Genomic DNA, 72,089 nt, shown 5'->3' on the forward strand with positions numbered 1-72,089 from the left:
TGTAAGTTCTACACTGAGCTCACTTTGCTTGCTAAATTTGTACGTCAGGGGAAACTATCCCAAACCCTTCAGAATATTGTCTTACTTTTGTCACCTTTATTACTGAATGCTTTTATTTGGTGCTCACAAAATACTAAATATTTGGATCAGATTTTTAAATTTCAGATGGCAACACAGAAATACTGTCAAACTGACAACTTAAATTGAAACAGAGCACAGCTTTTATAGCATTTAAGAGACCTAAAGATTAGTTAATTCATGTCCCTCACTTTACAGATAAGTAAATAAAAGTCCAAGTGTGCAGTGTTGGTAATGGCTGGAATTAGAACCTAAGATTTTGTGTACTCGGCACTCACTATTTCATAAACCATATCATATCAGCACCGATTCAAAATCACATCATTTCAAACCTACCAGATGTTAGTCTCACCTGTGCTTCTGATTGAAGATTTTCCCACAGAGACACAGAAGAAGTAGAAGCCTAAAAGTGAGGCGTGAAAATCAGAGGTCTTTTGCATTAAACTTAACCTGAATTCTGTATAGCCTGAGGACCTTCAGCAATCACTTTAAGTATCTACTCTATATTTGTGCTGAAACAAATCACTTCAGGCTTTGTGAATTTATAGGCAGCAAGTGGCATAAGGGGAAAATGAACCCAGTCTACCCTCATTGCTTTGATTGGTTCTAGAAACTTCCTTGACTGACTTTTTACATAAATTAAATATAAAGAGTGCACTAACCCTTATCCAGAAAACATCCTTGTAAAATTACTATTTTTTTGTGAAAATTCATGGAATCACAGAACATTGAAAGAACTGTGAAATAATCTCATGAATCTACTTGATTCATTTTATAAGTGAGAAGACAAAAGGACATAAAGGTAAAAAAAAAAAAAGGACGTAAAGGTTAAGGTTCTTGTTCAAGTTTATGCAGTTAGCTATTAACAAAACTGGAATTAAAATGAAAAGCGTCAGACGATCTGGACAGGTTATTAATTTTCCTGTTTTTAGAAACAATGAAGATATTAAATCATGTGATTTTACATCCCCTCCCATCATTCTTTGGAATGCACACTGTTTCTAGTTCAAATGATGAAATGATTGTCCTGGTTTTTAATCTCAGTACCCAGATGATATTGGTGTTATGACTAAGGACTCAAACTGTTTTCTTTATTTTTTGAACCTGCTCTATTACTGATACAGACAAAGAGTTACATTTATAACATTTTCAAAACTGAGGAGTCCTCTGATGCTTAATGATCAGACTTCAGTTTGTACATCCCTGAAAACAGAAGCAAGGCAGTACTATTCTGCTTGCAAACATTACATGAAAACATCCAAACCAAAACTTGTTTTAAATTTCATACTGCAAATGCTTGCAAGATGCTTTCCTTTTCCCACCATGCCTATCCTGCCTGGTTTTATTTTTTATTTTTTTAATTTATTTTTTAATTAATTTTTATTAGAGTACAGTTGATTTACAATGTTGTGTTAGTTTCAGGTGTACAGCAAAGTGAATCAGTTATACATATACATATATCCACTCTTTTTTAGATTCTTTTCCCATATATGTCATTACAGTGTATTGAGTAGAGTTCCCTGTGCTCTACAGTAGGTTCTTATTACTTATCTCTGCCTGGTTTTAACTATTTGACTCAAATGAGCAAATTCCCATATTCTTAGATTCAGCTTGTGTGAAAGTTTTAATTGGCCTGTCAAAACATAATACTTCTATATTGGTTGATTTTTATACTCTATTTATGAATACACTGAGCTAGTCAATATGAAGATATCCTTAAATTTCCTTGTGACTACTGACTGGAAAGTTTTGTAAAATTTGATGTACACTGACAAGCACAGTAGTTACATTCTTGTAACCACAGCTGTTACATTAGTTTTCTTCTACCCAAAGCCATTTATTAAATGTTATAGAAAGTCAGTAAAGGTTTTTTTAAAAATATGTAATTTGATATACAATTTTATATTGTATGCAATCATTCAGAAACATGTCTAGTGAGGAAAGTTGCATGAAACCATATAGCTCAAATGAATAAAAAGTCAGGTTGGCTAGCATTAAAAAACTAAAATATTTCAGTTATAGAAAGACCATGGATTTCTAGGCCACAGACCCTTGTTCAATCTTAAAATGTTGACTATGGAAGCAATTGTACAGAGGCTTATATTAATTTCCTAGGGCTATTAAGCCCATCCAATGAATTTTTCATTCCAAATTCTGTACTTTTCACTGTTAGAATTTTCATTTTATTCTTTTTTACAGTGTTTGTTTCTATGAGAATTCCCATCTGTTTACTATTATCACCATTTTTCCTTTAATTCCTTGTAAGTCCTATCTGCTAAAACCAACATCTTAGTCTTGAGTCTATTCCTTTTGACTGATTTTTCCCTGATTGTATTTTCCTGTTTCTTTACATGTCTGATAGTTTAACTTTTTACTGGAAATAGTAGATGACACTTTTTAAGAACTCTGAATTATAGAGACTCTGTAGATTTCTCAGAAGAGTGTTGATTTTTGATCTACCAGGCAGTTAAATTTCTGGCTGATCACCATGTACTTGCAGGGAGATGGCTTTACTTTGCTGTTGTAGCTCTGAATTGTTTTTTCCCATCTTCTAACATGAATCCCTTGGTACTGAGACAGTGTTTGTTCCTAAGGCATAGCCCTTCTGGAATTCCAGTGAGTTCCTGAGGTGTTACCAAGCCATTCTAACTGGGCAGGCCTCAAATTCCAAACTCAGTCTCCCCTGTGGTGGGCAAGAGCTGAAATCTCTGTTCAGTTCTTTCAGCCTTCCAGCTGTGCTCCATTGGTCTTCTCGCACTCCCCTCCTAAATGCACAATGCCAGCCAAAAATTGGTTGAGTATTTTAAGACAGGTTTTGGAGCTCCTTTCCTCTCCGTTTCCCTTCTAGTTAAGACTTCCTCTCTTCACTTCCAGATATTATGAATGTCCTGAAATCTGTTCTCTAAACATCTCAAATCAGCTGCACGTTTTGGTTGAGCTTTAGATGCTACAGCTTAGGGACTGGAGAGTGCCTTCGTGGAAAAAATTCTATAAACATGGTGCTATCACAATGTGGTTTCCTTCTTTCAAGCGTTGAATCCCTTCCAGTTTCTGCCTACTTTTGGTCTCTTTCCAATACCTTCAAATAGCTGCTTACCTTCTCTTTAATTTTTTTAAGTGTTTTCAATGCTATCCTATAGAATGCTTATTCCTTTCCAAGCATTTGCACCATTGCTCCTTCTGGACTTATCTTGAGTGAGAAATAAATAAACTTTGATGTAATTTAATCCACTATTCTTGGGTTTCTGTTATGGTGGAGCCAAGCCTAATCCCAAAAGACACAGCTGGGGGGTCAGAATACTCTCCCTAGGGAATGGACAATCAGTCTCATGATGAACTTGAGATAGGAGGCAGAGTGGGTTCCCTGGGAAGGCAGGTGATTCAGATGCCATTGCAGGACTGCAAAAAGCAGCCAGCAGACAGAGAAAAAGAGGCAGTTTTGCCAGCTTTGGCAGTAAAACGTTCTCATAAAATTATCCCATAAGTATGAAACAGAAAAAAATTAAATGGGACACTATTTAGTGTCCAACTTATTATCCCATAAGTTTTTTACACATTCGATGATCACAGATTCCAAATTCAAAAGATTTTCAAAACATAAAATATGCTGTCCCTAAGTCATATGATCTATTCTGACTGTCCATGCCACCGAATTTTTGGTTAGAAAAACATGCTCACTACCCCTACACACCGTTAAGAATGCAAGATGACTTTTCTTTTAGATTGGATTTATTTTTGTTTTCACTTTCCTAAATGTTAGCCAAATGGCTGCACAGAGTAATTTGCTCCTAACTACATGTGCAGATCCACGGATATGCACTCCCACAGAGAATGTCCTTCCCTGGGATTCCCAACTAAGACCAGAAACAGAAGCTTGGACACAGAAAATGATCAAAAACCACTGGCTAGTGCTACAGTCCTGGCACCAGGTTGGAATACCCTCAAAGCTTTTACACTGTATTTATCTTTCACTCCCGACCAGGCATCAGAAGACAAAGGGGACACAAGACAAACACAGTGAACTGGATGATGTTTTCCTAGTTGAAAACTATAAGTTGAAAGAGAGAAACAATGACATTACAGAGTTGTTTATATCTACCAGTTTTCTTTTCTCATTTATTACTAAATAAGAAAGTGATTTGAGTTGATCATATGCAATCAGATTTGCTTTCTGAATAGGTCCGGCCCCCACCACAAGCTTGGGGAAGCTCTCTTTATCAAACGGAAATCTCTTCACGGAAGTATAATGCTATTTTCGTTATTGTTGTTATTGTCACCTGTCTCCAAGAAATTGAGAGCGGTGGGAATGTGTTTCCTATTAGACAATATTATCCTTAGTTCAATTTCTCGTGTATCTTAATGCTCTATGGTCCCCCACCTTCTGTCACTATTGCCACTTTGTACTAAGGAAAGTCTCTAGGAGAGGTCTGTATGGGGTAATGTTTATTGACATCTTCCTACCCACCCCTCACACAGTCACCCTGTAACCAGAACATTCTTCTCTAGCTCTTTCTCCCCACTCCACACACATACACACCACACACACACACACACACATACACACACCAAAAAAAATAACACCAGGAGGGTTCCTTAACCTTTTTTATTTCTGTCAGTAGAATTGGAAAGCAAAGTCCTTGGTTTATCATTTTGTATAAAATATTTCCCAAAGCATTGCAATGTATACCTGTTATCATCAGCTCCATAATTCTTCTCCCTGCCCGCAGTCTCTGCATCCTGGCAGTTTATCATCTCTGCATGCTCTGTGCTTTAGATTCAGTCACCTCTGAAGCACAGGCAAAGCCTGCAGCAACCAAGCAGGGCATTGCTTCAGTCTGTATGTAAGAGTTAATTGCAGTGCCACTCCTTGAAGTGCTGCCACAATTCCCTGCTTCACTGAAGAGTCTTTGATATCAACCTACTGCTCTTGGGAAGATTACAACTTGTGCATTTGGATTCTTCTAGTCAAAGTACGCAAGAACACCGGGTCTGAAAGCAAAATTGCTTTCTGTGCAGCATGTAATCTCCACACCTCTCAATTCCCATGGTAGGGGCACTGTAAACTGAGGAGCATGCTTGTCTCTGAAAAGTAGCTCTTCACTTGTAGTTTCAAAGCAATTTTTCAGTCCCGGAGGATAAACGTCTTGCATATCTGCTGCAACTTGCTGAGAAGTTATGATCTTTATACACTATGCTATTGACCCACCACCAATAGGATATGATCTTTTGAGACAGTATTTCCAAAAGAAAGCATCTACACATATTTCCAAAAGAAATCCTCCACATTCATTTCTGGATTGTGTCTTTGAAAAAAATGGAAGTCATCTCCCGAAGAGCTGAAGGTGGGTTTTCTTTGTTGTGTATGGATATCGGACCTGATAATTTAGGGCATTAGGAAGAGTAAGTGACATAAGAAAATTTCAAAATGCCTTCACATGTTTGAGAGTCTATCAAGTTTAAAGGAATTTAAATTATTTTTAGTCTTTTGGAAATTTTAAGGAAAAAAAGGCCTTTTTCAGGGGCTTCCCTGGTGGCGCAGTGGTTGAGAGTCCGCCTGCCGATGCAGGAGAAGCAGGTTCGTGCCCCGGTCCGGGAAGATCCCACATGCCACAGAGCGGCTGGGCCCGTGAGCCATGGCCGCTGAGCCTGCGCGTCCGGAGCCTGTGCTCCGCAGCGGGAGAGGCCACAACAGTGAGAGGCCCGCGTACCGCAAAAAAAAAAAAAAAAAAAAAAAAAAAAAGAAAGAAAAAAAGAAAAAGGACTTTTTCTGGAAGAGTTCTCATTTTTAAAACATTTTTGTTTCACTTTTTGACTAAAACCAGTAGTAATTATCAAAAACTCTGTTCAAACGTTAAAACCTCAAGTGCCCTTCACCTGGATGCCAACAAGCCCACGTGGATTACAACAGAGACCACACAGTTGCTTTGGAAATTGACTTTCAGATGTGTCTTCAGCACATTACTTCTCAAATTGGGGTGAAATTTAACTGGAATTTTCCAGAAAAATGAATATGCAATAAAAACCTACTACAATACATTTTTAAAGCACCAAAATCATTCTACCTCTACTTGGTAGTTTTGTTAAACTCTTCTTGAAAATAAAAAATAAGCACACTGAAGCAAAATATATTCTTGCATCCTTATGTTCAGAGTTAGTGATTAGTGATTGCTTTTTCTTTTTTTCTTAAGACCAAGCAGCAAGTTGATGACAGAACTAGGAATGAGCCTGGAAATATCAGTATTCTTTGGGATTTTACAGCTCTTTTCATCTTCAAAGCACTTTACAAAATTTTCTAATTAGGCTCACATGTCCTGTCTCCTAGTTAGGCTCTGTAATCAGAAGACAGCATACCTGTTCTTCTTTCCTTAGCTCTAAGCAACTTGCTATTCTTAATCATTTCTAAATTAAAGAAAAAAGTGTTTGTAATAATGTCGACTTAATTAATGACAAATCTGGACATTACTCTAAATACAGATCCAATTGCCTGGGCCCTAATCTGTATTAGCAAAGTTTGGCCATTATTTATTCAGAGCAAAGATAACTTTTAATTGTAAAATTATCTGTAATGAAATGCCATGGTTAGAGTAGTTGTATTTCTGACCAACCTAAAATATTATTCGAAAGGCTTTCACTTTATTTCCATGAAAAATATTTTGTTTTACATATCCTTACTATTTTAAAAATCATTTTTCAGCGAGCTGTGTTTTTAGTAAACTTTTAAGCAGGCGTGAGATAGGTTAGTCTTTAAAATAAGAACTAAACATGGAAATGAGGAAATCTGTATTTTATTTGTGTTTCTGTCACTAACTAGTTGTATGATTTCGGACAAGTCACTTATTGTTTCTGGATCTCAATTTCCTCCTTTGTAAATCAAAAGGGTTTTTCCCCCCTCTGGCTCTGTGACCCTAAGAGTAATTGTGTGCATCTCAGGATGTCCTGTGTGCATGGGTGCTTGACTGTCTAAAGCCCCTCTGGTACCTGCTGTCATCATCAGGTGTATGTAGAGGTTGAGTATCAGAAGTAACTCCCTGGTCACCAGGCATTTCATCCCTCAGCCATAATATGGCCACTTAAATAGCAATAGATCAGGTCAAAAATAGAAGCATCTGGACATCAGTCTTCACTCAAAGCATCTCTTTGGTTTGACCCAGTGTTGTATGGAGAGAGACAACAGACTCTTGGAAGACTTTTCCTTCCTGCCATTTCTCCCAACCCTCCACCTCTAACAGGGGCCTTCTTCTGAAGTAGTTTCTTTCTTTTGTGAGGCCTGTTAGGGAAACGTGAACATAAACCACCATTTTAAGCTTTATCAAGTGCTTGCACCTTTGAGTGAAGGGGCTGTTGTATCCCTTTCTGAGAGCATGTGTTGAGCCTGGAGAGGAAGGTGAAGCTTCGGTTTCAGGGAGGGTGGGTGTCAAGGGAAGGAACTCAAACACCATTAAACCAAAAGAAAGGATCTCCATCAAACCAAAAGAAAGAAGGAGAATGTGAATGACGAAAATGAAGAATGCAGAAAAACAAACTTCACATGTTATCATTTAGGAAGGGGATAGCCCTGCCTGCTCACGATACTAACAGAGCTATCGGGCCAGGCCATAGGACCTCTAGGTGTAAATAGGATTCCCTGCATTTGCAATGTCTTGAGGGCATATTCCTTTCAGGCCCTAGAATATGTATTGAAAAAAAATGTATCCCAGCAAGTCTAAGTTCCCCAGCTCTATGACTCCGTGTGTGTTGGTGAGGAGAGGCAAGGAAGAGAAAGCAAAACACAAACTCCTAGAACAATCTCACTTTAAAACAGCATGTTACTGAGTGGAAAGGCAGGCAAACAGAAGGAATGCATCTTCCTCCTAATAAATGACAGTGACTTGAGTTGTAGCAGAGCGTAATATCTGCATAGGTCATTGTGTTTGCCCGTTGTTGGCGCTGTGAATTCTCCCTTTGATATAATCTATTTCCTCGAGTATCTCAGGTTGGAGATGGTCTAAACAAATACTGCTAATAACTTCAGAAACAAACTAGGAATCCAAAATATTCTGATTCAGTGTTTTACTCAGAGTGGAATGTTTTGTATTGGAAAGTCGCCGCGATTGTTCCTCTATTAGTGAGATGATTAAAGTGTTGCATTTTTCTTTCAGGAGAATATTCAGTTAGGTGTTAGTACTGGTGCTTTGGCCAAACACTTCACAACGGATCTATATTCATGAAACCCAGTCTGTGAGCAATGACAATTTTAGGGTAACCATATTTAGCAAAGAAAGATATGAGATGCCCATTTGAATTTGAGTTTAAGGTAAAGAACAAATATATATTTTACTACAAGTGTGTCCCACAAAATATATGGGGCATACTTATACTAAATTAATTATTGTATTTATCTGAAATTCAAATTTAAACAAGTGTCTTAAATTTAATCTGATAACCTTGAGTGGTTTTCAGCAGAAACATGAACCCTTTTAGGCTACTCTCAGTGGTGGCTTGGATTGCAGTATGGAGAGAAACTCTGTTCCTAGGATACCTTTCACATTGTCTTATTTTACAAAAGAGCAGGAGGCCGACAAGTCCCCATAGGTTTGCAATTAAAGTACCGAGTGTGTGACCATGTGTGAACATGACCTCTGATCCAAAGTCATCGTTTTAAATAATTATTTCCAAACAAGGGGATGGTGTTTGTAAATTATAAAAAAGTTGCATAATTCTCATACTATCACGTTTAAATTTAGGTTTAAATGAGTAGTATTGAATGATTTACTGATGCTTTGTTTACCACTGGAATTGTGGAATTGTATATTTTTTCCGTCTCTGTTTTTTACACTCTGTCCATCTTCAGGAGACACTGTGCATTGTTTCCCCGTGTGACATGCTCCCTGCTCCAAGGCTGCTTCGGTCACGGTCACAGCAAGGGCTGCTCCCAGAGCCCCGAGGACCCAGTGTCGAATCCTGAAAGCAGCCATGTGCTCATGACTTGAACAACTTCATTCTGAGTTTGCACCATCGGTAGAGCCTCTTAATAGATTAAATTGACTCATTAAATTTCATTTCAGCAGCTTAAATCTTCCACCTTCTAAGCAAAATCTATGAATAAGGGAAAAATACTCAACTGGGAAATTTAAAAAGCATAAATCTGTCCTAAAGAGTCTCCCCCAGTCTCCCTGTTAGTCTCAGTAGATACTTTCCCTTTCAGTGGCAGAGAGAAGCGCCTTCAGGTGGGAATCACTCTCCACCTTACTCCCCGCCCGCCTCCTCTGGCGCTTAGACAGATATAGAGTAAGTTTTTCTATATGAAGATTTACTTCGTTATAAACTTTTACATTTTGCTTTTCTGTAATATTTTTTGGTCTAAATTTATAAATGGTCAGTCCAATGTAGTAGAGATGACTCAGTGACAGACCTGATCATATACTTTATCAAACATCCAGTTAGCCATAATAGAAACAGTATTTATTGACTGTTTACTAGGTGTGAAGTGCTCTGTTAAACAGTTTACTTAAATTATCACATTTAATCCCAAGAGTAACTCTCTGAGGTAGGTAATATTATTTTTCAGGTTCTATAGATGAGGAAATGGGATTTAGCAAGTTTAAGAAACTTGCCCAAGGTCACACAGCGTATAAGCAGCAGAGGCAGATTCCAAACGTGCTTCCGTTATACCAGGATCTGAGCTATCAGAGGAACTATTTTGTTATTATCACTAAGAGAACCTGCAATTCCTGAGGCCACATCAACTTAAATATTTTTAAGTAGCATTGGGTTATTTCCCCAAGTAATTTCTCACATTTTCATTTCTGTTCAACACCTTTTTTGGCCATCTGCTGTCTATAGGGCCCTATACACGCACCTGTAAGCAGGAGTTAGTTGCTCAGAGAAGTGAAATTGGGTGGCCATTCCTGGCCCTTCTTAGCTTATTGCTAGAAGCTAGAGTGGGGAGGGGGTTGTGGTGGGTTGTCCTTCTTAGAGTCAGTTATCTTAATAACAGGAGAAAATCATCTAAACCAACATTGTTCTTTAGACTCTACATGCATGTAACCCATAGACATCTCGGCTAAATGCTATTTGATGTTATTACAGAAAGAAGAGCAGAATGAAGTTCGTAGCCAGATCTAAATGCAATAGTAAAGTATTTCAAAGAGAAGTTCTCCAACTGCTTCACAAAGTAACCATAATGGGTAGTTATTTTTCTGGAAGACTTGGTCCATCAGTATATATTTTTTCTTTGGGCACTAGGAAAATTTCAATTAAATTTAGTTTTCAGTTGTCATAAGAATCTCAACCTTATGTTCCTAGACAGTTTTTTTTTCAAAATGGTTTCCAAACTCCATTTTTAATTAACTAAAATCTGCCTTGTTTTCCATATCCTTTCATGTTGAACAATGTTACAAACTAATATTTAGTCATGCACAATTTCTAAATAAACAGACAAGCATGAACATCATCAGTAGACAATATTTACTTCTCTCTAAGGTGTTTCGTTTTCATCTTTTAAAAATTCCACTTTTTAAAAACCACATGCACACACATCTAATCTACAATCACATAGTGTCTTTCTCTTTAACATGTCTTAGTTGAGACCATGGCCCCTGCACTTGAATCACTTCAATCTCCTTCCACATGGTCCTCTCCCTCCCCCAGTCCTGTACTGTCAAGTCACTTCCTTGCTAAAAATACTTCCAGAATTTTCCAGATATTCTGAGTCTTTGATTTGATTCACAAAGTCCTGCCAGATCTGGTCGTCTCACCCCAAAATATCTCTTTCTATCCTAACACTTCATATTTGGGCTGTGTTACAACTTTTCATTTGTGGTACTATATACACAAAGTATTTGGAAGATTGTGCTGATTCTTAGTAAGAGCTCTCTAAGGGTTATTCTTGGTGTTGTTATATATAGAAGTGGTTTTAAAATTATTATCCAATATGTCTCCATGATAATTCTTCTCCTCAATTAAAAAATATAGTTACTTTCTTTTATAATCAGTTACCAGAAATTCTTTCTGGATCAAAGTAAGAGATTCATTCCTTTAGACAAATGTTTAAATGTACATAACACTCTTAAAAGAGATGGGTAAAACACTTGATAAAGACCAAAAATCAGATCATTTTCTTATTTCTTTTTTTGTGCTTTTTTTCTTTCAAATTTGAGATTGGGAAAGAAGCTTAGAGAAAGTTGAAAGCAAGGCAGGAGAAGAGGCTCCAGCAGGGTTAGTTTGATTGATCTCTTAGTTTGAAGCAATTGTACACATAGTACATTTTATATGTGTGCTTATTGCTTATATACTCCAGTCAGTATATTCATACTGGTAAGAAAGTTCCTTACCTTCTACAGAGTCTCACGTGATAGGAATACAAGCTTATTTTCAAATTAGAAAATAATCTTTCAGTGCATCCACCAGTATGTGCTGCCACGTAAGTGCTCAAAACTAGCAACAACAGCAAAAACTGCAGAAAGGAATTAAGAAGTGTTTTCAGTTACACAACAGATTGTGTATGTACTTGTGTCAAACTGCTTTCACTACTGAACAATATTTTAACTTACAGGACATGTATGTCATTGGTTAAATGTCCTGCAATAAATCATCTCTGTGAAATCAAACTAGGTTTGCACTTAAAGCAAAATTTTCAAGTTTGTTAGATGCTGGTAATTGTATCTGTGTCAAAGATTTGTGTTGCTCTGGTGATAAGGACTCATTGTTAAACTAGATTTTTAAAAAGTGTAAATTAATTACTTATTTTTAAGTGATAATAATCTCAAAAACTAAGTCTTTAAAAATGGAACTCCGGGCTTCCCTAGTGGCGCAGTGGTTGAGAGTCCGCCTGCCTATGCAGGGGACAGGGGTTTGAGCCCCGGTCCGGGAAGATCCCACATGCCGCGGAGTGGCTGGGCCCATGAGCCATGGCCGCTGAGCCTGCGCGTCTGGAGCCTGAGCTCCGCAACGGGAGGGGCCACAACAGCAAGAGGCCCGCGTACCACACACAAAAAAAAGAAAAAAAAAATGGAACTCCATGAACAGGAAAATATGTCTGCAGGTACTTGTCTCAGGATCCCAAATCCTGGTTCTCCTTTCCTTTAGTTGAAAGGTTATTTACCTGTGGTTCATGGACCTTGCGAAGTTCATAGAAGAGCCTTTGGAGGTCTGACCAGGGAGCCCTAAAATTAGGAATAATACTTGGTATGTATGCGTTTTGAATTTTTTCTCTTTTAGGAGGAGGACCTATAATCCATTGCACAAACCCTATTATAATTCATATAATTCATATAATTCACTCATAAACACTGAGAAGAAAGTAACAACTATAATTTGGGTAATTTATTTAATAAGGTTAGCCAATGAGTCAGTTATAACTTGGGCCATTATTTGCTTACGCCAAAGGGCAAAATGGCAGCCAGAGTTTAATCAAGCTACTACATGAGCTGGCGTTGCTCCGTCAGCAGCACAGCATCCACAGCTCAGCTGCCTGCATATGGAGCTGAGCTCACAGCTGAAGACACAAGTGACCTCACATTTAATACCTGCGACAATAGATAAAAGACTGTCTAAAACTAAGGTGCTATCTACTTTTTCTCCCAACAGTTTGGGGGTGGAGGAGGTATCAGAATAGAAAGGGTATCAGTAATAGAAAGGGAAGAATGTTGAGAAAGAGCAGGGGTGAGCTGTTTTTAGACATTTCACATGTTATAAATGGTTTGTGGGAGTTGATGTATAGAATTATTTCTTCTAAAATAAATATACTTTATACAGCAACAATTCTTCCTTCACAAATTCATGTATAAAAGAAATTAGATGAGTCTTATAAGAGCCTTTAGGGAAGAAAATTTTAATGATTCAGGGAAAACAGTACCCTTTTCCTTACCCTCTAAAAAGTAAATTTTGTGAATTCTGTACGATCTAACTTAAGACAGATTGATTGCATATCCTGTGGTTTTCTTTTTCTTTTTGAGGTGAGGAGTGGAGAGAGGGAAAAAACATTTACATTGAGGCTTTTCCTTCAAATTGTCAGTTGATAAACATAATTTCTCCGTATTTTTGCTTCACTGATCGGAAAGGCTAGTAGTTTAATGGCCTTTTATTACAAACTTCCTTTAGTACGCAGCCCAGCAGTTAGGCTTGAGCGTGCTCCATGACCCCTCACTGCCTCGCCACCCGCTTTGATCAGAATTTTGCTCAGTGACACACATCTAATAACAAGGAGTGGCATGAACTGAACCATCAAGACCCTGATTTATTCCTCAACCCACATCCTCAGCCAAATAGGGGTGTAATTAGCTATTATGCCAACTGCCAATATAATCTGACCTTGTGTTCAGGCTGGGGCAAAAACAAAACAAAACAAAACAAAAACAAGAAAGGCATGCCTCTGTACCAACCAAAGCATGAAGATAGCACAGCAGGAATTCAGCCTCTGGGACTAGCCAGCACAGTAGCCCGGAAGCAAACAAATTTTGCAATCAGTTTTGTTGCTTTGTTTTGCATAACTTTTTTATCTAGTACAATAGCACGAAGAAAAGACTTATTTGGAATGAAGACTTCAGATGACGAGCAAGGTTCTTCTCTAACATTCCAAGCTGTATAATCCAAAATTATGAGCCTGTGATTGGAAAGAGCTCTTCATGTAGAAAAGGGTGGAGAAATGATCGCCAACACTTGTTTTTAACTCTTCACTAATGGATACAGGAAAACGAAATGGCTCTGACTTACAGTACCTGCCGCAACTATGCAACCCCAAGGGCAACATAAAACAGGCCAACTAAAAGTCCTATAACTGAAAGTTCTGCATCAGTGGTCTAGGACTGTAATACTGTAATGTTTCACAAATCACCTAGGGATCTTGTTAAAATGCAGATTCTAATTTGGTAGGTCTAAGGCAGGACTGGAGTTCCAGCATTTCTAACAGGCTCACGGGTGAAGCCAGTGATGCTGGTCCCTGAACCACACTTTGACTAGATGCTCAGAGAGTAAGCATTTTTGGCCTGGTTAATCCTCAGCATGGTCTCAGTTTGTCACTTCATTTTGCATTTAAAATATTCTGGAGTTTCCAGTCGCCTCCTCCCACTGGATTAGAAGTATCATAAGCCATTTGAAACGAGCTCTGAGGAAGATAATTAAGTACTCTTCCATAGAGAATTTAAGAATAGGACTTTGTGAGATAATTTATAAAGATTTGTTTTTCTAATTGTTGTGGAAATTTTGGAAGATATAAAACAGTAATCAAGAAAACAAAAATCACCCATAATCTCATCTTTCAGAGATGGACTCTTAGCATATTGTTGTATATTTCTCATTAGAATCCAAGATACTTACATATTTTGGACCTAATTCTTTTAACTTAACGTTTTATTATATACATTTGCTGTTTCATCTGAAAATGAGATTTAGTATTCTGGTCTATGGAGGCACTATAATTTATTGAATGGTTTTCTTTCATTCAACATTTATGTTGCCTCCAAAATTTCCTTGTTTAAAATATTCAGAAATATAGTAATAGAGTTTTAAAAATATAGTCACTGTTACAACTTACTTTCTATAAGTCTTTTAATGGGGAGGATTTCTCTTCATCCACAAGGATGTTCTCTTATGCATTTTCTTTTCCACTCTCTAAAAGAATGTTCTCCAGAAGCCAAACCTACTGCTTTACTGTCTCTGTACTTCAGGTCAGAGGAAAAAAAAAAAAAATAGTCACCACCGTTTTCCCACCTGTAGTAACCTAGGTGTATCTTAACTGAAAACCATGAATAATTCTTCCATTTCTTTTCAGTTTTAGTGATTACATTCTTTTTCTTCTGGAGGATATCTTTTAGCTGTTATTTTTCTCTAATTTATGTTTCAAAAATATCCCATTCTCAATTTATACACGTGGTGCTACATTATTAAGCCATTCTTTTAGGATAAAAATGATCATAATGAAAGAGTATGTTTTATCACGTATTCTTCCTGAGACTCAGAGTACTATCACATCATCGAATTTACTTTCTCTCCCATCTCCTCCTCCCCAGGCACACATAGCCTTCCCCTCCCAGCTCCTAGGAGAAGGGGGTGGTAGTTTTGCCAAAAATATCACCTTAATGACCTGGTTATTCTATATGAACTACATCAAAATCGTTGGTATTAGACGGGATTCTGTTGGCCTCAAATGATAAAAAGCAATTCAAACTAGCTTTAAAAGGAGTGGTAGTGGAATTTATTGACTTGTGTAACTGGGATAATCAAAACGAGAATTAGCTTCAGCAACTGATGGATTTCGTGATTCGACTAATGTCATCAGGGCATATAGCCACCAGAAAGTCAAGGTTTTATACTCAAAAGGGAGGGTTCCTTTCCTGGAAGTCCCAGCCAACCATTTCCCCAGTGGGAGGGGACACCGAAGCCCTGGCCTTTGTCACATTCCTACTTCTGAACCAGTAGTTCAGAACCAGTGGTGAAGGGATTCAGTAGTCTGGCCATCTCCTGTATCATGTATGTGTCGCTGATGCCATTAAATAGGGTTCACACCACCTAATCCACATGGGTTTAGAGTGAGAGTATGGTTCCCTGAAGAAAAAATTAAGACACTGTTATTAAAAGAAAAGGAAAAGGATAGCAGGGAAGCAAACTAACAGATGTCCACTGTAAGTATGGTGACCATATTTCTCAGTTTGCCCAGGACAGCCCTGGGTCACACCTGTTTGCATTTGTATTGGATATTTTCATTTTGAATGTGTTAGTATTGATAGTCGAAAGAAAGTAAGTCAGAATAGATTAGATAGACGTCTACTCTGTACAGATCTTCCTTGACTCAGGATGGGGTTATGTCCTAATAAACTTACAGTTAAGCTGAAAATATCACAAGTTGAAAATGCATATAATACACCTAACCTACCAATCATTATAGCTTAGCCTCACCTACCACTAGTTACCCCTGAAGTTTTACAGTTGTGCTCTGTATTGCCTCAGCTTAAAGGCTATGTCTTTGGATGATTTCCCTTCTATGTACTGAATAAATATATTCAGTATATATATTTATTCAGTACATAGAAGGGAAATCATCCAAAGATAAATAGCCTTTAAGCATATGCAATATATATTCTATAACAGGATAGAATGAGATTGAGAAGTGCTAGATTTCCGTAGCATCTAATTTATGTGAAATGTTCAAAAGAATCATTAATAGGGACAACTTGTATGATAAGTTTTGACTAATAAAAATATGATCCTTTTAATGTGTGTGGTGTTTGTGTGTGTTAGAAAGATGAAAAGAGAGAGAGAAAAAGAGACCCTTATTTCTTCAAAGAAACACAAACTGTGTTAACCATGGCGGCCTCCAGGTAGTGAGATGGAGGAGTCTGAAAGGTAAAGAACATAGTTTTTATTTTGCATTTTACTATTTTAAAAAGTTATCTTGAGTATACATTGATTTTATAAGAATAAAGTTATGTATATGTATAACAGATTCACTTTGCTGTACACCTGAAACTAACACAACATTGTAAATCAACTATACCCCAATAACAATTTTTTTTAAATCTTGCAGAAAAAAAATAAAATTATTTCTGAATCTAAAGACATAGATAAATAAAATATTTTGAAAATATTGTTCTACCGTCCTTCATGGGTATTAGAGAGAAATTTAGAAATCTTTAAAAATCCAAGTTAATCATTTTAATGGTGAGAATTTTGCAAACTGTTCCTAGCCTGAGAACGACATGTCTAGACATTGGTCCAGGTTTTAAGTATTGTCAAGGTGACCATTCATGTTAACAAACATGTCTTGCTCACAGGGCTGGGATTTTTGTTGATAATTTATTTTGTTTCCATATCAGCCACACACAGTCACAAAGGTGAAGTTCTTTTCCATGGAAAAGGAAAAATAATATGTTAATCTTGGAAGTAGGTAATTGACTATTTTAAGGCTGGAGAATTAATAGATATTACCATCATATATTTCACTACCAGTGTAATCTCAAAGGAAAGAATGAGCAGAGTAGCTACATTTGTTGAACTTACCTTGGCAGCAAAGAGCACTTTTTCTGGCAGTGATCATGTACTCAGCTGATAAAGGAAAAAATACGTTTGGGAGACCACATGTGAGCATTAGAAGCCATTATTGTCCTTGAAATCTTCTTGGTCCCAAAGAAACTGCTAGTTGCCCTCCAAACTGCAACCCAAGTGATGCTTTGTCTATAAGACCTTTTATATCTATAAATAGATAAAGACATAGATGTAGATGTAGATAAAGGTATCTTGCAATATTTAGGCATTTGATGCTAAGTAGATAGAATACTCAACAGACAATTGACTGATTTTTTTTCCACACCAGATGGCTTTGCATCATGACACAACCATAATTTCTTTCAGGAGACAAACAGTTTTGTATCTGCAAGGGTATAACTCTAGATAAAGTGTTAGGTCTCAGAAGAAATTTAAAGTTAACCTCATCTATCCATACACTCAATTCTAAGAGAATGTTTTGTTTTCCTAGCTTTAAGAGGTATCAGTTCTCTCTGTGACACCATCCCAAACCATTTTAGTCAGAAACAGGTGAAGCAGAGAATGTTATAAAATAACCATACTGGATGAATTTCATGAGCCATTGACAGCCATGACACAATCCAAAACCATTTTACAAAACATTTACATTTCTCAAGAATTAGTTTCATGAGTTCAGAAGGTTTCTACTGGGAAACTTGCTGAGATTCGGTCATGAACTTTGAATAATGTCAAGAGCTTGACCTCTGAATGTGGTGACTAGGTTGACATTCTGCTGGTGCTCTCATGTGCTTAGTCACTGTGCAACTGAAAATGAGCAAATAAAGGTAAAATGTCATGACAGCTTAGCTCGAGGCAATCGTCCATGTGAAATAAAATGAGAGCATATGCAAAATTATTTTATCCTGTGGTGTGCCTGGACTCAAGGAAGCTACAGTTTCTTCTTCCCTTTTGAAGTCGTGGTCAGGCATTTAGCTAAACATGGTCTCTTCTCTGTTCTCAGAACAAGTGTCTCCAAGTGCACTCCAAGTGCAGTGAAACACCTTCTCTCTTTTTCTCACATATCCCCTCTAGAATAGGGGCTACCCATGACCAAGAAAAGAATCAGCTCACAACTGAGCCTCCAAGAAGGAGTTTTCTTATACAGCTGCTTCTGCTGAGCCATGGGTGGGGTGGATGTTGAGGAGAGGAACGTAAAGGACAGAATTAAAATGCCACCAGAAAGCACAGGACTTGGGGGCGGGGTGGGGGGTGGGGATGGGAGAGTAAGCAGAACTCTAAGAGGGCCTTCAAGATTTCTGCTGCTGATATACGAACCCTGTATAATCTCCTCCCCTGGAGTATGGGCAAAAGTCATGGCAAGAATAATTTGAGAGTATTTTACACTTTAAAAAATCCTGAATTTTCTTTTAGTATCAAAGCTAAAGTTTATGCCATAAATGATAGATGTGGGAAATATATTTGGTGATAGAAGAGACCATTTTTCTGCCCCAGACATGATCATTATCCCATGATCTAATACAGTCAGCAGGGAGCATGCTGGTGAAGTCCTTGAGAAAGTTCCTTGACCTGCCCCCTCCCCCAGCAGAGTCTCAAGGCCAGAGAAGCAGATAACTAGCTTCCCAAGAGGCTTGAGAACAAGCTGAAACCCAGCTGTGCTTCAATTCCTACGAAGCTCTTTGTGGGGAGAGGGGTGTGGAGGGGAAAACGTCACACAGAGACCCTCCTCATCTATGTAGCATGGCAGAAGCACACAGAAGCAAGTGTGGAGCTCCAGGAGGGTGCTGGAGAACTTCCAGAATTTCTCATGCACAGAGAAAGACAGGGAATGATTGCATTCAGAAGACTTACTGACCCTTTGTCACCGGGTGATCCCCCTGCCTCTTCCAAGTCTGATATTCCAGGACTCCATAACAGGTACCCTCAGCAAGGCTGAGGAGGGAAACTAAAGTTGCAGTCAAGTGACTGGAGCAAAGATTAGCTCATCCTCTTCAATTATATGGTATGTCTCACCCTGCTGTTGCTCTTAGCTGTTCATTCCCTGCCCTAAACACACGGTGGAAATTTGAGACAGCGTAGATTTCTTTCTCCAAATGCCCTGTGTTTTATTTTCCTCTGCCCTGTCATCCAGTATATTACCACACTCCTTAATTGGCAGTTTGGGGCTTTCACTTCTTTCTTTCCACACCTAGATTCTTCTAGGAAATCCACTGGTTCCCCATCCCTTCGGCAGTGCAGTGAGCCACAGAAAGATGACTTACAGGCACATGGTACCTTCCCACTTCGATACAAATTACTGAAGTGCATATTTTTTCAGTGGTGTAGTGGGATTAGCGCTCTGTGGCAGGGCTCTAGAAATGCAGATCAACTCAAACTTGTTAAAACAGTGGCCCAAATCCCAAAAGAGACAATTGGTCTTTTGTGAAGCAATTTGCAAGTATCAAGTTCCACCTTTAAAACTTACTATGCCCTGTTATTATGTGATTACCAGAGTCAACAGCAGCAGCCATATTTTCACCTAGTTCGCATACTTTCACAACATCACAAATCAGGCTTTGCATGTGGTTCTGAAATACAATAGTTCTTCAAGATCTATCAGTAACCGGCCCACTGTGGCAATACCAGTGTGCTCTGACACAGAGCATAACCATGGGTGGTACAGACAACAGTCACCAGCACCCTAGATATGGCTTATGCAACATATGTTGATATTATGAATGATAAATATTAACTATCTCTTACAGTAAAGGCAGTTTATAAAAATGTGCCAAGTTAGATTATTTCTCCGGCTATTGTTTTCTTTTCAAATGCAGAACAGAATGCTCTGCAGTTTTGGACTACACTCAGGTGGTTAGTGAATAAAAAGCTTGAGCAAAACTTGAGAGAGATGCTTTCCCAGATTTGTGCGATGCAGTGAGGACGGAGGAAAGAAGGTGTGTGCATTGGTTATAGCCTTTGTGCCCTTCAGTATTCTGTCAAGAACATCTTCAGTGTGTACATTATCAAACATTTATTTCCATATATACCAGTCACCACCCTCAACTGGATGGTACCTCTTTTTTCTAAACCCCTTTAGCTCCTTTGTATACATAGTTTATGGCCCTTAGAAATTCTGTTTAGTAGTAGAGATATTTCCTCTATGTGATTTGAAGCAAATTGTGGGCAGTGACATTGAACTGAACATAATTTATTGAATGTACTGCTATTCGGTGTCTAGCGAAATTCATTGCATGTATTTCTTGCTCAATAACTATTTTTGAATGAGTGAGTGAGAGAGTGGATGAGTGAATGGCTGAATGAATTTCAATGTAAACCCAAACGGCACAGTGAGCTCTACTCGGGCTGTCACTAGTCTTCACTCAGTGTGTCTTTGACCAGCTCCCATACACTGATAGCAAATACACGAAGGAAGCTGAAGACAAAAGTTCCTAGGTGACTATCCAGTAGGTTGGATGCATGTTAGGTCCACCTCTGCCTTGTTCTGCATTTTATACTCATGACCCCTTTCAGCATGGAAGAATTACTACATTGCAAGGTCAGTGTGCTAGTAAAACAAACTTGGTGTGTGGTTAATGTCTTAGCAGAAGTAAGTAGGTATCAATAAACTTAATTCAAAAGCAGAAGGTGAGTGGTAATTTCTGACAGTAAGCAGCAACATTGCACCTGCTACTGATGCCTTCCCAGCGAACTCTTGCAAAACTGCTCATTTCACACAATATACTATGAATGGGAGATCAAGTCCCATTCATTCCCTTCAGACTTGAGGTTGCTTCTTCCGGGTTCTTCTCTTCAATATTTGGTTTACGCTCCCATGTCTACAGAGAAAGTTAGGATCACAGGATGGTTTTTGTTTCTTGTTTTATATGTATATGTTAATGCACTTGGTCAAGAAACTCCTTTTCAATGCCTTTCTGTGTGACACACATAAGTTAGGTGCTGAGGAACAGTAAACAGAGACAGAAAGCCCTCTCACAGTTTTGTGTAGAGGCACACAGGTTCAAGTAAACTGCCAGTCTCCAGGATTCTTGAAACTAGCACTCAATTTTTCTTTAAAAAATGAAGTTCTCATTTCAGACCCAAAAGATGAATGACAACATCTTCATTTCAACAGAGGATTTAAAACTTTTGAGCAAATCTGGAAATAAAAAGGACTCCATTCTTCGGTGCCACTGTTTGATGCCGATAGTAGAAATATTGCTTGCAAATGTGGCTTTACCTCTCAAAATTAATTAGAGTACACTCATAGCAAAAAAAACTCAGGAGCAGTGAGATCCTCAGATAATGTGTAAGAATTGTGTTTTATTTTTTCTTCTGAATGTACTATGTCACATTAGGACATAAAATGAGTCGTGTCTTTAAAGGTGGCTATTGAAAAACGCTCTTATCTATCTTTTCATCTATCAACCAACCGGAAGCATTTCTCAAGCTGTGACTCAGTAACAAAGTTCACAAGAACTTTCGGTACAGAATATTTTTGAATGAGTTATGTTTGTCTTGATAGACCTTTTAGGAAATTGTTGTTGTGTTTCTTCCCCTTGTTGTTATCCTATTTTTTCCTTTGTCTCCAGTCTGAAATCATTAGCGATCCTTCCTAGAGCTCTGCAAGAGAATCACCAGATCTTATCCCAAAGGATGACACATGAGAAAAGTGCATGGGTCTCATCTAGAAGAAGCACAGACCCTTTCCTCTAACATATGACTGTCTAGAACTTAGTCACATGACCTCACCTGAAGCAAAGGAGCCTGGGAAAACATATTCTAGCTTGCAGGACACTTCTATTTCACATGGAAAGAGATGAGATGGATTTTAATAGACAACTGTAGTCCCTACCACAGCTGGATGTTTACGGTATCTTATGATACTTATGACATCCTCCTCTGAGGAGCAGATAGGAAGATGAAAACAGACAGAAAATATTTTTTTTTTAATGAGGCACAATAAAATAGATTTCACATGACAAATCTATTTCGTTAACCTACTGGAAATTGTAATCTTATATGGAATTAGGATGAGAATCAGACCCAAAAGCAAATTATGTAAGAATTAACATAATCCCTTTTCCTTTATTCCCTTAGACCTGGGTTATGAAAAACCCTGAAGGTTTCTTTGAAACCAATAGCTATGTGATTTAAAATGTAGAAGAAAAAAATGTAAACTTCTAAAGTCAATGTTTTCTATTCTTCAATGCAGATTTTTACTTTCCACAAGTAATATTATGTCACTGAGCTCAATAGTCCTGAGAAAGGAACCAACTTCTTTTATGGTTGTACCTTCCTCCTTTAGGCCACCTTCATCAAATATACAAAATGTTATGTGCACAGAGAAAGGATGCTGTCATTTTCATGGCACAGTACATCAATTTTGTTTTCTAGATAAACGCTATATGAACTTAACAGAAAAGAGCAGTTTTTTCAATGAAAATGCGAGACAGAAGCCAAAAAGTTTTAAAGCAAACACACAAATGTGTCATCTAATAGTCCATCAACCAGCCCTTGTCACACTGATAAACCTTTTATCTCCCGTTCCCAGATTTTAATCAGTAGCTTGGTTTGCATGTTTCTTGTGTCACTGCAGCAACCAACCTAATGGGGATTCTTTATGCCTTGAGAAATCAACTCATTTGGGCCTAAATGAAACATTTCACTGCCTTGTTTTATCTCCTTCTCTATTCACATTAACATAATAGCTTTTAATTGGATTGTATTTGTGATTAGAGTCAGCAAAGGTGGCATTCTCTCAAAGGAAATTGACTGCAAGGCAAACTGCTGAGACTCCATCTGGGAACATGCTTTCAGCCCTTGCCTCAAGGAGACATGGCCTCAGGAAATACAGCCTTGGGAGTCACCTGATAACTCATTTCTCCTAACAGTGGAGTCTACTACATTTATGATCAAGGCTTACACACCCCCATACCTGAAACATTTTGTTAACATTCAAATACATGTCCTCAAAAATAGAGCATTTACAAAAGGACATGAAAAAATGGGTGAATTCTTATATAATTTTAGAGGTAGAGGAGGCCTTCCTAGGTCTGATTTCCAAAGCAGAATCTAAAGAACAAATGACGGCCACGTATAATTACACAGACACATAATATATCTACATATCAAAAGACTATAAATAAAATTACAGCAAACTGAGGAAATATATGTAATTTATATGAGCACCAAAGGGTTATTATTTTTAATATATAAATTCTTACAAGTTATATAAAAAGTACAAATGGTATATGTGAATAAATGGTAGAAGAAGAAATTTGCTAAGGAAGTACAAATATCCAATAAACACATGACAAAAATTATTACTCTTCAGGTCTGGAAGATGTTTAAATTAAGATGACATTTCTTACCTGTTGAATAAATAAGTAAATAACAAGGAGTTCAGTGTATCCAGAAAACAAAGTATGAATACCTTTGAATATTCAACATACTTTTAAAAATTATTGCTAGCAATTGGATAAGAAAATAAAATTAAGGGAATGTAGATTGGAAAGATAGAAGTAAAACTGTCTATTCACAAATCTATGTATATATTTACATAGAGAGAAAATTCTGAGGATTCTACCAACAACTTTTTCTGTTTTTGACCACACTGTGTGGCATGCGGGATCTTAGTTCCCTGACCAGGGACTGAACCCATGTCCCCAGCAGTGGAAGTGCAGATTCTCAACCACTGGACCACGAGGGAAGTCCCTACCAACAACTATTAAAGCTCATAAATGAGTTCAGCAAAATCTCAGAATGCCAGATCAATATACAAAAATCACCTGTATTTCTATACTCTGGCAAAGAACAATCTGAAAATGAAATGAAGACAATTCAATTTATAATAGTGTCACAAAGAATAAAATACTTAGAAAAAAATTTAACAAAAGAAGTGCAAGATTCGTATATTGAAGACCATAAAATCATGATGAAAGAAATTAAAGGAAACAAAAATAAGTAGACAGGCATCCTGTGTTCATGGATTTAGAGACATAATATTGTTGAGATGGCAGTGCTGCCCCAAATCGATCTATTGGGTCAATGGAATTGGTGTCAAAATTCTAGCTGCCTGTTTTGTAGAAATTGGTGAGCTGATTCTAAAATTCATATGGAAATTCAAAGAACTCAGGAGGCAAAATAATTTAAAAAAATAATAATTTAAAAAGAACATACTGAGGAACTCACACTTCCCTATTTCCAATTTACAACAAAGCTACAATTATCAAGACAGTGGTCCTGGCATAAAGATAGCCCTATAGATGAATGGAGTAGAATTGAAAATCTAGAAATAAACTCTTACATTGATGCTCCATTAGTATTTGACCAGGGAATGAATGCACAAGGGACCAGATAGTATCATATCCCATTTAAAAAGTATTATTTCTCTGTTCTCCCTAAATCCCAGTGCAAAAAATTCTCCTCCCTTTTATCCAAATAACAACAACAGAAGTCCATCACGGAAATCAACTCAGGCATATAGATGCCCATCAGCCCCACCTCCCCCAACATTGCATCAGACACACAGAATAACCCATGTAGAGAATTGTCAGAAAAGGAAAACTTAGGAATATCTTAATCATTGAAAGATGATCCCATTGAAAGATGAAAAGCCAAAATACAACAAAATTTAGAAGTTGAATAGTTTCCAACAGTAATTATAACAATTAAATTAGATTTTTTTTTCTATTTTTTGAATGTATTCACTTATTTAAGCCAAATGCATTTTCTGGACCTACTATGTATCACGTGCTAGGCTAAACACTAGGAATATAAAGAGGATGCTATTCAGTCTCCATCTCCAAAATGCTCACAGTTTAGTCACAGCCAAAGAATTCATTCACTGAGCATGTGCTGATTTTGACCTAGATCAAGAACCAGACACTGTGCTTGTTTCTAAGGATATGAAAACATTTAGGACACAGTCACTGCCTTTAAAAAATAGTTGGTCCTCTGTAAGAGTGGGTGAACAGATAGGTAGGTATATAGATGATAGATGGTTAGATAGATAGGTAGATAACGAGATACAGATTGGTAGGTAGGTAGTTAAATAGAAATAGATATGTTCAAATAAGTATAATAAAATTGCATAGATGTAGTATAAACATCTTTGCAGAGTTTGGTGTGGTAACAAAGGTGGTATGGTCAATCCTATGGAGCAGAGAGAATCCCATAGTCGATGGTAAGTCTCCAACCCAGAAAGGACAAATTTTTGCTCTGGCCTGTGGTCCAGAGGAATTAAACACCACTGACTTCATGTCACTACAGGTGCAAGCGACATTATTTCTACCCTGTGAAAAATAATAGCAGCCATTAGAAAGATGTTTCCTAAGCTTTATTAGCAGTTGTAAACGAAACAGATACTTATAAAAAATGGCCACTTAAAGTGTTAATTTTATGAATGTTTACAATAATCAAAGTAAAAAAGGATTAACAAGCCTTAAAAGGACAGTGATAAAAGATGGTAAATTTATTCAGTGTCTTAACAAAGTATGAACGAGTCATAGGTATTTACAAAATAATAATACTTTGTGTTTATTACATTTTACAGGAGAAATTCAAAAGTTAGGAAGTTTATTACTAAAAAAAACTGAGAGTCAGACTATTTATTATTCAAAGTCTTTACTGGGGCCAATGCCAGCTGGAAGGTACTTGTGTCTCCTGGGCTGACGGTCCTCTCTGTTTCTCACCAAAGGCTGTGCAGTTTTCCCTTTTGACAACTGCATGAGACAATACCACTGATATTTCAAAAGAATGCCATTTCAAGTTTACTTTTAGCACAGTCTAACCTTTCTATGTGTTACTCGCAAATTGACATACTCCCCAATAAGTGTAATTTGTGATTTCTGATCAAGCATGCTGAATTTACAGACATCCTTTGGCTAAATACTGTGCAAACAGGTTCAATAGCCATAGAAGTAACTTTGGTATTATCATACACGATCCGTCCATTCCGTAAGAGTGTCATGACAAGCTAATAACACAAAGTTATAGTTTCACCTTCTATGTGAGTGAATTCTTCATGTTCAAAATTAAAAAACGGTGGCAGATTCTGTCATGATAGGATTTTCTTAATATTCTAAAAAAGACATCTCATTTTTCTTAAAACTTAATGGTATAATTAAAGGAACAAGATTATGTTTTCTGAGACCCACAATCCAAGGACCATTTATATTAAGGAAAGGCTGCTGTCAAGGACATGGTGATAATTGCCACCATCTTTTTGAATGTCCATTGTATGCTTGGCACTAAGGCAAGCGCTTTCTATAATCTCAAGTACATTTCATATGACCCTTAAAACAACTCTCTATAAGGGAAGTATTACTACCTTCATTTGACAGAAGTGACATTCCAAAAGTTGCACAAACAAGTGGCAGAGAAGAGATTCAAACCTAGACCTACCAAACTCCAAAGCAGGTTTTCAGAGAGTTCACATTAATTCCACATCACTGATGAGTTGGGTTTTGGTGTCAGTCTTTTGTCTCTCTTGGCTTGAGTTGTATCATCTGGTAAATAGGTGAAGGGTGAGACTCACTACACTGATGCTCTTTTAAGTAGCAACGAAGGAGCTGCAGGAGTCACCGTATAATTGCTAAGTGGTGGTAAACGCTGTAGCGCAGTAATTGTCACTGACTCTTTTTTTTTTTTTTTTTTTTTTTTTTGCGGCACGCGGGCCTCTCACTGTTGTGGCCTCTCCCGTCGCGGAGCACAGCCTCTGGACGCGCAGGCTCAGCGGCCATGGCTCACGGGCCCAGCCACTCCGCGGCATGTGGGATCCTCCCGGATCGGGGCACGAACCCGTGTCCCCTGCATCGGCAGGCGGACTCTCAACCACTGCACCACCAGGGAAGCCCGTCACTGCCTCTTTTAACATTCAAACATCAAGAATTTTAAACTCTGTCATAAACTGAAAGATAGAAGCTGTGTCTATGCATGCAAGGTTTAATAAGACCATATAATAGGTTCTATCCAATTTTTTCTGCATGGTTGTGAGATGACATAACTACAGAGTGAAGGATAGTGACACGATGCCTAGTTGCATCACCGTTTTAAGTAGGCTCTTGATAACCAAGTCCGCAAATACAAAAAGGTCTCTGATCAATTCAGAGTCCATGTCTTTCCAAGTTTTTCTCCCCACTGGTCCTAGTGCTACCTTCAGACGCAATTCCCTCTTCCATCTGACAGTGTAGCAAAACTTTCAAGACTGGTTTAAAGGTCACATCGGTTTGATGTTTTCTTTTCCTATAACGATTCCTCCTTCAGGAAAACAGCCTTTTGTCATCAATAATCAGTATCTATTAAAAAAAAAAATAGCAAGCTTGAAGTTTCCCTGCCGTTCTGCATTCCCTTCTCTTAGGTAAAAGCTGTCCCTAACACAGTCTGTTTTATTTCTAACAAACTTGTGTTTGCCTTTTTGACCCTACTTTTCAGACAGATAAAGAAAAAAAAAATAGGATGGGGAAAGTAAGAGTATTGCTAGAGGCATGAAATCACTCCCAATACTGCATCTCAAAGATCCGTCTGGGTTTTTCTCCAAGGGATGCTCAGCATCCCCCTAAACCTCTCAATCTCTAGGTCTTAGAGGTTTTAGCAGTTGGTCCATCAGATGAAAATTGGACACATACGTACTTCTGTTCATTCATGAATTTTCCACTGGAGAATAATTCCTTGAATAGGAAAAATCAAGCCAGTTGGAACCTTTTTCTAGTGCAAGCTTCTTGTGCTGTAAAACAAAATATAAAAATGGAAAATCCAAGTTTTGACCTCTAAATCTTTATTATCATGTGGATCCTAATTTTTAAAACTTACCTTTAGATATTCTTCTCATTTTTCTACCCCTTGTTTCTATCATTTTTGATAGCCAAAGCTTTTTATAGCCTTTTCTAAAAATTATTTTTTGTGTGATTAAAATACAATGTTGAACTTCCAAACTACCACTTGTTCTGTCTTGTCAAAAATCCCTTCCACCTCCCCAAATCTCTGATAAATCAATAGGACCAGGAGCACTGTGGCTCTTTTCCTCTAAGGCTAGGAGGCTTTCCAGGTCACATTTAGGGCTTCTGTAGCTGCGGTGGGAATACCAACCTGAGAGGTATCCGTGCTAAGTGAGCTTTTAAAGTGGACCTAGATCTTGAATGGTACTTTGACAGCAGATGCAGAGTGGAAAACAAGATTTTCATGCCTGATAAATCTTTCCAGAACGTTTCATCAGAAGGGATCTTGGGGGCCTTCCCTGGTGGTGCAGTGGTTGAGAGTCCGCCTGCCGATGCAGGGGACACGGTTTCGTGCCCCGGTCCGGGAAGATCCCACATGCCGCGGAGCGGCTAGGCCCGTGAGCCATGGCCGCTGAGCCTGTGCATCCGGAGCCTGTGCTCCACAACGGGAGAGGCCACAACAGTGAGAGGCCCGCATACTGCAAAAAAAAAAAGGGGGGGGGATCTTGGTAAACAGGTTTAAGCCATAAATATCACCAGATTACAAAGTGAGTAAATACAGTATTACCAATGGTTGAAAAAAAGATGCTAGGAGAAATGCCAACAAGATGTTTTCCCCCAGTGAAAGACAGATCTCAAGTCTGCATCCAGCTTTGTTCCCAGGCAGGTGCTTTGATTGGAGGTGTGCATTCAGAGATGCTTTAAGAACTTGATTGAAAGTATGACCTATCTCCCCATTTTTCTGACTACAGATTACTACCGAGACCCTTAAAAGAATCATAGATTAGTGGGTCCAGGGTAGTAGTGCCCATTCTAGGGGTAAGAATGTAAATCCCAGGAAACATTATATCGTCCTGTTCCCGTCATTTGTTCCTGACAGGACAGTAGTAAATGCTGATCCCACGGATCGTATTTCCAGCTCACTGAGTAGACTAATCCTCTCCAAAATGATGCTACATAATTCCAGACAAGCACAAGATTAAAACAGAACCAAAATTTACTGAGCACTTAATATCTGCGGGGCTCTGTGTTAAGCACTTTACATACACTTTCTCATTTTATCCTTAGAATACTCAAGAGAGGGACGTATCACTAATCCCAGTGACAGATGAAAAGACAGAGTTAAGTCACTTGTGTTGAGCCATTAAGAATTAGAGCCATATCACTTGTGTTCTCAGTCACTACAATGTTCTGTCTTCAGTGGGTCTACAATCTAGTTAAAGAAATAAGACATTGTCATGTGAAATGCTGGCCAACCACACACATACGCGTGCACGTGCACACACGTACCAAAACAAAACACACACACATATACACACAGGAGAAAATAGCATAACTAAATAATTTATTGAGGGGAAAGTATAGAGTTACCGTTATTAAGAATTTTGCGGTGCACCAGAAACTAACACAACATTGTAAGTCAACCATACTCCAAGGAAAAATTAAAAATAAAGAAATAAAAATTAAAAGTTCATCTTTTCCCCACCGGGAAAAAAAAAGAATTCTGAGGAATTCAAGAGGAGAAAATTTTTAAACATCACTGACATATATCTTAAAAAGAGAGATGAAATTGAGTTGGTGTTTGTGTGGCAGGTAGAATTAGAAGATCAGAAGGGTTTCCAGTGTTGTACAGAGGATCTTGAGGCTGTGTTTATATTATAAACTGTCAATACTTCCACTTAATCAGCAGTTTCAGTAAGAATAAGTCACACTTTCCATGGGTGCTAATACAAGTGGGAAATGCAGTTCCCTATACAGAGACTTATTAAACTTCATTGACTTTGACCCTGTAATTCCATTTCTAGAAATCTTTCCCAAGGAGATAGGAAGAGATTCAGAGAAATATATTAACTAATGCAAAACGTTTTTATTGAGCATTCGTCCTGTGCTGGCCGGTGCACATGACCCTGTGATACAGCCGTGAACAGGGCCAGGAAGTTCCCCTCAGAGTTTCCAAGCGTGTTCATTGAAGCATGACATAAAACAACAACAAACTGTTTTCAAACTAAATGTCCAACAGTGAGGGGATGCTTAAAAAAACTGTATTATGTCCATAGGACTAAACACTAAGCAGTCATGGAAAATCATGTTTTCAAGTATATTTAAGAGCACTGGGATCTCCCAGAATAATGCATAGAAAAAAAAAAATCCCTCTAGGATTATGTGGCTTTCCAGGTCAAGACCTGAGCTTCTCTAATTGCAATGGGAATAAAAATCTGAGAGAGACTCAAAGAAAGTAAATTTTAAGTGGTCCTGCTTACATTATGATCCCAATTTTCAAAATATATGTGATAGTATTCCAACTTTAAACACATATTTATAGATTGCCCAAATGAGTGTGGTTATTTCCTGATGGCAGCATTATGCTCAATTTTTATTTTCTTTTTTATTTGTCTTTATGTTTTCTAAAATGGGCATGTTTTACTTTTAACACCAGAAAAAAAAATTGAAATAACATAAAAACGAAATAATTGGTTCCCCTTCTTTTAAGTGGTGTGAGAATAAATAATTGTTATATTTCCTTACATTGGAGGTCTATCCCAAGCATCTTCAGATTTTTTAGTTCCTGTTTATGGAAATAAAGCCCATACTACAGAAACGCAGCAGAATGATTTTGGATGATGAGATGTAGTTAATTTCATTTCTCCTTCAATTGGTCCCACATCCAGGAACTGGAAACACCGGTTCCACCTCCAATATCACCTGCAAAGAATCAGGCCATCCAGGCTTTATGATTCCGCGTCCATCATGTCGGGGCAGTTCCAGCTCGAGAGACAAACAGCCCTGCAGCAAATTTACAAGGTGGATTGTGAGAACTTCACAAAGTTCAGGAAACCACAAGTCACATAAGACATGGGACTGAGAAAATAGTGCAGGATTTCTAAACCCTCTTCAAAACAAAGTGGCTAATAGCTAAGGTATTTCTATAAACGCGCTCGACACATAGTAGGCATTAATAAACATTGCTTTCTATTCTCCTTCCTTATTTATTTTAATCAGACCTTAAAACAACATGTATCCATAAACTCAGCTGTAAAAGCTGAGTCAAATTGTTAGAAAAGTGGAAGGAATATTTGCATTGCCGCTGTGATAATATTGTTGGGGAAAGTTAAGGCTATGAAAGGTTAGAATTATTTCATTTTTAATAACCTAATAGTCAACGCAGTAGAAATACATTACATGGAGAAAGATGACCACTGGTTAAGACTCAGTATTTACAGTTAACGAGTGAATTTTTTTTCCAATAAAGGAAGAAAATCTAAGCTGACGATACATTTGTGGGGAGGAGGGGGTTGTATGATTAAATTAGGCTACTTCTTTAAAATTAAGTCTTGCTTCAAAAGGAATTTCATTATGCCTTGCTCGCCTTTTCATATTCAAACATTGGAGCCAGGATTGAAATCCTGGATTTTTCGGGCGCCTGCATTTTAAAAGATTTTGTTTATGTTAAGGCTTAGGTCACTTTAATAGGTATGTTTTAAGGAAAACATTACCTTTGGGTGACCTCTGGGATTTGAAGGTGAAAATTCAGTCACTGGGGAAAAAAAAAGGCATCTGAGTTGTCATGGGTGAAATATCTAACCTTAAAGACAATTGTGTGTCATCCTGTGTCTTGCTCCAGCAATAAAAAACAGTTGAACCACAGCTGGCACAAAGTAGGTCCTGATGGATCATGATTCTTCACTAGAAAAACACTGGCGGTTAAAAATAAACATGTTAATGGAAAATAAACTAGTGGAATTTTATAGAAGCAGCAAAACATTTTCAGTGATCTTTCAGGAAGCAGGTTCCAAACCATTCCCCCCAATTCTTAAATTGTTATTATAAGCGAAGCATTTTACCTCTGGAGAGAAGAATAAAATCGTGCTGGTTATCATATATCAGAATTACACAGGGCATCATCTGTTAATGATCATTTATTCCTAGCTACTTGAAGAATAATTCCCAGTAATTATAACACATGTAAGTCAAAGAGTAATAGCATCCTTTACATAGTAGAGTAATTATAAGTTATGTCCATGCACCTGGGACAATGGTCTTTTATGCTCGGTATTAAATCTGTGCTGCAATTTATTCACAATGCCATCACTGGGATTGAAGAAAGGAAGCTTGCCTGTAGAAAGGAAACTTGTCCTCCTTTCACACTTCCAATAAGTCATTTGAAGAAAACTGCTCTTTGCATGCCTTGCTAAACCCAATTACCACCAAGGCATCATAAACAAATATTCACTGCATTTACAGCTGGTTCTTTATTGCACAGTGCAAAATGTATTGTTAAAATTTAATCCATTTAAAGGGAGTCAGCGGGGCTTCCCTGGTGGCGCAATGGTTGAGAGTCCGCCTGCCGATGCAGGGGACACGGGTTCGTGCCCCGGTCCGGGAAGATCCCACATGCCACGGAGCGGCTGGGCCCGTGAGCCATGGCCGCTGAGCCTGCGCGTCCGGAGCCTGTGCTCTGCAACAGGAGAGGCCACAACAGTGAGAGGCCCGCGTACCGCAAAAAAAAAAAAAAAAAAAAAAGGGAGTCAGCGTCCAAATTTCTGCATCTATTTAAACTTTAATTGAAAAAAACCTCAAGCATGTGTTGCAATATTTTCTTATATAGAGACTGCTGCTAAACGAACAATCATATAACACTTTCAAGTCTAGCAAAAGCCAGACAAGAATGTAGGCGGGCGTCTCTGGCTTTGATATTTGTTAACACTGGAATCTACCAGTTTGCTTAAGTGGAAAGACACTAAATACAGGTTTTGTAAAATTTTAGGATGAAATGGAACCATTAAAAAGAACGTATGGACCCCCTCTCAGTAGAATCAGTCACTGTCAATCTTCTGGAAGCTCAATGCAGGCTTAGAAGGAAGTATTGAATGCCACTGATGGTGTCCTAACTCTCTGAGTTAATGGGTCCATTAATCATGCATGTGCATCATTCTCGTCTATAAGAGAAAAAATTAAACTAATAATTCAAGGAGAAATAATTCTCATTGAAAGAAAAGAAGAACAATTCTTCAAGGCTCTTCAGAATTTGGCTCTGCCAATCTCTGAGGCCTAACAACACTCCTAGGGGTAGCTCCAGCCATACTGAAAGAATCTCCTTCCAGGCTTTCTGTCCTGCAAGCAAATCACTCTTTTGTAACAGATACCTCTCCTCTGTTTCTTCACCTGGTACACAGAAACCCACCAGTCAGGTTTTAGCTTAAATATCTCCTCCTCCAGAAAGCCTTCCGTGCTCCCTCCCCAACTGTGTAAAGTTACTCGCCATTGATGTACTCTTATGAATAGGCTTTGCTTTTCCCTGCAGCTGCTTGTTTATTTCTCTACTAATCTCTTCTCATCGTGGGCAGGCAGGAGACTGTGCTGGCTCAACATTAAGTGTCTAGTACCTACCACCGTGGCTGACACAGAGCATGAGCTCAACAGATATGTGTTTGTTAGTGGATGCCCCTAGACCTGGCTGGTCAGAGTGCTGTCCAGAGGACAGCTTTGGGAATGGGGTGGGAGAGAAAGTCTGCAGGAAGCGGCTGAAGAATATCAGGAGATATGCTGGGAAAAAGTCTACCTTGGTGCAATGAAGTTAGATCATTTAATCTTAAAGCAGGTTTCTTTCTTTTACCTTGTTTCCTTTATCCTTCCCTCGTTTAATTTTATATATTAGAGCTTCTCAGGGCATTTTAACATATGCTAATGTTTATTATTAAATTCTATGAAGGACATTTTCCAAGTTTATTTGCTCATAAGACTTTTTGTTGGCAAGCAGCCACCAAGATATGAGACATGTGGTTCTCAGGGAACACAATTGGAGAAGATCTGTCCTGGCTAAACCTTTCTGTAATGCTATATAATTTTTTATCACTGTATCTATAAAACAGGAATAAAAATTATCTGCAGTAATCTGTTAGGAACAATAAATATGTTATGAATCAAAGCATCTATTGTTCTCATAGATCTATTACCTAATAAAGATTTGTGGATGTCACACAGAGGGGAGGTATTCCTTGAATGAAGAAAGGAAAAGAATCCACATAGAAATGTCTGTGTATATTCATGAATTTCAATTCTACAAATTTCCAGACTCCCATTTGCCTTATTATCAAATAGTATTGATTAAGCATGTGGTTCATATGTCTTTGTTTAAGTAAACAATCTTCAAATGAGTAGATAAATGAAAACATGATGATGATCTTCAACAATTTATCTTTCTCTTTAAGACCAAACCTCACAATAGAAAGCATAACCCAATGAAGAATGCATTTGGGAAGCAATCCATGCTTTCTACCCCTCCCCAGTCTTATGGCCACCACGCCAGATGTGCTCTATGCAATACAGGTAAGGATGAGATTTTGTTTGTTTCTTTGTTTTCCACTACATTTGTCCTTCTAGAATAATATGGATACTAGGACAGCTAAACCATTGCGAGTGGCCAGTTTCTTGCATTCTGAGCAGAAGAGAGAGAAGAAAGGGCCAGATAAACAGATGCTGTTATGTCCAGGAATAAAAGGAATAAAAAGCATGAAATTAACTACAAACCTGTAGTGTTATTAAGTAATTTTGGAGAATCACACTAAATTCTCACAGTTTATGCTGATATTTTGACTTTGAGTTTCACAATATTTCTATTTTCCACTGTTTATGAGGAGACTGGGAAAGGCATTTAGGGATTTAGAATTATTGCTATTTACTCAATGGTGAGAATGCAATCATTTTGAAATTGAGGTAAATTGTGTTCAAACTAAAATTTTAGAAAACTGGAGGAAAGATTCTGGGCAAAGAGAGAGAAAGGGCTACAGGACTCTCCATGAGTCTTATCCATGTCAATTACCAAAATTAATGAAATTAAGTGATGTTAAGTCAAAAGGGTACAGCCAATGCTTTGAATATGGTTACTTTTACATTTAGCCTATACACAACATCAAAATATCAGTTTCAAATGTAAAACATAAAGTTAGACTTTTAAACATTATAGTCAAATATACAGATACCTCGAAACAGCTAGCAGTTTTGGCTATATGACGCCACGATCAGACTTTTCAAAAATACAAAAGAGAGTAACAAATTCCCATAAACTTAGCAGCATAAAATAACATACAGTTACTATCTTACAGTCCCTGTGGGCAGAAGTCCAGGCACGGCTTACCTGGCTCCTCTGCTTAGGGTTTCATAAAATTGCAACAAAGCTATGGTCCAGGGCTTGGCTCTCATTAGAGGCTCGACTAGGGAGGGGCCTGCTCCCACACTCCCCCCGGTTGTTGGTGGAATTCATTTCCTTGTGGTAGCAGGACTCATGGAACCTCGTTTAGAAACGTCAGCCCACAGCGGAGTCTCTATAATCAATGCGATCACAAGAGTGACATCCATCGCCTTTGCCCTACTCAGTGTGTTGGAAGCAAGCCCCAGATGCTGTTCACCCTCAGAGGGAGGGGATTACACAAGCACATCTGCACCAGGACCAGGGATGTGGGGTCACCTTAAGTCCATCCACCACAGCCACCAACAGCCCGTGAGCTGTACACCTTTCAACTTCTACTCCTGGAAAAACATGGATTCTTTTCATTGGTATCAGTTTGAAAAATACTAGGGACGTATTCTAAGTGGCCTAACTAAAGTCAGGGATCCATCACTGGACCAGTCAACTGCAGCCAAAGATGTGTAGCTCCCAAGTTATTCAGGAAGACAAGTGGGGAAAAGGGTAGACCCCAAGAAATGGGGGAGAATGGTACAGGTTCCCAAATCCTACTTATTCCAAACCAGGTTTCCACTATGTTAGAAAACCTGAGTCATTATATTGCTTTATATGTGTTTGGCCTTGGAGTTCTGGCCATCTTCACAGTTTCAATCAGACTGAGGAAAGAAATCAAGAAATCTCCTTTTACTCACAAAGACTGACAGATACGTCACAGCCTCTAGCTTTGGGATATGGTCGTATACATTTTAAGTCTAACAAACAACATCTGAAATAATTCTTCCATAGCAAAATAAAGTACCTTAAGGTAACTGCTCAGGGTGCGTCTGTTCTAATGTTTGCAATAGTTTAACAATATCTATTCACTCTCTTCTCAACAACCTACTAAGGTGTATCCACACTGCAATTACAAAACACTGCTTAATTTTCTCACATTTTTAACCACGTCAGATGTAAATTGCAAGATTAAAATTCAGAAAATTTTTACAGTGTTTTTTACCTCCCTGGCCTAACTGGACCTACACATAAGTAGATAAGTGATACTGTAAAGTTAGTAAACAAGGCTGGGGGAACATTAATCATAAATATGATGAAAATAGGACCCCACCACTTAGAAACCAGTCAAAACATCTTCCTGTATTTGGAAACAATCCCATCATCTTGACCTTTTAATGATTCTTTGGTTAATAATATTTATTTTTAGAAATCCAAAGCAACTGAAGTCTTTATTCCTAACCTTAATATTTTCTATTTGCATATTGAACACTAAAACCGCTAAAACCGCTTGAAAACCGCTAAACCAAATATCACTGAACTTTTCACGATAGCAGGAAATCCTGTCACTGCAGCATGTTCAAAATTAGGAAAGTATTTGATCATTTGATAAAGAAGTACAAGCTAGTTAGAGCTGTGATGCAAACTTTAAGAAACAATATAAAATTAGTATAAAGAAGAATTTCCAGAAGAGCTGCTTTGGTTTGTTTGAGATGTTCAACCAGGAAAGTAAATTGCCAAATAAGAACAGAAGCATAAATTAGTTCAAGAGACAGCTCAGACATCTTTACTGAAGAACATTGATGGGTCCAGCCTCAGAGCACAGAGGTGGAGCTAAAGGGCGTGAGCTTGTCTTCTCTCAAGCAATCCTTGAAGGCAATGAACAGTAATGTCTCTAAAAAATGTCACTTTTCAGGATATCCCTTTTTATATGCATTGGCCAAGCAAGGGCAAAGTGGGAGGACAACCCTTTATTGGAGCGGCCAGTCTGTCAGCTAAAACTAGACTTCCTGGAACCAGAATCTCAAATATTAGTATGATTGACCCAAACCCTAAGATTTCCAAGTTGACATTGCCCTGTAGTTAACATTCTGAGGTCTTTTTTTTTTTTTGATAAGTTCTTAATAAACAAAACTTGTTCTGAATATGGTTACTCGGAGGAAAATGAATCCTTATTGATTTAAGGATATTATAAACATCTTTATGACACACAGAAACATAAATTCTTAGATTACAGACTTAGCAGGCAGTTTAAAAAATAGTACTCTAGACAGAAACAAAACAAACCTCTAATTTGTGTCTTGTGAAAAATGTGGTTGTTATGGACTTCATGAAGGAGATGGTCACATAGAGATCTTTACAAACTTTTGATTAATAACTTTAACCATCTCTCAAACCCCAGTCCTCCAAATCCTATGAAGTTGATTATAGTCAAGAATAAATTGTGCTCTGCTGTGTCCTAAGTAAGATACTTAATATGGTGATGGTGACGGTAGTTGCTTCCAACCTCTGACCACGTTCTAAAGAGTCAGCAAAGAGAAGTAGTGGTGAGCGTAGACTTTGCAATCCAATTACAGAAGCCTGGGTGAGGATTGGAACTACTTAGAGTTGGCCAATAAACCCCTTTTTAAACAAATCTGTAGGGGCTTTCCCAGGTGGCACAGTGGTTGACAGTCCGCCTGCCAATGCAGGGGACATGGGTTCATGCCCCGGTCCGGGAGGATCCCACATGCCGCAGAGTGGCTGGGCCCATGAGCCTTGGCCGCTGAGCCTGCACGTCCGGAGCCTGTGCTCCGCAACGGGAGAGGCCACAGCAGTGAGCGGCCCATGTACCACAAAAAAAAAAAAAAAAGAAAAGAAAAAAAGGATTTGTAAAATGAACCTACAAATAGTACCTACCAGCTGTAGGCATGATCTGAAATAATGTATATAAAGTGCCTAACAAATAGGGAAACTCAGTAAGACTAAGTTATAATTACTACTCTCTACCAGGCATTATTTTACTAAAAATGTTTCATTTTTGTCTCATTTAGTTCTGGGAGCAGCCCATTCACTTCACAGTTGAAGGAGGCAGACCCAGCAAGGATCAGTAACTTGCAGGAGGCCACGTGGCTGGTAAGTGACAGAACTAAAATTTAAACTCCAGTCTGTCTGCCGTCAGAGCCTGTTGTTTGCCACGGAGCAAGGTGGGAGGAGGGCTGGAGTTTTGTTGTTGTTTCCCTGAAGGCCAAAGAACACGGTACTCCAAAGAAAAGAAGGAAAGGAATCCTACACTCTGTAGCTCTTCTGATGCTAAGTCTGATGTCTGGATCTACCAGAAAAATTCTGACCAGTGAAATAACTTCCTTTCTAGTCTTTTAAACACTATTTTGCTTTTTCTAAGAAATTTCATTTGCATTTGTTGATTCATTCATTCATCAATCTTCATCAATCGTAAACTACCTCTTATGCACTGGACACTGGGCTGGGCTCCATGTAAATGCCATCGATTGGAGAAGGTTGACTTGAGTATTAACTAAGAGCATAAATTCCATTTGGTGTGACAAGCAGAGAAGCTTCAAAAGAAATGCAATTAAATCAAGTTAGGGAGCAGACTAGCAGTTCAATTAAGGGATGGGTGCCATCTGACACATTTTTTTTGGACAAGTTATGTAGTGGATGAAAAATTCAAGAACTGTGACGGAAATCATGTTAGAAATTCAAAGTTTCTAAACCGGGATGAGTGTGTTGATAGTAGAAATGCAAAAAAAAAAGAAAGAAAGAAAGAAAAAAAGGTGATGGGTTATTTGAAGAAACATCTCCTTCTTAAAGTCATATGCAACACTGGTTTTCTAGTCAACAAATTGGCGAGACCATACCCTAAATATCTGCACATCAAAATGGATATTTCCAGCTTGCTTTACCAGGTGCCCAAGGATTAATTATATTTATAGAATCAGAAGCCTGTGCCTAAAATCATAAATGTATATATACATCCTTTGTATTTGAGAAGAGGGGATTGTATTTCTCTCAGCATATGAAGTATTATGTATGCTAGTTATTGGACAGTCATCAGTGTCACATGTATATTGAATGATACTGATTTATCACCTTTAGCTCCATTTTGGTGTAGCACCTTTTCCCAATAGACATTACATTGTGACTATTTGTAGAAGAGTCATCTATCAGTCGAACAAATGATAAGGTGGTACATAAAAGTCTGACTCTCTCCTCCACCTTCTCAATTCCCAGCAGCTGTGGTTGCTCCAAACTCTGAACTCTGGTTGCTCAAGCCAGAACATCTGCGGGTTTTCCACTGAGTTTTAACAGCTAAGCATGATGTAGCCTGGGGTCTGCCAACAGTCTCACAGCCGTAAAAAAAAGGAAACTCACATCAAGCAGTTTCCTTCTCCCAGTGTCAACTTGCCTCCTGGATCTTCCTGCTTTGGGCTTCCTTCCAATGCCCTCACATCGTTATTTTTAATGTTTTATCCAGAGTATACAGTTATCTGCAAGAGGGTTAATTCCATTGGAGCTTACTCAGCTGTAAACAAGAGCAGAACTCCAGACTTGAAGGTCATAAAGTCAGAATTTCACTATTAATATCACTTTTTAAAAAAGTGCTTCAAGACTATCAAAAAGAAGACTCTTTCAATATCTTTTCTTTTTTTTTAAACTAAATGTGAAAAATCTTTTTCTCCTACAGAGAATTTCCATACAGCATTCACAGGTTTAAAAAACCTAGACAATTATTTTGTAATTTCAGACTGACTTGTTTCAAACACCCAGTCACTACTAACTTTGGGTGGTAATCAAAACAGCTAATTTAGGCAACTGTGAAATAGTTTTAGGCCACTTCTTTACAAATAACCTGTGAACATAAACTAAAATTCAGGGATTTCCAGCCATCTCATTTGCCTAATCAGCTTCCCAGTAAAGGTTAAGAAGTTGGACACCAAGAGGGGAAAGCAGGGGGTGAGGGTGGGATGAATTGGGAAATTGGGATTGACATATATATACTAATATATATAAAATAGATAACTAATAAATAAATAAAAAGGTTACGAAGTTAGCCATACAAAAATAACTATCAGAAAAAGGAGGTCTTGAAATAATGAAACATGCTGATACACGTGTACATCATAGAATTTGTAATCTAAGATTGACGTGTTTGAGCTTGAGATTCAGAATTGGAAGACAGATACTGAGAAGTAGATGAAAGAGGAAGAACCCATTAAAAACATTTGTCAGGCTATTTATTTTGTTGCTAGTTTAAGAGACTTCAACCAGTCTCAATTTAGTACAGGATTATAGCATCTAGAAATTTGCCATTTACTTTATTAGAAACATGAGCTAGTAAATAAAATTGTATTTCTTTTTGAGAAAAAAACCCACCTTTAAATTCTTTTTCATCATTCTTTTTCATTCATAAAGCCCTAGTATAACAGTATACCTTATTTATGCAATTCTGCTCAATCATTTTTTTTATCACTACAAAAATAGATCTTTGGCCATAATAAAGATAGATGCCTAGTATTGTTTGCACATAGGAGATGCATTGAAACACCTATTTCTATCTCATAAGTAATACGAAATGACATTTGAGAAATAAAGTTTAAAATTAAAATTTAATGAATCCAACCAAAACATATGCAAAGTCAGCTTAGAAAGATAAAATGAATTCCAGGCCAGCAAGATTAGATAGCAAATGGATTGTACATATTAATATGTCCATAGAGAGAAGGTGTGGACAGAAAGGGACTGCTCAGCTCTTGAAGAGAAGGAAAGGGAATCACAAAAGCAAACCTTAGCAATGTCCGCTCATACAGGGCAAGGTTTTAAGCAAAGAAAAGATAGGATTTAATTTCAGTGAAAGTTGCATTTTTAAAAAAATGCCTCAGCAGCCCAAAGCCATAACCAGTCAGACTACCCCGATGTCAGGTATAACCCTACTGTAAAGACGGATATATCAGAAAATCTCATTCATTCACTCACTCATTCATTTATTTCACAACCTTCTACCGATGCCAACAAAATGCTGAGGCAAGGCAAGAGGCTGACCATATGATGACGAGCTGACAGACAGAATCCATATTCGCTAAGCTTTCACTATAGTAAGAATGATAAGCAGTAACTGAGTATTCACAGCTACAGTATCATTACAGATAGTGATAAGTTCTATGTGGAAAATATTTAGGAGGTGACAAAAATATTAAGAAATGGGCTTAGGGAAATTTGGCAATGTACCCCAAGATCACACTATATTAAAGCGATGGTAGGATGTGATCCCCAGCATTCCGTTTCCAGAACCCACCTTCATAAATTACATATGTGTCAGCAAAGCAGACATCCAGAGAAAGGAACTTTGACTTGTTTTCAGATGCATCTTTTAATTTCAAATTTATTCTTGTTATCAGGCCAGCTCTTACAGAGTTGCCTAGTCTCTGGTCCTTTACCTTCCCCACTCATTTAGATTTCCTTTCCCACAAACTGATCCTGAAAGCCAGGGTCAGATTCTCCTTCTACGGACATGCCAGTTCATGACCCAGCCTTGACACTATAATACAGAAAGTGCATATTGAAGGGATCAGGTTCATGGTGTTTTCGCTCTGGTGGTTTTACCTCTCTGTACTGATATCAACATTATAAAGACCAGGGGGAGGCAGGCCCCATTGTACATGGGAAATGAGTAAAACAGTGTATTCTGAAAACTGCAACAAAAAACCATTGCTTTTCATTCCACGTGTGGCATTTTGATACTAAAATAATTCTTTGAAACACTCAAAGGGAATGCAGCCCATTAAGTTTCTTAAAAAAAGGACAATCCTTTCTAGATTCCCTGAAGTCTGATGTAGGACAAGCTTCATTGCAAACATGCTTTAAAAACAGGATGTAACTCTGACAAGTCAGACTTTGTAACTTGGCCGAGGCAAAGATTTTGAAATGTACTTATGTATGTGTTGGATATAAACTGTTATTGTACTGGAAAACTTCTTGAAAGGGATTTTTATAAGTCTCATCTTGTCTCTCTCTAGTGGCTGTTAAAAATAGAGTTTATTGGCAACTATTTTTCCTTGTGTTAGAGAAGGATTAACTTAATCCTGGTGAAATATCTTAACATTTCACTATATTCAATTTTATACAACTAAATTTTTCTTAAGCACAATACTAAAATAACTGCAGGTATCCTAAGTGATCCAAAAGTTATACATTTGTCAAGTTTGTTTTTATAGACTTATGAAACTTAAACACTGTTCTCTAAATGAGGTAGTTTTTGCTTTCCTACCTATATTTAAATTATTTTAATTCTGGATTAATGTTTATATCTTTTTTTTCTATAAAATGTTAGAAGGTTCCTCTATGTATTTACACAGCATGGTAGAATTAGTCAAGGACCCATTCCAGTTTTCAGTATGGTGTGCAATTTACAGAACTATTTGAGATCCTTTTTAAAAAAGTAACTCTACTCAGATTTATAACATTTATGTGTACTATCGCTGTTCTCTTTTCCAGTAATAAAAGCTCCAGTTATGACTTCTGGTCCCTCACCTCCACATTCTGAGCCAATCCAAAGGCAAGTGAAATAGGCAAATGTGTCTTAATACCCTATCAACCGTTTTGGCTTCTTTTTTTTCTTCTGTGGGGTTTCCTCTATTCATTTCTCCTCCTCATTTTAAAATATCCACTGACCTTCCAGGAACAAAACCTGATATCAAGAAATAATCTGCCTTTGTCGCCGACAGAACAATTTGAATTTATCCTTACTCATTCTCTCTCACTGAGACACTCATCTTTTTTTTTTTAAGGTTTTTTTTTTCATGTGGACCATTTTTTAATTCTTTATCGAATTTGTTACAGTATTGCTTCTGTTTTATGTTTTGGTTTTCTGGCTGCGAGACATGTGGGATCTGAGCTCTCCCACCAGGGATTGAACCTGCTCCCCCTGCATTGGAAGGCAAAGACTTAACCACTGGACCGCCAGGGAAGTCTCTCACCAAGATATTTGTCTTTTAAAACTTATTTCTACTCTTGAAATGAAAGAACGTGTCCTTGTTAAAGGATTTCAAGGAATTGTTTGTCGCTTGTGTAAAGTTGCGCACCTTGTAGAGACATGATCTGTACCTTGGAGCATCCCAGGTCAGTGACACAGGGAAAAAGAGGGATGGAGGAGTTGCCCTGGCTCTTTATTGCCTCCAAAGTCATCCCTTCCCTTCCTGGTCCATTGGCCAGGACAAGTCATGTGCCTCCATCCAATTAGGAGGGGAGTTAGGAACTGCAAGCAACGTGTGGCTGTTTGCTGAACAAAAATGACCTTGCTCCCTTCTTCCTGCACAGAAAACACACCCAACATCTCCCCAAGGAGAGAAACCCAAATTCTGGCTGGTCCCTGCACTCGACTCAAATTCCAGACAATGCTCAGTGGTGTCTTCATCAAGACTAGAGATGATCTTCTTGACCTGGAGGTGTATGAACTAAAACAGACATTGTCCTCACACACTCACACCCCAAAAGCCACAGTGAAGCAACACCAGAGTGATCCCAAAAGGCTCTTGCATTCAGAAAGGGGAAGGACAGAAATCAGAAAGCAGCCATGGTCCACGGCAGTTCTGAAACACTGCTGGTAGATGTGGTGGGGCCTCCATCCTGAGGCCTAAAGGAGCCTCAGTTGGATCTCTTGCTGTATCCCAAGCTCCATCGGCTGGGGGTTCTGTCTTGTCCGCTTTCCAACCTGACCTCATAACAAATGAGTGTAGGGGGAACAGGTACTCTTTTTTTTTTTTTTTTTTTTTTTTTTTTACGGTAGCGGGCCTCTCACCGTTGTGGCCTCTCCCATTGCGGAGCACAGGCTCTGGACGCGCAGGCTCAGCGGCCATGGCTCACGGGCCCAGCCGCTCCGCGGCATGTGGGATCTTCCCGGACCGGGGCACGAACCCGTGTCCCCTGCATCGGCAGGCGGACTCTCAACCACTGCGCCATCAGGGAAGCCCGACAGGTCCTCTTTTAAGGACTGTTCAGCTTTTCAGCCCACTTCCAACTTCTGGGATTTTGATGACACGAGAGGTGCTTTAAATTTCACTGAAGGTTATTTTTTCCAGGCGCGGTTTCTTTGGCTGTTCATTTTGCCCCAAGACTAAGTAGGTTTATGAACTTCTTAGTCTGGAGCGTGTGGCCTCTAGCAGAGGAGTTGGTGAACAGTTTCTTCATTTACACTGTTACATGTAAATTCAATCCGCCCAAAAGTCCTGTGATGAAAGTATTGCCATTTTGACCAGTTTAGAGATGGAGAGTGTGGGAGAATTTATTCTGAGAGGAAGAGTATCCTTCTTAGAACACCTTGAAATCTGCATGTAAGTAATGCTAACCTTGCCACTGTGACCTTATTTCTGGCATGTTGATGTGCCCATTAGGTCTGACCAAGGTAACTATGGAGACAGTGGAACACCAAATTTGAAAATTGGACCCTTTCCAAAAAACCAAGACCTGTGGTCACTATGCGTATGTTGCATATGCTATTTTAGTTTCTTTTACTCCACCTACTTTAGGCTTTTGGTTAGTTGGTTGGTTGGTTGTTTTTAAGCCAGTCACTGAGATGTTAGATTTTGGTCAGGTAGATGCCTCTCTCTATGATTTGTGGTTCACCAGGATAGGCTGGATACCACTTATTTGTTACGACACTTGAAAACCTTGCCTTGCACATTAGAACTTGATAAGTACATTTTACTGGTTATGAGAAACATAACATTTTTTTAAGAAACCTTATTTCTTGTTTGTCCCTGTGGCTTAATTTGTACAGGCACAACTGAAGGTGACAAGTATCTACTTGTCCTGATTTCTCACCATGAGTTTTAAACAGCTCATGCTGTGGGGACTGACATTTCCAGGTCACAGTCAAAAGGCACAGCCAAGGCTTTTGGTTGTGTCTAATTCTACACTGCACATGTGCTACCTTTCCTCAGAGCATAATGTTGTTTTAGAAATGAATTGCATTAGAGACACCTCACAAGCACTGATTTCAGTCCTGCCCTGCCAGCCCTCTTTGGGGGATTCAGTTACATCTCTGAATTCTCTAACTGAAACTTCTACTTGATTCCAGTAAGTTTTAAAGAAATACAAGCCCTTGAAAAGTTTGCCCATCTCCTCCTCCTCCTCTTCAAGTTTTTAAAAACGTGATTGATAGAAAAGATCTCAGAACATTTCCAAATGCAGATTGTCCCTGACTCAGGGCCCCATCCCCATGTAAATTGTAGCAGGGCCAGGATTAGGACAAGGTGTCAGGGGAACTCTATTGGGGCACGTGATTTAAGAGGTGCCCAAAATAATCAGTATCAAGATTAGAGATATTTAAATTCATGTATTAAAAAATAAAAATTAACGTAAAAAAATCCGTGATGAACAAACTATCAAATTTTGGAATAAAGACACATTGTTCGTTCGTTTTACAAACAAATATTATGTGAAGTGAACAGTCATTTCCAATCAGCTTGACATCAAAGAGGTCCTGGCATTCCTAGCAGTGGGATTATAGAGGGTGACAAATGGCCAGCAGAGAGATAGGGCAGCACAGGGCTTTCTATATAGTCTTTTATTATTTTCTGTAGAGCTTGTATTACTGTTTCTACTTGGTTCGAAATATGAGCGTATATTTTGATAAATGCATATAGGGGCTGCACCTTTTTCCTTTCTCCCCAGGCTCTTATATGGCTCGGCCAGCTCTGAATCGTGGCCTCCTGGCCTCCTCCTGTCAGAGCTACTGGTGCCCACGCAGCCCTCTCCCACCTTTAGCTTCTCAACCTTCAAAACTGCCAGACTTCCTCCCCATCTAGTCTCCAGGTCCTTCCAGTCAGCGTTCAGGCAATTCCAGGCTTTGGATGCAAAAACACCTGGCAAGAGACTCAAAAGAATCTAGAACTTGGGATCAGAGGTATTCACGGCTGAAGCCAGACCAGAATTCGTGATTTTAGGGAAACTCAGGATTCCTGAATTTCCGTTTCTATTTCAACACATCTCATGCTACACTGCCGTGGGCCACACTGAAGAGCTGCCTTCTGGTTCTCACTCTCCTTCTCTGGGAGAGTGAATTCTTGATCCTACAGTCCTTACTGACTTACAAATGAACTTGAAGGGCACAGCTCTGTACCTCGAAGCCTGGCTGTGCTTCTTTAAGAAAACTATCTGTTTGATGCCAACACAAACTAGAAAAATGCAAATAAATAAGTGTCTGGTTTACTATACAAGATAAAAAAGTTTTTTTGATTTTTGTATGTTGATCAGCTATTTGGATGTTTCCGTAACCAATGATTCCTTTCTAACAGAATGTGTAAAGTGTATGTTGTTTAAGATTGCTGTGAAGTTGTTGTATCTGAATGTTTTTCTCTGGTACATTTGTATTTTCAATCCATAAAAATTTCCGAGTTCATTCTCTTTGGAGCATTCTATTTTGCTAGGTCTCATAAATGATCTTTTTTTTTTTTTATTTATGAAAGGTGCTTGCATACCCAGGGGTCTCAAGAATTCTTCCCATTTCACTTACTGTGTATCAATCAAAATAAGGGAGGATGCAGTGAAATATGTTTCTACTACTCTGCAAAGCCCCCAATAAAGAGAAATGTTCATAGTAAATGTAGCCCTTGTTTCACACTTTCAGCTGGGTTTCAATTGATAAAAGTGAACTATTTTGTCTTCACACATGTCACCAGAGGCTGGTTCAATAGTTGCTTAACCAGGACAAGTCCCTTTTCCAGAGCCTAGCCTTTCCTCAATGAGGAGGCTCTAAGCTACCAAAGAATCACAGTAATTGACCTGGGTCTATACATCACGTCTAAATAGACACGGAGTAAATTGCATAGCATTTGGTAAAACAAGTTACTCAGTGTTCCCCTTTCAACCCATAATGACTGTAATTCAGTTAGGCTTATTGCCTGTTATTTAATATGATCCTACTGTAAAATTGTTCCTTTTGCAATACAAAGTTTAAAGAGCCTGCTTTTCTTCTTAAAGCATGTGGGCTCTCTTGTATTGGAATAGGATTTCATTATATTTAAAAACTTTTTCCACTGTTTACTTTATCACTGGGGTCAGATAAAGGAGCCAGAGTCAAAATTAGTCTTTGCTCTGGGATAGGGGAAGTGAAGAGAGAGAAACCCCAGTGGAAATCAATGGTGGATTTATTTGTATTTCCATAGTGCGGAAACTACAGGAACATTAGTAATGTTGGAAGAAAAAGCACGGGGAAGGGGGGGGTGTCCATATTTTCATTATTATTATTATTCTTAAAATACACTACACATAATCCTGGGATATTTTGCTACCAGGCATTGAAAATAGTCTATGATTCATAAATAATTTCAGGCAATCTCAAAATTTTTCACTGTTTAAAAAAAAACTTCCCAGGCTGAGCCTACCGAAAGGAATTTATGAATAGTTCCCCTTATCTAGCCATGAAAAATGCCTGGATAGAGAGTTGACTTTTACATTAAAAAAATTTTTTTACAGGTTCAATGAATTTTTATGCAGCTTAAAAAAATATATCAGATCTGAGTAGATATGACCCAGAGGATGGACCTGATTTATCATCTCTGTGATGAGCTGCTAGTATTCTCTGTCTTTTGTGTCAAAGAGGATCTTCGTGAGGAGGAAATGAGTTAGTGCATATAAAGTACTTAGAAGAGTCCCTGGTACGTTGCAAGTACCAAAAACAAAACAGCTGCTTCACTCTCTTTATCACTGTTATTATGATGTGGAATAACACTGAAGGTTTGTTCATCCTACACAGTCTATTTCGATTCGTACCTCCATAGAACTCATGATGATGTTGGATTCTTTTCAATGAATTTAGTGACCACATTATACAAGTTAACACATAATTCTACAGCAGAAAGTCTGACTATGAACATCCTATTTGTGGATATCTCATACATATAAATAGACTGCGGCTTCTTCCACCGATCAGTTGAAACCTTGAGGAAGCTTCTTGTGCTTCCCTAAATTAGACGTCTACTCTTTTGGACATACACACACAAAGACACACACATATGTGAGGCCATAACTAATTTACATAATCCGGGTAAGCAAGGATGATAACTTATACAGTGCCTAGCACACACTAGAAGCTTAGGAAATATTTTACTAAGTTTTGATTTGACAACATTGGTCCATAATAACATAATCACAACTCCATCAGACTGTATCAGTGCATGATCTAGACATTTACACAGAAGACACACATTTACACAAAATATTTAAGAGATTAAAGAATAGGTGTTATAAGCAATTGTTTTTCTTCCTAAATTGCTTAGAAAATGTCCAAATGTCCCCCCTGTCACTGTTATTCCTGAGTGATGGAAGCCATTTGCTCAGATACCCTGATATGCATATTACTTACATTTCTCTGACACTGTATCCAGTTGACTTGTCTCAGGGTCACTTATTCCGGAATCACCGTGAAGTCACAGGGAATGGAATTTTACGCTGAACAAGGGAGTCTAGACACTTGCACTTTGTACACGAGCATCTTTTAGTTTTAGCATCATGGCCAAAGTCAGTCAACTTCACGTTGTCAAGTTTCTTAGCTGTCGGATGCCTTATTAAAGGTGATAAATTCAATTAGTTTGTTGAATTTATAGAATGTCAATCAATTTGATGTGTTTCTTTTTCTTTCACCACAGTAAATAAACTAATCAGTTTTCTTTTCTGCCCTCCCCGTCTGCTCCCCACCAACCGATAGAACCAGGCATAGGTGTCACTTTGGAAAGACTTGGGTTTGGTTTATTTATTTATTACTCATTAACTTTGTTTCTTGAACACAAGACCTACAGATTGGTTAGTGAGTATTTGTGAGATCCAGAACATCAAGCCCGGAGCAGTGACCAGCACATTGCAGGATCAAGAGACCAAGAAAAAAAATTGCTTCAAGGTCACAAGCATGAAAAAAGAAGCTAAGGTAGGTTATGGGTGGGTTGGGGGATGCTGGCAGTAGTTGTGAAGCACAGTGGCAAAGATCAGAGTGATGATGGGTCTAGGGAGAAAGGCAATTACAGAAAATAGTGTAGAGAAATCCAGAAAATATTTTATAAAAAGATGGTGGACAAATTAAAGAGTCAAGAAAATGTAAAAACCAAAAAGCTTAATATGGACAAGTAACTGTAAGTTGTGAGTCCTGGGCGCATAACTGCTTTCTAGGGATAACCCATCCAGGCCCACTTTGTGACACTGCTTAGCTAATGGAATACAGTTCTCCAAAGCAGCGTTTTCGATGTTTCCTACTCCTAATGGCAGAGGAAAAAAATGAGTCTTTATTCACAGATATAAAACCCCTTTAGCTACCTGAAGCCAAGCTATATCTTGGAAGTAACATATTTTATTTCAAAAATTCATGTATAATTTACATGCTATTCTATAAAATATCTGTGTTCATCTTAAAGATGTTTTTAGCCAAAGTTTGAAGAAAATTGAAAGTTCCAGGAACCCTAGCCTGTCTGTCCCTGAAGTTCTACACACCCCTGGGCATGCTACCCTCTAATTCCCAGGAGTGTAGAATCATGGTCTTGAAGCAAAAGCTAAAGAGATACTTTCAATATTGCTGCAAAGCAGATGATAAAAGTATTCAGGGGAAAACAAGCCTTTATTTTAGGTCATTTGCAAGTTCCTTGAAGGCATGTGCTTTTTTTAAAAAAACGTTTTATTTTATATTGGAGTACAGTTGATTGACAATGTTGTGATAGTTTCAGGTGCACAGCAAAGTGATTCAGTTATCTATATACATGTATCCATTCTTTTTCAAATTCTTTTCCCATTTAAGTTGTTACATAACACTGAGCAGAGTTCCCTGCGCTATATAGCAGGTCCGTGTTGGTTATCCGTTTTAGATCTAGCAGTGTGTACGTGTGCTTTTTTAAGGGTGGTTATCGAGTTCTTGATCTGTCCTGGACCGTTTGGATGAGCTCTTAAGTGTGTCCAAGGATTGGACAGAAGTTCGGGAAAAGGATGATGTGTTCACAAAATAAGCCCCCGAGTGTGTTAACTATTGATAATTATGTGCTACGAGCAACTGCAGTTCAACACGTCACTTTTGTCAGAACGTCTTCATTTGGACGGGTGGCAACATGGGACCAGCTCTGCCCAACACCCGGAGTGGTGACACTGACACACTTCCTGGCTGTACTTGTCCTTACGCACCTCCTAGAAAATTAGGTTGTTCTTAGTTAACTAAGGAAAAAATGTCTCTTTTTTGACAGTTGACAGACTTCCATACCCCCAAATGCCAGTCAAAACGTACGCCTAATTATTTTATAAATTATGTTGTGCTGTCACAGACCCCTTCTGGGAGTCAAAACACTTCTACCTATCTTCACTCCTCCCCTGCCTGGGGCTGAGGGAAACTCACCAACTGCTACCCGTCCTGTCTTGTTCATCCATCCCTGCTCCTGTGGGAGTCCTGTTTATCTTCCCATCAGCGGGTGGTCCCTCTCCACCTGCCTTGGATCGGTATAATGGGACACCCCATTTACCCTCCATGATCTATGAAGGTATTTCTTAAAACGCCCTCTTCCTGGGAAGGTGTTCACCTTCATGGGCTTTTTGTTCTGCTCTCTTTCTGCCACAGCAACAGGGAAAATCATTCTTCGAACACCTGCCATTATTTTTTATTTTCAATATGAAATATTATGAGCAGTTTTGTGCACTGGCAATATGAGCTTCTGCTCGAGCCCTCGATGGAGAATTCATCCCTGAAAATTCTTAGCGCGGGGTTGCACCTCTAAAACTGTCTGAAGAGCCCTCTCCAAGTCCCACTCCCCACACTCAGGGACACGTACAGTCACTACACCGTCATCTTCCCTATTCTGTTCTGATGCTTCAAATTCCTATGTCAGAGCCCATGTATTTCATTCACAGAGGATGTAAAATACAGATGCTCTTGAAAGAGTTAATAATTGCCCTCAAATCACGCTGGAGACTAAATGACCTAATAGATCCTCCCTCTGATCACGTGTAACAGTTATCATGCTTTTGGCTGCAGTTAACAGAAAACCTGACTCAGGGAGATTAAACAATATGGAAAATGTCTCAGCTCACACAAGGAGACATCCAGAGACAGGGAGCTACCAGAGTTGGTAAAGCCGGTAGCTGAGCAGTGCTGATCAAGAGTACAATTCCCTCAATTTGCCTCCTGTACCCTGGAGCTTGTCCTCTTGTCAACAAATAAATCCCTGCAGCCACTTACATGGTCCAACAACACTTTCAAATTCAAGAAAGGGATATGAGGGCATATCCAGTCAGATTCCCACTTTAGGAGTGAAAAAAATTGCAGAACAGCCCTCTAGAGAGTTGCCTCCAGATTGTATTTGCCAGAATTGTGTCCTATGGGCATCCTACACCAATAGTGGACAGGGAGAATGGAGTTCTTGTGGTTATCTCAGACCAGTGGTTCTCAGACTTTAACTCGCATCACCGTACCCGGAGGGCTTATTACAGCGCAGATCGCCAGACTTCACCTCCTCAGGTGACTTAGTGAGTCCAAGATGGGCCTCAAGAATTTATATCATGAGATGCTGATGTTGCTGGTCTTGGGACCCACAGTTTGAGAACAAGTATCTAAGCTTATCGAAATTATGAAAGTGGACCAATTGAAATGGTATATAAGATAATAGGTATTAAAATATACCATAAATACTTAAATATAAACTATTAGCAACATTCTAATCAAAATTTGTTCCCCTTTCTCTGGTTAAGACGCAAGAATTAGGGCATTCTGGATCAAATAAAAATTCAGGTTGGTAACATTGTCTCAAACTGTATTCTTGGTTACCATCATTTAAATAATGAGTGTACTATGAAATATACAACTTTAAAACTATTTTACACATCTACTGTAAAGGTATTTTCTGTATACTATTTCTTAAAGCAGATCACTTTATAAGGTATGCATATTCATGAATGCTGTGTAATACTTCATTTCACTTTGTATTGAATTTCACTTTCAGACATATTCTTTTTTTTTTTTTTTTTTTTCTTTTTGCTGTATGCGGGCCTCTCACTGTTGTGGCCTCTCCCGTTGCGGAGCACAGGCTCCGCATGCGCAGGCCCAGCGGCCATGGCTCACGGGCCCAGCCGCTCCGCGGCATATGGGATCCTCCCAGACCGGGGCACGAACCCGTATGCCCTGCATCGGCAGGCGGACTCTCAACCACTGCGCCACCAGGGAGGCCCAGACATATTCTTTTTAATTGCCATAGATAAGTATTCTTCTTTTTTTTTTTTTTTTTTTTTTTTTGCCGTACGCGGGCCTCTCACTGTTGTGGCCTCTCCCGTTGCGGAGCACAGGCTCCGGACGTGCAGGCTCAGCGGCCATGGCTTACGGGCCCAGCCACTCCACAGCATGTGGGATCTTCCCGGACCGGGGCACGAACCCGTGTCCCCTGCATCGGCAGGTGGACCCTCAACCACTGTGCCACCAGAGAAGCCCATAAGTATTCTTTTATATGTATAAATGCTCCTTATGCTTCAGAACCAAGTAGAAATGAGGAAATTATATAGGTTGTTTTTTAAAGTCACATAAACTTGAATTTTAATAACTACTATGCTCCACAATCCTTTAAAAGAATTTTTCTTCTCAGATTCCCTCGAGAATTGTTTTGTAAGATGGGCAAATCCAGACTTGAGCAAAACATTACAAGTACAAGGGTTTGTGCATCTCATTAAATGTTGACACTTCATCAAGAGCTCTCTATGTTCAGCAGCTGGAGGTATAAAAAAGTGAAGTGGAGACACAAGGCAATTCATAAAACAAATCAAAGTTCCCCACAAATCATTTTCCATTGAATATTTCTTTTAAAAGCCAAAAAATGATATCCCTGACTAAACTATATGGACAATTGTGACAATTATTATTCTATTTTTAACATAAACAGACACAAGTTATTGAATGCTGCATAGTTATTGAATGACAAGGGTCTTTGAAGCCAGAGCACCTCAGCCACCTTCACAACCCCACCCAAAATTTTCAGGTTTTCCATTAACCAAAGACACATGGGAAAATGTCTCTAAACACAAAATAGGAAGAAAGAAGTGGCAAGTATATATATTTTTTTACTTCCTTCTTCCCACTACAAAGTTTAACTCTCCACCCTCACCTTGAGAATTCACTACAGAGAAGCTAAGTGATTATTTTATTGCATCTCTAGATCTGAAAGATGACAATGTGGTTGCAAACAATATATTCATTAAAAAAAAAAAAGCTTCTTTGTAACAGCAAGTGTTTAACAGTGCTTTTCTGCATCAGTTACCCAAAAGTGATAGATTGCTTATGTTATATGGGGCACGCTCTCAGAATTACCTGCTTTTATTCTGGGGGTTTTGTATGTGGAGTTATTTTAATGTATTTTAAAAAATAACATATAGGCCAAAGACAAGAAAAATTTAACCAGAGAGGCCAAAATCGCTTACAAATATTTTTAAAAGATGCTAAAATAAAGTTTTCTTTTTAAAGGACTGGTTTTATACCAAGTGCTTTCTTTTACTATTTTATTTTGGGGATAAACTTTGGCATTTTTGAAACACCTAAATATTGGAAAATCCTATCAACATACTCTAGCAACTGCCCTCACATTCATATAAAATAGTTAACTGAAGAAGTGTCTTCTTAATGGAAATATTTCCTGTAACAGCTACTAAAACAGAAAAGAAAAAAAACATAAAAACTTGATCCTCAAGTACAAGCTTTTTTCTGTGGCTTTCAAGACACTCTACTACATTAGAATAGTTTCTAAAACAAGTTTTATCTCCTACGAATCCTCTTTTGTTTTGGCCGTACAATATCTTTAACATTCCTAATAAATTATCCTTCTTAAACAGCTGCTCTCTATTCTAACTGTACAGTCACCAGTGAATTTAGATATCCTACCACTTCCCTCCATAAATGCTTGCCTTTGACCACCTAGAAAAACAGAAATATAATGCAGGCCACATAGGTGATTTCAAATTTCTAGTAGCCACATTTTTTAAAGTTTAAAAAATAATAATAAAATTAATTTTCTATAATAGCTTTCTCAAGGTATAATTTGCATACCATAACATTCACCTTTTTAAAGTGCACGGTTTGATCATTTTTGGTCCATACACCAAGGTTTGTAACCACCACCCTGAGCTAATTTTAAAACATTTTCATCTCCCAGAAGAAACCCTGTATTCATTAGTGGTCACAGCCCAGTTCCTCCTCCCCCCGCAAACTCTGGCAACAACTAGACTCTACTTTCTATCTCTATGGATTTGTCTATTCCAAGATATTCCATATAAATCAAATCATACAATATGTGGCCTTTTGTGTCTGGCTTCTCAACATAATGTTTTCAAGGTTCATCCATGTTTCAGCATGTATCAGTCTTTCTTTCCTTTGTATTGATGAATAACATTTCATTTTATAGATAGACCCATTTTGTTTATCCATTTATTAATCTATGGATATTTGGATTGTCTCCACTTTTGACTATTATGAACAATGCTGCTATAAACATTTGTGTAGAAGTTTTTGTCTGGACATGCGTATTAGTCAGCTTGGGCTACCATAACAAACTACCAAAGTCTGGGTGACTTAAACAGCAGAAATTGACTCTCACTGTTCTGGAGGCTAGAAGTTCAAAACCAAGGTGCCAGCATGGTTGGTTTCTGCCAAAAGGTCTCTTCCTGGCTTGTAGATGGCCCCCTTCTTGGTGTGTCCTCACATGGCCAGGAGAAAGAAAGCAAGCTCTCAGGTAGCTCTTCTTATAAAGGCACTAATCCCATCAGGAGGGCTCTACTTTCATGACCTCATCTAAACCTAATTATCTCAAAAAGACCTCATTCAAAATACCATCGCATGGGAGTTAAGTCTTCAACATATGAATTTGGGCAGGGGGACTCAGTCCATAGCAACATGCTTTCATTTGTCTTGAGTATATACCAAAGAGAAGAACTGCTGTGTCATATGGTAACTCTGTTTAACATTTGAAGACTGACAGACTCTTTTTCAAAGCAGCTGTGCCATTTTACATGTTCACTAACAATGTATGAAGGTTCCAATTTCTCCATATTCTCAAAAACACTTGTAATTGTCTGTTTTTTACTTTACCATCCTGGTGGGTGTGAAGTGGTAACAAATAGTGGTTTTTTTTTTTTTTTTTTTTTTTTTTTTTTGCGGTACGCGGGCCTCTCACTGTTGTGGCCTCTCCCGTTGTGGAGCACAGGCTCCGGACGCGCAGGCCCAGCGGCCATGGCTCACGGGCCCAGCCGCTCCGCGGCATGTGGGATCCTCCCAGACCGGGGCACGAACCCGCGTCCCCTGCATCGGCAGGCGGACTCGCAACCACTGCGCCACCAGGGAAGCCCACAAATAGTGGTTTTGATTTGCTTTTCCCTAATATCTAATGGTATTGAGCATCTCCTCATGTGCTTGCCAGATATTTGCATGTCTTTTTTGGAGAAATACCTTTTTAAAACTTTGCCCACTTTTAATTGGGTTATGTCTTTATTGCTGGGTTGAGTTGTAAGAGTACCTTATATATTCAGGATACAAGTTACTTACCAGACATATGATTTGCAAATATTTTCTGCCAACCTGGGGCTTGTCTTATTACTTTCTTGGTGGTGTTTTTCGAAGCACAAACCTTTTTCCTTCTGAAGATGTCCAGTTTATGTATCTATTTTTGGATGTTTGTGTTTTGGGTGTCACATCTAAGAAACCATTGGGTAAAATTAATTTTAATAAATATTTTATTTAACACAATTTAATCAAAATATCATCATTCAATGTAAAATGAATAATTATAAAATATATAAATTTTAATTCAATATAAAATATAAATCAATATAAACATTATTAATGATACTTTTCTTTCTTTTTTTCATGCTAAGTCTTTAAAATCTGCTGTGTATTTGAAAAAACAGAAGCCAGTGTTATGTGGTGGCAGAAAAGTTAGTGAAACTGCCACCCATAGTAACACAGAAGATGGAAAAAGCACCTCAAAACTTGTAGATTTGGCCAAGGAGATTCCAGAAAGGAATGTTGAAAGTGTAAGTTATCTTCTTTCAACTGTGTATAAGGTAATTCTTATGTACTTCTTTTAACTGTATATATGAGAGAAATAAGATATGAATGATATAAAACTGTTTAGTTTTTAATGAGTTTAATGGAAATATAGAGTGCCCAGGGAAATGTCTCTAGTCAGCAAAACATCCTCAAAATTAAAAATGTTTTTAAGGAAAAAAGCAATTACAAGGCTGCCAATAGATCTTGCCCTCAGAGTCAGGACTAATTCAAGAATTATTTCAGGGTCAAGGAAGTTTTCTGGTAAAGACCTCAGAATGACAGAAGTCAGTGACTCATAGGTTCTGCCACCTGAACAAAAGGGCTTCTAAGAGTCTTAAGGGCATTGTTTCATTCCACCCTACTCACAGGCCGAAGTAGAGAAAGACCTGTCTTGAAGAGATCTGTGAGGATGGCTTTTCTTTAATGTATTTGACTATTATCTGATACATAGGAAACCCACAAAATTTTAAAGGAGATTTTAGCTGATAAACTAGGTAATTCCAAGATTCAATTAAAAGAAAAGAGTATAAGAGAATTAAAAATTTCATGTGTGAACATTTTAACTTACCAAATTATCATAAAAGATAAAATCACATAGCCAAATTTGGAAGCATATTACAAATATATTTTTCCTTATGTTTATGTTTGTAAAGAGCCTTCTGGCTCTTTTAAGGAATTAAATTTACTATGAACAATCTATGCATGTTTAACAGCTCTATGCACATATCTATATGTATTTATATGTGTGTGTGTACGTATGTGTGTGATAGCTAAATTGGCCTGTCTTTTGTCATCATGAAGCTTCCCATGCTTTGTATGATGGCAAGGAAAGTAACTGACTTAGTTAAAATGAAGATTTAATTTATCCAAAGCAACTGCTTTAGTAATCCCATGCTAACAACTTAACTTCATTGTCCTGTTTTTCTCTCTGATTGCCATAACTTGCTCTATAAGAGACAAAGCATCATTTAAAAGAGTATAGGTTTATATCAAGTAAACAGAAAGTAAGGAGTTGATATAAAGGTCAGCCATTATGAACATTACCTGTTGAGCCATTTGTGGTTTATACTTGACATTGTCAAAACATAGCTGGAATGTTATGCCTATAACATGATCCCTTATCTGTCATCTATTTCACATAGGCTCACTGATTTTAAGTATCTTCAGCTTTACTAAAAAATAAATAAACCAAAAATTTCAATGACTGTGTCTAATTTTTTTAAAATGGCATTTCAATTTTATTTGACAATTCCCTTAATCTCATTGCTGCAGCTACAAAACAGCATTTAAAATTTCCAAGATGCAGACATACCTCCTTTGCTTTCACTTGCTTGTACACTCACGCCCACATTAAATGACATTATAAAGTATTTCCTTTCAATTCTTGTTATACATAAGTACACATGTTACATGGATGTGTTGGATTTTCTTTTGGATTCAATAACTGGAGGTTCATTTTTTGGTGACATCTTTAGGCATCCTTCCAAAAATATCAGCACTCTTCAGCCTCTACAGATGTATGGCAGTTTGTGCATTGTGGTTGGGGGCAATGTGTGTATGTGTGCACACATTTGTGGAAAGAAAAAAGTGGTTGGGGGAATGAAGAAGAGATATTTTCTATTAGATGGTCATTATACTTTACCGATTTTTAAAGCTATTCCACACCATATTGGAACCAAATCAGCCCCAACTTTAGAGGTTCATCTTTGTCACTCATCTCCTTAGGGCACATTAAAGTGCCAAAATCTGGTAAATTCCTTTCTGTACGAGGCCACTGTTGTTCCCTTATAAGAATCTTTTTTCTTGTCAGAAACATTCAGTCGCCTAATTGGAACACCCTCTCATTCTAAATCAACTAAAAATTCTCAGTTTATATTCCAATCCCACTTCTAGGCAAGCCTCTGCTAGCCCCTAGCTTCCTCCTCTTCTAGGAACACATGATTTTTTTCTTTCTGAAGCATGTGGCTGCCATTATAGCTTGCCCCGCAGGGGAGGATAATTTGCTCATTGTGGATTAGTTGCCTTCAGCAGGTAAGTCTCACCTGGGTCACATCCTTTAAGGGTATATCCGTGGACAGGACTGCCTAAAAACTTTCACTGGAATGTGCAAAATTCTGCCCTGGCTTGTCTTGCTTTCTGTTGCACTATCCAGGGCTAACTTTTTCTCAAAAGTTAACACCATTATGACTGAATCAGTAACTTTTTCTGCATTTTGTTGCATCCTTTTTTGGTTTTCCATGCTGCATGTCAGACAAGTTGTACCTGAAGGAATGCAAACTGGCATTCTGGAAATTTCTGACTCAGCTATTACACAAAACCTCTAAAGAAGTTTGCCTTAATGTATTCAGCCTAGTTTCTACATGAGTTGAATAAACTGATAGTTAGTAAATATATGTGCATGTTGGGGTAGGAGGAGTGTTCTTTTGCGGTACGTGGGCCTCCCACTGTTGTAGCCTCTCCCGTTGCGGAGCACAGGCTCCAGATGCGCAGGACCAGCGGCCATGGCTCGTGGGCCCAGCCGCTCCGCGGCATGTGGGATCCTCCCGGACCAGGGCACGAACCCGTGTCCCCTGCATCTGCAGGCGGACTCTCAACCACTGCGCCACCAGGGAAGCCCAGGAGGGGTGTTCTTGATGTCACATACAGCATGTGCACCTAAAATAAGAAATTTGGACTGTCTGGCCAACAAAATATAAAATACTTGATATCCCATAATCTGCTCTGTTTAATATCATGTATTTCATGTAAAGGCTAAATTTTGTTTTAAAGAATCTTATTGTATTCTTGCTCATTTTGACCCTGAAAAAATATCTCTCTGAACCAGTAACATCAATAAGAAATGGGTGTTACCATAAATGACCCTCCTTACGCTCAATTAATAATTTTAATCCTGTAGCCTACGGTATATTAAAGTTCAATTTATTCTACTTACAGCTTCAGGAGATCCACAAATTTCATGAATTGCATATATATGCATTCGGGAGGGAAAGAGTTCATAACTTTTATGGTATTCTCAAAAGAAACTTACTCCTCCAAAAAAATGTTAGTAACTGGTGCTCTAGGTTAATTGATATTTTGGAAGATATTAAAAATACACGTGCAAGATGGTGGTTTAAATGATTAAAGATCATAGTGTTTTTTAAAATTATATTTACATGATTGTCTACAGCTTTCCCTCTGTATTAATTTCCCATACTCATTCATCATTCCATTTTTCATCATCACATGGAACCCACTATTCAATTGCATCTAATGTGCTGTGCTTTTTAAAGCACACTAAAAATGATGGTCATTATCTTCTGGATGGAATCATTTGAAAGAGAATATGGAAGGGAAAAAAATTGTGCAACTATAGACTTTTTGCTGCGTGAATTGGGAGTAGTTTGTAAATGATGGGGGAATAAAAATAGTTTCTGACAGGAAAATACTTTACAATAAATTAAAACTAAGGAGTATATGAAAGAAGGAAACTTCTTTTTTAATAAATTTATTTATTTTATTTTATTTATTTTGGGCTGTGTTGGGTCTTCATTGTTGCGCGTGGGTTTTCTCTAGCTGTGGTGAGCGAGGGCTACTCTTCCTTGCGATGCGCAGGCTTCTCATTGCGGTGGCTTCTCTTGTTGCGGAGCATGGGCTCTAGGCACACAAGCTTCAGTAGTTGTGGCACCCTGGCTCAGTAGTTGTGGCTCTCGTGCTCTAGAGCGCAGGCTCAACAGTTGTGGTGCACGGGCTTAGTTGCTCCGCGTCATGTGGGATCTTCCCGGACCAGGGCTGGAACCCGTGTTCCCTGCATTGGCAGGCGGATTCTTAACCACTGCGCCACCAGGGAGGCCCAAGAAGGAAACTTTTAAAACTCACAGCAACAAATTAGAAGCAACAAATATGTGTGTGTAAATGAGCCAGATTAACTAAACTAATTTCTAAAATTCATTAATACTTTTCCTGAAAGTTTTATTTGCCAGCTGTATCATTATGTTTCTTGTGTAGTTATGAAATTCCCATTATAAATCATGTAAAAAATACTGCATATACACTTACAAAGCTTTTTTTTTTTTCAAAATAGAAGGCAAACTCATTTCAGCTGTAATCGTGTGATTGCTGTTTCCTTGGATGAATATTCACAATTTCTTTAAAAATGATAAAGAGAAAAAAGGTTTTTTTCCAAGATGCTGTATGATAGCCATAATCCAAGATGCCCTCTGATGATCTCTGTCTCCTTGGATGCAAACACTTGTAGAAAGGATTCAAAGGATGAGAAGAGCTGAATGGATCATTGCTGCCTTGGAAGATAGAAGAAGGGGAATGTGGGCCAAAGAATTTGGGCAGCCTGTAGAATTTGTGAAGGGTTACCTGACAGCTAACAAGGAATCAGGAACAGCAGTCCTATAACCACAAAGAACAGAATTTGCCAACAACTTGAATGAGCAAAGAAATGGATTCTCCCCTATAGTCTTCAAAGAGGAGCACAGCTCTGCTGCTGTCTTGATCTCAGCCTTGTGTGACCCATGTCAGACTCCTGACCTACAGAATTGTATGATGAATTTGTGATATCTTAGGCCCCTGAGTGTGTGGTAATTTATAATAGCAGTGACAGAAGACTAACACAGGTGCTTTTTGCATGTGGGAGGGATGTGAATGATTGAGTACCAGAGGGTAGAGTGCGGTAACCAGCCTCCAAGATGGCCACCAATGACTACTGCCTCCTGAAATTCACATCCTGGTGTAATCCCCTCCCAGGGTGTGCCAGAGATAGCCCGTGTGGCTGGTAAATATGGCAGAAGTGATGGTATATTACTGTGCTATTGCTTTATTGCCTCAACTCCAAATTCACCTTTTTGGCCTGTTCAGTGAAGATGAGCCCTTCATATACTCTGCCTTTGCCACCTGACACTATGCTAAACTTTGTCAATAGAGGGTGCTGTAGAGGCTGCAGGAAGAAGAGGTTTTCCCTTCTGGTTCCAGTGGGCTCACCTGTCCAGCTCCTGAAGCACCTGCGGTTCTCTACCTTCTATTTCCTGCAATAACACCATCTCCTCCAGCACAAGCTCCCGAGGAGCAGGTGGCTTCTAAGTGTCCTTAGTGAGACGCAACCCAGAACCTTTGAGGGCAGATTTCCAGCAAGTTGCAGAAAGCTGATTTCTGGCAAGGTCCACAGGTGCCACACCATGGAGATTTCTCCCACATTCAGTGAGTCACGGTCACACCTGCAACAGGGTGTGGATCTCAGTCTTGGGGAGGGGTCTCTTCCTTGAGTGTTCTATCAGTCCTAGAGGTTCCTAATTTTTTCTATTCCTATGTTCTTTAGAGTTCCTTTTACATATTAGCTAATCCTTCATTATTCCAACCCCCTGTTTGGTTAATGATTCTTTATATTAAACTTTCCCTATCCAAGTTGCCATGTAGTTTCTCTCTCCTGATTGGACTCAGACCCAGTCACTTCTGGATTTGGTTATAAAAGGCACAGTAGATTCTGTCTTGTCACACATTCTCTGCCCATGTGCTTTGGGGGGAGATAGCTGCCATGATCTACTCAGCAACTGGCGAGGTCCACGCAGTGAGGCTCTGAAGCTACTGGCCGGCAGCCACATGAGGGAGCTTGGACGTGGATATTCCCACACCATCAAGCCTTCGGGCAAGTCTGCAGCCTTGGCTGACATCGTGATTTCAGCCTTGAGAAACCCAGACCCAGAGCCACCTGGCTAAGCTGCTCACAGATTCCCTGCCTCAGAAACTAAGTGAGATTAAAAAAGTTTGTGGTTGTAAGCCACTAAGTTTTGAGATAATGTGTTAATGTAGCAATCAATAATGAATACACTTGGCTTAAAGTTTATTCTAAAAATTTGAATTATTTTTGTACAAAATCTCTACACTGAAACCTCTTTGTAATCAAGAATTTTGATCAGTCAATAGAACATTCTTATTCCACAAGATGCTAAAATCGATGAAGAAATCTTATGTAGCATAGAGTGAAGGTCACAGGTTCTGTCAGCTGCCAAAGGATGACCGGGGGAACTATTGTACCTGCTGACTATCAGTCTCTCGGAATATGACTAATAGCACCTGCTTCAAACAGCCATTGGTGTGAATTAAATGGGTGAATGAATGCAAAAGACTTAATAAGGTGCTTGGCAAAGAGTAGACTCTATTACAATCAATACAATAAAACTTAAATCCACATAGAGAATTAGAACAAGTCATAACAGTTTGTTTAAAAATAATTTAATCCGAAGCATATATTTTTATGGACTCAGCTTCCAAGCATGCTATGTCAGAACCTCATCACCGTATTCTACTAACTGCTCATTTATTTCTCTACAATTTCCACTAGACTATAAGCTTCAGGAAGGCAGATGTTATGTTCCTCTTTTTCATGATTGTAGCCACAATACCTGGGATAATATCTAACATTATAGTCAAATAATAGTATCTGTTAAATAAAGAAGGGCTCAATGTCATACAATAAGATGTCTGAAGAAATTTTAGCTACAACTAAATCTTTGGTAGTGTTGAACTGAATTTAAAATATCTGAACTTTTAAAATGGTATTACTATTAAATGTTTGTGATAACATCAGATTCTTTAATTAATAGCAAATGCCACTACAATTATGCTTTATAATCTTTAGGGAAATAAAATGCAAAAATACTACATCCTTTAACAATATTTCAAACCTCTTCCCGCAGTACTCAATAGTTTAAGAAAACTACACTGCTCATATTTTGTAATTCTTTAGCCCTTAATAACAAGATTGAAGTTTTTTACTAATAATTTTCATTGTAACAATTACTGATATTCTAGAACAATACTTTATTTTTGGTTGACAATTTCTCTCCTCACTAGCCAATGATGTCACCTCTTTCATCATAAGGAACTCAATACATACCAAGTCAAGGACAACGTGTTCCATATTTACAATGAAATTATAGTTTCCTCATCAAAAGGCAAATCCTTCATTTCAAAAATTTGAATGATTCTTAAAATAGAATGCCAGATGGCTAAATTTAGGTTCTGAAGAAAGTCTAATTCAGGAACACTTTATGGCACCAGTCCCAAACATTTTCATTTGATTATGGATTGAATATATTTTCATTCATTTTAAACTCATGGGTCTCTGTATGTTGTTCTGAGATAGGAGAACGCATGTTGGTAGACAAATTGACCTAAAAAATTATGCCACTCTGCTTAAAGGACCTATTTCTGTTGACATATTGGAAAGATGGGCTTATGTTTGGTGACAGGTTTTTCAGGTATCCAGGTCATATAGGTTAATGGTCAAATGTACATAGGTAGCATTCTGCTTCATAATGAATGGACATCGCTGAAATACAACAGGTAAACTACAATCCACAGAGTTTGCAAAGGTTGGAAAATACAGATCACATAGAACTCTCTACTATGCCTTGATATGTTCCACTATTTTCATCTGTAATTTTTGTTTATTTGTTTTGTTTTGTTTTTATCACCTTTGTCTTACCTTTTAAAATCTTTCTTATGCAGCTTCATCCTAGCTTTAGGTTGAAAATAATTGTTAAAAGCGTATTTCTTTACTAATCATTATCATAAATTCATGAATTATTTCAGGTTGTATGCAGGCTTTTTAAAAAATTCATTGCTTCCCATTTTTGGATGAATTTTGGTTCCTTCAGTCATTCTTCCTGCAATGCTCTTCCCATTTAAGCCAATGCACTGTGGCATTCCCCTTGTTATAACTTAGTTATTGTAGTAAGCCAGAGGAGGTCAAGTACATCTGTTTGAGGTTCAACACCAGCTCTTACGGTGAATTTCTGAGCTGCACTTTGCACATCTGTAAAATTGTGTAATAACAACTGTCCCACCTATATCACTGTGTTGTGGTGAGAACTGTATGAGATAAGACTTGTGAAAATGTTCCATAAGCTGCAATGTCTTCTAAAGCCATGAGGGATAATCTGCTTGTTAGCCCTCTTCCTTAGAATTGTGTCTTTGTGCATAAAGATCCTCTCCCCAACTTGCTGCAACTGATTCATCCTTAAAGACCAACTCGGACTCAACTTTCTCCCAGTAACCTCTCACCCTTTAAGTGAGTCTTCCAACTCTGAGCTTCTGTAACTTATTAATTGTATTCATTGATTTCAAATTTGTCATTATGTCCTACATTGTAGGATGATTTTACTCACTGGGGTTCCACATGGTAAACCCCATACCCTCCTGATGATTGCATCTCTGGTCCACTTTTCACTGGTCTCCTGCACACACCTGTGTGAGGTACGTTATAAGTTACATTTCATCTCACACAGCCTCTCCCTTTACATTGTCACTCATAGCTCATAATCCTCTTTCCTCTCTCCCTCTCCAAGCCTCTTGGCCTGAGATGCTTCCATGAAAATATTGCAAAATGACTTCAGAAATTTAAATATTTAATTTAAATTTTATATTAAAATGTTTACATTAAATTTTTCACTTTCAATTTTTAAGTTACAGTTTTGATTTTTATTTCTCAGACTTTGTCTATAGCTACTCAGAATGAATACCTCCCTCTAGCCAGTGAACAGAAAAGAATAAAATTTGCCATACAATTGATAAACTGAATCATCTCTTTAAAAAATGCCATTCAACTTAAACAGCAAACCCCAACCCAAATTTGGATGTAGATTCTGCTTAGAACAATGCTTGTCAACAAATGCAATTAATTTTCCCCCAGGTACTTGTAAACATTTTTCAGGCCAAATATTTTGATTGACAGTGAAAGGGTATCTGGCTTACTCTGTCCTGTCTTTAGCATCATCGAGAGCTCCACTGAGACAAAAAGTAGAGATTGAGAAATTTGACAATGTTTTCCTAGGACTCATCTTCATTTATTAACTTTTTAAAAATTACCTGGGAATGAGTCTAGGCACATAGCTTCATGAAAATTCAAGTATCTGTTGTTGAACTATTCATTATCTTCCAAGAATATACTTTGTAGCCAAAGAAAAATATGTTACAATATTTTTTATTCCCCTGGTAAATAGCTTATGAACAAGTATGTTGATTTTGACATTCAAGAATTGAATAGGCATCCTGTACCTCACCTTCCCATAATAAGACTTTTTGCTAAACAAAATATAATGCTAGTTTTCTCATGGTAATTTATCTATCTGCTCTCCAAGTGATATGTTCTCAAAATATTCCATTAAACATAAGTTTTTTAAATGTGCCTTGTCTAATTTTGTACAATCCAAGCAAAGTTCACAAAACACCTTGCAAACTTTGTTTAATTAAACACAATACCACACCTTTGCTTTAAATGTAATGATCATAATTTCTTACAGACAATTTTTAATGAGTTTGCTCTTTGCTATACCCCTCATATATTTTCTTCTCCTTCCAGGCACAGGTGATGAAATTGTGATCAACATTATGAAATTGGATCACAATTATTTCTTTAATCAAAACAAACCAAGCCTTATGCCATAGGTGTGGAAAACCATATTGCTGTGCTATCCAATTGCAGTCATATTTTGTAATCAGCACTTTTGGCCAAACACATGGTGTAAATTATATGGAAAATGAGAAGGCATGTTCTGTCTCATGCCGTTGCCAGGTATGTTTCATATTTAGATATAAACAATGAGAGAAATTCAAATTTCACAACAGTTGAGTCATTTCTGCCACTGTGGATGCTTGTAGCTTATTAATAGCAAAGCTGTTTTCTTGTTTGAGATTTTTTTTTTGCACTTAAATTAGTATGTTCCCACCATGCTACTCATGCTTATTTCATTAATTGCTAAGCAATAATTCAATAAAAGCTTCTCTCAGAGAGAAACTCAAACCTCAGATACTTATCAAATGCCCTTAATGCCTGAAGCAAGGAGTGGGCTGAGGAAAAAAATACACTGTAAGACATAATCACAAGGTTGCTAATATCTCACGCACATCACATCTAAAATCTAGGATTCCTCCGAGTTAATACCCATGAAGTGTACTTTAAATACCCCCAACAGAAACATCGTTTATAGCTTTTTTGCAGAGGTGTCTATGAAAAAATCAGAAACAAGCCAAATTGTTTCTCCTTCCCTTACAATTATATTAAGGGGTTGAGATCTTCAAGATGGCCTTAGGATGACACCTAGCTGAGTGGAAGAATTGCCTTACAGTCCAATAGAATTTTCTGATTTCCACGTAAAGTACTAGAACACATTGCAGAAAAGTCTCCACTTCCATACAATGAGAACAATATAGAGAAATTGCTTTACAAATATATTTATCTTGGCCATTCCCAGTTTTTAGCCTTTGTTTCAAACACTAATTTATTGCTCTCCAAATCTTTGAGAAAGACGAGTTCCATGAGATTAAAAGACTGCATATCATAAAATAATGATCAACATTTTTATTCTGCATTTGCAGTTGAAATTCCAGTGTGAGTAAATACATATTCTGGACACCATTATAAAAGCGATGAATCAGGGGTACTCATAAAAAAGGCAGAAATTTTTTATGAGTATCTCTCCTGCCTTTTTCTCTAGCTCTTTTCTAGTCTAGAAAATATATCTGTTACTGTACAATCTTTCAAATTACATTCTGATTTTAATAATAATCACAAATTAATGATGTGTAGTCACATGTCCATTTTCTCAGAGGAAAATAGCCATATGCTTCAATAGCTAAAACTTCTATTTCCACAAACTAATTAAAAGGCCTTTTGGTACAGTAATCAGAAAAACAGGTGTTTCATTTAGTTTCTCTCCCTTCAAGGTTGAATAGTTGTAATTCAAACTTCCCTGCGATTCCTTCAAAGTCAAGGGATGTCACATAGCCCCACATTGCCTGTCACACAACAATATCCTCCTGTCCCACCCCGGGATTTTGACAGAATGCAAATCAAAGGAAGAAGGCAAACTGTTTTTAGAGTACAATATGCTAAATTATGAGTAGGATTTTTCACAATACATTTTGGAGATTTTAACTCAGCAAAAGGAAAAGAGACTCGAATCCTGTTTACTTTTCTCTTTGATAGATTGAGTACATACACATATTTTTTAATCTTTGAAAAGATGAGACCCGCTATAGGAGAGATATTCCATTCTTCTTTCTCCAAATGTAATCATCGTATCAAAACCACATCTCTAGGACATGTTCTTGTGAGTACAGGGTGCATTATGTACGATTTTATAACACACACAGTAACTTTGGAAAGCTTCGGCCTTATTCCTGTTGTTAATTATTTAGACTCTGACATATTGCAATAAAACATTTCATCAAGCACTCCAGTCCGGGGAACGATAGGCATCAAAACTGTATTGGTAATGCAAAATAAATGGATCGGGGTTGAAAATAATGAGTTTGGTGGATTACATCTGTCACTGTGAATTATTATTGTTGAACATAATAGGGCAAAGCACTACAAAAATAAAGCTTGTCTTCTCTAGTTAAAGGTGAGACAACTACCTCTAATGAGATACAGAAATTCAAGTGTGAGTTATTAATTATACACACAAAAGGTGTATCTGCTTACCCAATCTTACATTTTTGTATGTATATCTATAGAACAAAAAGTCCCCATTGCTAAAGCTGGTGATAGTTCACAGTGGCTCTTGCCAGAAAGTGGAGAAGACATTCCATTTGGCTACATTTGACCATGCAAGAGGGAAAAAAAAACCAAAACAAAACTAGAACACTTGACTGTGCCATAGCAGATCCAGATTCTGGCACTGATTCTTCTAATTTGCTCTGTGATACGTGTGACTTACCTCTGGAACTCAGGTTCATCATCTGTAAAAGTAGGGCCCTGAATGAAACGGTCTTTAAATTCAATTTTAGCTTCAAAACATTCCTTGATTCTTTATACATAAAATGGAATTTTTAAAAATTAAGTGAACCTGGTAGCTTTTTGCTTCTAGAGGCAGAAAGCTTGGCAGAGAACTTACTGGAAGAATAATCCAAGTTGCCTCTCTTGGAATGCAAACATGAGGGAAGTGGATGCCCATTATTCAGGAGAAAGGGTGTAATAGAACATTTTATTACACTAGGCAATGTTGCCCAACCAGAGTAGGAGGAGAGAAAAGTTGGGATTGTGTCAATTTGCACAGAGGTTTCTGGAAAAGGAAGAATAACAACCCACAGGCTTCAATCCCACAGATTTTGAAATCAGCCCAAGCTGGTTGAGTAGAGTTTAAGGATACCCTCTCCTAAGTTCCCCCGATGGAAATGGACACCAAAGTCCCTGGAGGGAGGGGAGTCTGGGTGGCTGATCTGGGCTCAACATGCATAAGTCTGTGGGGAGCTGGCTCCCTCAGACTGTCTTGACAGTGGTGGAGAGGAAGCCTCTCTGGACCTCTTCCGCCTGACTCCTTGCTGTGCTCTCGTCAACAGTCACCACCAGGAGAGGGTGAACTGCAAGAGGGCTTTCTGTACCACTGGGAGGAACGGAGACTGTGGAAGCATCACCTCGGCTGCTGTGAAGCCTCTCCCTGAGGGAGCTGAATGAGTCTCAGAGTTGCCTGCAAAAAATGGTCCCAGAGGACCAACCAGAACTTTCAGTTCTCTCCTCCACCAGACATTTGAAAGTGCACCAGCCTTTTTGAACCCAGTTGGGGTTTTAGAAGAGGCTGAGATAATGAACTTCCTGTTGGTAAGCTCAAGTGGCATTTCAAAAGGTTAATTGGAAAAAAAAATTTAATGTGAAGAATTTGTAACCAAAGTTGGTGAACGAAGTCAATTGGTTTCATTTTTTATTAACTTTTTTAGAAATACAAAGCAATATATTTTCAGTGCACAAAACTTAGAGACCCTAGATAAATATTGAATAAAAAGAAAAATCAGCAGTAATATCTCCATTCAGAAATAATGACTACTAGTTATAGAAAACAAACTTGTGGTTACTAAAAGGGAGAGGGACAAATTAGGGGTAAGGGATTAACAGATATAAGCTACTATATATAAAATAGATAAGCAACAAGGATTTACTGTATAGCACAGGGAATTATACCTAATACCTGGTAATAACCTATAATGGGATATAATCTGTAAAGATATTGAATCCCTATGCTGTATGCCTGAAACTAACACACATTGTAAAGCAACAATACTTCAATTAAAAAAAAGTCAGAGCTTAAATCTCCCATCAACAAGAAATAATGACTGCTAAAATTTTGAGTCATACATGCTAGACACAACTATATCTTTTATAAAAATGGAATCAAATAGCTTTGTTTCCTTAGCAAAATATTGTAAACATTTTACCATGTATTTAACAATTCTGTAATATGACTTTAATGGATATATGATTGGGTGAGCACTTTTTATTGTTGAAATTCAAATGATTTCCAGTTTTTAAAATAATTCTAAAGTGAATATCCTTGAGCATGCCTCTTTATCGATATCTCTGATTATAAATAGATAGGTGATAGATAGATCTCTGAAATATCTCATATTTCACTAATATGGAACTGTTGGATTAACACATAATATTTTATAACTTTTGACACAAAAATGTAGTCAATATTTTCTCTCTAATAATACGAGGCCCTGTGGCATAATGAATTTGCATTTTGAACCTACTCAAAGGGGCACTAGAAAAGTACAACAGCAATTGAAATAAGAATATGGTCCCTTTGAAAGAAACCAGGTTGTGAAGCTTACAAGGAAAGCAGAGAGTATTTGAAGAGTTTATATATGAACCACAAATAATATCGAGGAGCCATCAGCATGATAGAAGAAAGTTTTTATAGGAAATAAGCATGGAGGTAAAAGAAGATGTGATCATGTAGAAAAATAGAAATATTCACACCTTAGTAGAAAACGTCAAATAATGGAGATTTACATTGCTTATGTATAATCTAAGAATGTAATATTTCTCTTTCTGCTTCTTCTCACAGAAGAAAAAGCATGAAAACAATTAAATTTAAGGAGTTAGAATGAAGGTCAATGTCATCATTTTTAAAAAAATCCTCAGACATCAAGCCTGGAAGGAGATTGCTGGTGATTGATATAAAGAGAAATTATTGGCATGTGAGAAAAGCTTTTGGGGAGAGTTTTGATGCCATGGTTCTCTGAAGCAGCAAGGCCCTGTATGGCCTTATCCATTTCCCAATATGATGTGATACCAGATAACACGTGGTGTAATTTTTCTCAAATCACAGAGAAAAACTGGACTCTATTAAGAATTAATGGGCAAGTATAAAGTAGCAAGTAAACAATGTATCAATAATTGTATAATATCTCTGTCTACAATAAATCTATAAAAACATTTTTTCAATGTACACATCTCCCCCAACCCCTTCCCACACATAAACACACAATCTGAACCATTGCATACCATCATCCCATGTATCCTGTAAAAAATGATTGGAAAGAAAAAGCAAATCACTGCAAGAGGGATATATTAGAAGGAGCAAGGGAATGGGGAAATCTCCCATTCCTTTCCTGCAACCTTCAGTGCATAAGACAATGTTTTGGTACTTAGGGTGCCCCGGGAAAATGAAAGTGTGAGGGCAAGGGAGACTATGGAGCCAATTGTCTAAAATAAAATGATAAGGCAGATATGCCTGAATATGAATGAGCTCATGAGTGTCTTTGAGCCTTTTCGGACAGAAACAAAAACCATTTGATTAAACACTGCTTATCAAGAACAATCAAAACAAGAAACCCAAGAAACACAAAATGAGATTATAAAGTGAAAAAAAAAATAAAGGAAAGAAAGGAAGAAAGAAAGAAAAACAAAAACAAAATGCTTGATAACTGAACATCTTGGGAATTGCTATTGCAGAACATAGTATAAATATTGCATGTCCATCTGCATATATATGTAATAAATCTTAATGTAGTAAAAATAGAAACAAACAAAATTATAAGTCTTTTATAGAAGATGGTCAATTGATATCCTTTAAAATGGAAACATAATTTTAAAATATAATGGCTCTTCACTTTTGGTTATATTTATCTTTAAATCTTAGGTGACTTTCCAGGCACTAATATCTCTTATGAAGCAAATCTGACTTTTATGAATTTCTCTATCCAATTCTATTAAAGCAAAATTTAAAATTTAGTGTTTCAAAAATAGTATGTGTATAAAGATCCCATTGGCATAAAACTATTGCTAGCTATCCATTGATCTACTTATCCTCATTTTGTCAAAGTTTATGATATTTATGTTCTGTTCTGCAACCCTCATTCCCCCTGGTTGCAGAGCGATATCTGAAATAATATTCATTAAAAGTCAGTGCTGCTTAATTCAAGGTGGCAGGATTTGTGGTGATTTGTCATCTTTTTTTTCTTTTCCACTGCTTGATTTTTTTTTAAAGCAAATCTATATTTTTATTTATAAAAGAAGTAGTAATTATTTTTTAAAAGAAACATTAGATTAACATCTCAATAACAAGTTCCAAAAAATGTATTTAGACAAGTTCTTCATATTCTTCATTATAATCTACTTCTATATGTATTATAATACAGGTGAGCAGAGATAAACATAAGGAAGTATTAGGAGACCCAGAGGAACAGCTCATCCACCCTTGAGATGCAGTAGGTGTTGAAGATGGGTTCTAAAGACTGAATAGGAGTTTTCTGGATGGAGCCTGATTGGGGGGGGGGAGATGTGTAAGGATGGTCTGACTGGTCCAGTGAATTGTTTGTGCAAAGAGCAAGAAGTAAGGTGGCTCAGACTCTTCACAGAATTGCACATAGTTCAGTATCACTGAAGTGAAGAAGGCAACTATGACTCAGACTGGTAAGAAATGAGGGAAGAGATGTATACCCTGATGTCATGAAACTTCTGGTCTGGTGCGCGATACAAGTCAAAGATAAGTACATGCAGTGTGATAAGCACGCTGATAGGAAGAAATCAGGGTGCTTGTGGGGCTCAACAGCAAGGTCTGCTAATCCAAACTTAAAGTCGAGGGAGGCTTCCTGGAAGAGTGGCACTTAAGCTAACGTTAAGTAGGAACTAGTAAGAGGAGAAAGTCGAAAAAGTAGTCTGGATGAGAAGAATAGGACATGAAACAAACAGAGGAGACAGTGCTATAGGAGAGACAAGGAAGGTGTGACTGAGGCATGAAATACAGGGGACGGGGGAGAAGGCATGCATTAAATGGGGTGTGCCGGAGATAAACACAAACTGAGTGCAGACCCTGAAGGACCTATCAGCCATGGAAAAGAGTTTGGGCTATTTTCTGGGAGCAGTGGGGGCCGT

Source organism: Mesoplodon mirus (genome assembly GCF_964341445.2).
Source record: "Mesoplodon mirus genome assembly, chromosome: 4".
Taxonomy (NCBI): Eukaryota; Metazoa; Chordata; class Mammalia; order Artiodactyla; family Ziphiidae; genus Mesoplodon; species Mesoplodon mirus.